The 72,089-nt window shown below is 39.8% G+C and overlaps 1 protein-coding gene and 1 non-coding gene across 6 annotated transcripts; one reads left to right on the plus strand and one right to left on the minus strand.

The window, feature by feature from the left end:
- Positions 1-486: 486 nt before the first annotated feature.
- Positions 487-42,385, minus strand: Cirl (Calcium-independent receptor for alpha-latrotoxin). 5 transcript variants are annotated; one of them, XM_028307537.1, is made up of 22 exons: positions 42,199-42,385; positions 37,506-37,612; positions 36,858-37,069; positions 35,692-35,839; positions 34,637-34,762; positions 34,026-34,164; positions 33,355-33,533; positions 32,504-32,614; positions 31,461-31,591; positions 30,758-30,917; positions 25,530-25,697; positions 24,976-25,098; positions 24,152-24,321; positions 23,184-23,311; positions 22,048-22,273; positions 20,668-20,833; positions 19,446-19,660; positions 13,054-13,151; positions 12,265-12,433; positions 11,218-11,426; positions 4,509-4,797; positions 487-3,090 (listed from the first exon to the last, which is right to left on the minus strand). In XM_028307537.1, exons 1-22 carry the CDS (start codon positions 42,231-42,233, stop codon positions 2,257-2,259), a joined length of 4,143 nt encoding a protein of 1,380 aa, XP_028163338.1. In that variant the 5' UTR covers positions 42,234-42,385; the 3' UTR covers positions 487-2,256. The 5 variants fall into 5 exon arrangements, with proteins under 5 accessions (XP_028163338.1, XP_028163336.1, XP_028163334.1 ...); XM_028307533.1 differs by lacking the exons at positions 487-3,090; positions 11,218-11,426; positions 12,265-12,433; positions 13,054-13,151 and adding exons at positions 6,911-7,114; positions 9,366-9,534; positions 10,323-10,420; positions 18,714-18,759 and having other exon boundaries at positions 4,660-4,803; positions 19,492-19,660; positions 42,199-42,330; XM_028307535.1 differs by lacking the exons at positions 4,509-4,797; positions 11,218-11,426; positions 12,265-12,433; positions 13,054-13,151 and adding exons at positions 6,913-7,114; positions 9,366-9,534; positions 10,323-10,420 and having other exon boundaries at positions 2,897-3,096; positions 42,199-42,330.
- Positions 7,294-7,366, plus strand: TRNAA-GGC (transfer RNA alanine (anticodon GGC)). Its single transcript has one exon. It is a non-coding gene; the product is annotated as a tRNA-Ala (tRNA).
- Positions 42,386-72,089: the final 29,704 nt, after the last annotated feature.

Consider the following 72,089-nt stretch of genomic DNA (forward strand, 5'->3'; position numbering starts at 1 on the left):
TTAGAAAAAAATTGTCGGAAGTTAGAATTTCAAAAATTAGATCTCATTCTAAGGCAACAATGTTTGTGCCTTTACAAGGATCTCTCAATACTTTTGGTTATCATACAAAAATGTAAATGTTTTTATACAAACATTTCTTAGTTGTAAGTTCTATCGTCGTAACTTTATGATTTTATTATTGTCAAAAATAACTAACATAAAATATTTCGTGTTTTAGTTTTACAGAATAAATTTTCGATCAATTCATATTTTACGATTTGTATTATTTTGTGGGTGTAAAGTCTTTTATATGGAAATATATGTCTATCAAATTAATGCTTTGTTTCAATCAAATTTCCTGTAAAAATACATAAGTACATATCAAAGGGAAGTTTTAAATAAAAAAAGCTACTTAATTTGTGGTCATTCTCTCAGAATAGCCACTTTTTATTTATATAAACTTTAAATTATTTACACATTTTGTTTGTCCTACTTTACATTAATATACTTATCAACGTCGTTAAAATACAATCAAAACAAAAATATATATAACAGAAATACACAGGACACAATGTACAATTACTATATTTAGATAGTGGGAAAAATAGATGGACTAGTATACCCAATTACAAAAAATAAGATTTTCCCACATTTTTATCAGTTTTTTTCCAATTAAAAAAAGTATTTCATAAATTTCGGCTTTTCTAAAATTAATATCTTTAAAATTACCTTATTGGATTGCCGGAAATTTATTAAACACTTCAGTCTAATATATTGCTTAGTCGATCCAAAATATACACGAAAAAAAGTTTTTTTTTTACATTGTATTGTACTCGCTTCAATTCTCAAACAATTCCTTAATATACGGCAAAACAACAGTTCTCATGGCATTGACGAAATCAACCCTACTACACCGTGGAAATAATATATTTTTTGTTATTTTTAAGTAAGTTTTTTTAACACTAAGTTCTATTAATATACAGGAAGTGCACAACATCAAGTAGTGTCAGTCTATAATAGGTTGGATGGATTTTTTCCGAATTCTTTAAATAAAAGTCTATGATATAAAAAGCTGCATAAAAAACTTAAATTAGCTGCAATTGTTGCCATAGTTAAAAACGTATAAAAGTCAGTACATAGTTGTGGGTTAAACAAGGCAACACTGAAAAGCGATACTTGTTTAAAACTGTAGGAAATCGGTAAAAATCTTTTTTTTAAACGTTTAAGACTACTTGAAGCAATATTTTTTTATAAAAAACTTGAGATTTAAAATTTTATTAATTACATTTATTTCAAATTGTTTATGTATTTTCAAAAACGCTACATTATAGCATTATTTTCAGCAAATTCCTAGTATTTACTGCCTAGAACTACTCATAAGATTCGAACATGAAATACACATTAGTTTCTGTTCATAAAGTGTTTAGTTGAGTTTATTTAGTTTTAGTTTAAGGGCAGTTTTAGGTCAGTAAATAGTTTTAGGCACCTGGATAATATGCACTTACGTCATTTATGTTGGTTTGTTTAAACCACAACTTGAGGCGGTTATGGCAGTGTACTCATTTAAAAAAATCTAAGCAAACTTAAACTATAGCATAAAATGAAACATCACAGTTCTTTATATCTACAACAAGAAATGCAAGTAACGAGGAAATGCCATGATTTTCAAAGGATAGGTCGATAGAGTAGTAAGGTCACATTGGAAGTACTAAAAATCTAGTACTAAACGCTATTTATATACAAAATTGCTGTTGATGTCCGTCCAAAAATCGATGGGACGCATTTAAAAGTTATTAATGATTTTACGATAACATATCTTTATTATATTAATAATAATATAGCAAGTTTTAACAGACAGTTTGAAAATATACATCTTTTATATTTCCGATAATTTTTGGACACACAAAAGGATATTACATACGTGGAGTTACGTCGTTTTGCCACACGACCACCACGGCTGTAAGGGCCTACAACACAAAAAGAAAGTGGTCGCAACACGGAAACTTGAGCGTTTATATAAGGTAGGATCACAGTGGAAAAGTGATGTAGAATACGTTACTATGCTATAAATATAATATGTTATTTAAAGTCCATATTATGGCAAGTTTCTACAATAACGCTATCACTTATCGTTTCTATGACATCTATGACTACGCCCATAGAAAAATTCATTCGCTATACTGTACACTGTTCCTTTACAAGTCACTAACACTGACATTAATACAAAACGAGCACGCGGCTCTAAATCACATTCTTCAATTCACTCCGATCACTGGATTAAAAACTGGGCTGTGAAACAGTTCGGGGGTTGCCACTCTGCGGTTGGTACACGTCGTACGAGTTGTGTGGCTCCAAATGACATACTACGTTGTTTTCTCCATTGAGAACGGCTGCTAGAGCCCTCATGTTGTTTTCTTGAGGCTGGTGGTAAGGGTGCATCAGCCTGCCACTCTCGTAGTGCCTCGGATCATAGCGCTCGAGCGTATCCCATTTCCCGTACTTCCCATAATGCTCCTCATGGTGATGCCTCTCCCCTGGACTGTACGAGATCAAGGGGCGATGGTCCCCAAAGAACTTGGAGCCTGATGACCCGTGGTGCTGGGTCTGTCTGCAATTGTCTGGCCCGGAGTTGTCGTCTGACATATCAGACATCAGCGTCTCGTTCCTTTCGATTTCTTCGTACACCGGATCGTCTTGTATCACTCGGAACTCCTGCTCTGATCCACGTCGGTACATGCGACCTGGTTGGGACCCTATTTCCGAGTAAGTGTGGTTGACGTTCTGGCTGCCGTGGTGGTGCTGATGCTTGCGCCTGCCGTCTTCTTTGTAGTGCTTGCGAAATATCATCTCTTGGCTGCCGGGGGAGTGTTGGGACATGTAGACGTGTGGGTTACGGAAGTCGTGGTTGTAGCTGCGTGTGGTGTGGTACCCTTGTTGATGGAGGGGGCTTTCCTCGTCCTTCATGGCGTGGCGAGGGGAGCCAGGGGCGAGAGGGAGGTCGCACTCGTTGTACGGACTGTGGATGTGGTTCTGCTGCGCCATCTGGCGAGATAGTGTGTCGTGGTGGGGCAAAGTCGCGGTGTTGCCCGGGTGGTGTTTAGAAGAAGTGTTCTGTGAAAAAAATCACTAGTTAATATAACTGTACTAAGAGCTTTCATGTCACATAAAAGACAGCTCAAATATTGGCAATAGTCGTCGGCGTAAAAATGCTGCAAAATAACTAATAACTATTCAAATACATATTTTTATCATATTAGTTGATAAATGATATACTTTCAAAAATATAACATCCAACATTAATGCTTCTACTCGTACTCGTGTAATATCTATCATAATTAGAAGCTCCAGTTTCCTACTTTTTTTAGGATAACCTTAAATTTTAAGGTATAAATAAAATTATTAAGGCTTAAAGAATTTTCTTTATAAATAATTTTGAAGATTATTAGTCGATTATTGGATGAATAATTATATTATAATATATTAATGTATAATTAATAATTATATTAGATCTACAACAGTGTAAACTCGGGTGCTAGTTAAAGCTAAACTAGTGCCTATGGAGTGTTATGAAGGAGATGGGCGGGGCTAAGTTTGTATGTACATGTATGAATTTGGATGAGGTCATGCAAATGTTATCTAATGGTTAGGTTTCATGCGATTTGTGAGCTAATGCGGTTTGGTAAGATCTCTTGATGAAAAACAAAATGGTTGAATAAACTATATTTTATATAAATACATAGTAGCAGTAATTAATTCTTCTGAAAATAAATTCTGTTCTCTTGATATCATTGAGAAATAGAGAAGTGTGTAAGTAGCTTACGTTATATTTCTTTATCTTTAGGTGACTGACGCCGAATGACTTACTTTTTAAGTTGGGCTATTATGCTATTTGTGTCACCGTTTTAATAATACGGTTCTATTAACTAAAATCCAAAATATACATGCTGCTAATTTTAGTTATCATAAATACTTCATACTTAAACTAGTTTACATACTAAGTAGGTAGTAAGTAGGTACTTACTTAAATTATTTTAATAAAGAAAGCAGATTTCATACAATAAATAAAAATAACAGTATAAAAAATTTACCGTTCCTATAACAACAAATAAATTTCCCTTTTTGTGGTAAATTAAAATAAATACCCTTCGGGTGCGGAACCCTAAAAAAACCTAAATTTTAGTAGGCATAGGTCGTACCAATTTATTTTCAGGGAAAACTAGTAGGTAAGCACAGAATAAAAAAACAACTCGTAGCTATTTCAATTAAATTTTTTGGCTCCAGTTTTCCAATTCAAGATCATAATTTATTATCATTGAGCCCGTTGATTTGAATCCTTGAAAATTTTGAAACATGGCAACTAATATTCTAATGAAGATGTCTCAACACATAAATCTATTATAAGGGTTCCTTGTAAGGACTACGGAACCCTAAAAAACACGACAATTTCATAGCCAAGCAGACATAGACACGGAGATCTTACCAAAGCGCAAACAAAAACGTGAACTAGCAAGCTATACCCCTCCCCTCACCTTCCAAATCCCGCCACCGTTCGCCACTAGCGTCCAGTCGTTCGCGCCAATCGACGCCGCCATCTTGTTGGAGAAACAAGATGGCGACCGCGAGCGGAGGTTCTGATAATCGTTGGGCACTTCGATATTATTTCTGTAGCTATGCATCGAAGCGATGCTTTGCGTGTGAGACGAGCTATGCGGTATGTTCTGTGGCGTAGGCACGCGATTCGATCGCTCTTCGTTCGGTACGTATATAGGCGCGGTCGGGCGAACATTCCACCTCGCTGCCTCCGGGTGAATGTTGTAGCTCTGTTGTTAATATAAAATAGTTACATATACATACTTATACTTAGATATACATCATAAAATATAAGGCTTCACCCGATTGAATTCGGATTTATAAACGTATAATTTCATGCATGTCTATTATACTTTATAAATAACCCAGATTACCCTGTTTTATGCTACGTTATAATAATGACGTATGCAAATAAGTACTAAACATCTGTAAAGAAATCAACAACCTGAAAATTGGGAGATATTTCAGAATATTTTCTACACAAAATTTTCTTGAAAGATACTATGAAGAAGGTGAAAAGCTTAGTGAATGCACGCATTACTAGAGATAGGTTTTATACTTTAAACTGGAATTTAGAATTTATACTTATACTAGAAGCATCGTTAGAAGTATTTTATACTTGGATGCTCTAGAACCACCACACCACTAGAAGTTTTGTTAGTAAGGAAAAGTTGTAGGAATATTAGTTACTTAGAAGCGTTAGGTTTAGTAAAACAATACAAAAAGAACAAAAAAAAACAGTGACTTACTTACCGGCAACAAGGCGTATTTATATAGGCATTCCGTACGTCTTTAAGACGTATCAAGTACGTTTCAAAGACGTACCATACGTCTTAATGACGTACGCTTACAGAATGCCAAAAAAACCTTAGTAAAAACAAAAATTGATGCGTTTCAACGCAGTGCTTTTGAACAAAATACAATGTTAGTCACACAGTACAACACAAAATGTTAAACACAAAAAATTGAGCTGTCTTTTAGTAACATTGAAAGCCGCAGTGGTGTCTTGGTGGTTTTGAAATATTTTGTTAAACTTGAATTTAATTTTCCTATCTCAGTAATGCGTACGCACCTTGCTGAACATTTTGCCTGTACCCTTGGGGGTACCGGCCGCTGCCTGGGTTAATAGGGTTCCGTAGGTGGGACATTGGGGCGGCTTCTCTCTCCGGTATGTTGTGTGGGAAACCAGCCGCTGTGGCGTTGAGTGTGGGCCCAAAATTGCTTGGGGGGCCGAAACTTTGGTTTTCTTGGGAATTTCTACGGTTTCTATGGGAATGATAGCTATGGGCTGCAGCGGCGGCAGCTAAGGAAGCCACAGCAGCGTTATTGATGACATTGTTGTTGTTATGGTTGTTGTTGTTGACAACAACGTTTAGATTGTTGATCACGAGGTTGTTGGTCGTCGACGCCGATACTGAAGTGCTCGCGGTGCTCTGTTAATGAATACTTATTTACATATTTCATTTTATTTGTAGGCCACCACCAAATGATGTTAATACCCATAATTTTATGTTTGGATTGTGAATTATGTTGTATGAAAATTAAGTACCTAAAACCATTCCAGATGCAATTTTCATTATATTGCAATTTTTTTAAAATTGTAAAGTATAGATTCTTCAAAAGTTAAAGTCTAATTTATAGATAGTTTTTCATAGATCTTGTATCACAGAAAAGAACTTGCATTAATAGACAGTACCTACATAAAATGAATATCAAATACCAAATAGAATAATTTCACCAAATCAGAGTTTAGTGCGTATAATCTGAAAGGGAATCGAACCCATAACTTCTGGATTATGACTAAGAAATAATCTCTTAAATTGGCGATTATTATTAAATATGTATTTCTAATATTAATACCTAATCGATATTTGATTTATTTGAACCATAGTTCAAACACTTTGCAGACTAGTCCTTAGAATTGTGTTTTTAAACAATTTATTGATAAAGGCACATCAACTTTGTAAGTAGAAAAATGTGATTTAAGGTCACAGCAGACTTATCAACTCGGAAAGGGATCAAACACCATAATTATCGCCATTCGCGAGCTGTCATTGCCTTTTATACGCTGTCAACCGCGAAGTGAGGTCTTTACGCGATGTGCTATGGATTTTCATACAAATAAACTGTGGGCTGAGAGTGAGCATGAAAATTTTAGTTTTTTGAACGTTTCCCGCTAGTGTCGCTGTACAATCCGTCACACATTTAATGTCACTTTTTGACGCGCTCACTAAACTCACACTAGGCCCTCTGACCGACTCGAGTTGATACGGTTACGATCCCTTTCCGGGTTGATAAGTGTGCTACGTCCTTTATGCTAACCAGTACTAGCTACCAGTCNGACATCTCTGGGGTCGACCACGTCCTCAGCCTCAGCCGACGCGTTCTGGTGGTACCGCCTGCTCTTCACGGATCCCTGCCGTGTGTCTACATGGTTGGAGGCCGAGGCCGTGGCCGCGTGGGGCGTTGGCGGAGGCGCCGTGAAGTAAAGACAGCAAGAAAGCCAGCGGTGGCGGTGGCCGAGACGCGCGCACTCTTTTTGGAACTGAAAAGGAATTATTTAATAGCGTTAAGAGTCGCATCTCAAACTAATTTGAAAATTATAAATAACTTGAAAAAGTTTAGTTTTATTTCAAATCTTGCTGTGTACTTGCATCGAATAAATACTTTTCTTTCTTTCTTTAAATCGAACTGCCTAAGGCGGGAATTGAACCCACATCCAGTGTCTAAGTAGCTCAGTTGGAAGAGCAGTCGCCCGGCAAGCGAAAGGTCGTGGGTTCAATTCCCGCCTTAGGCAGTTCGATTTTTTCAAACTGGAATTTATTTATAACTAGCTTTCCGCCCGCGGCTTCGCCCGCGTGGAATTTTGTCTGTCACAGAAAAACTTTATCGCGCGCGTCCCTGTTTCAAAAACCGGGATAAAAACTATCCTATGTTCTTTCCCGGGACTCAAACTATCTCTATGCCAAATTTCATCAAAATCGGTTGCGAGGTTTAAGCGGGAAAGCGTAACAGACAGACAGACAGACAGACAGACAGACAGACAGACAGAGTTACTTTCGCATTTATAATATTAGTTAGGATTTTCTAACTGGAAAGGTATGTAAACCAGGTCATTGTCATCGTCAGATCATGTAGGTTTCACTGCAGGAGCACGATCCTAGAGGCAGGTCATCATCCTCATATAAAAGCGAAAGGTCACTGACTGACTCACTCATCACAAAATCTCAGAAACTACAAGTGCTAGGAGTCTCAAATTTTGCATGGCGGTTTCTTTCGGAACGTAGCACACAGGTGAAATTTCCTCAAAAGTTGGCCAAAATTACGTTAAGTGTGTTTATGCCTATATATTGCTATAGTCTGTCTAAAATAATAGTTTAAAGGTGATTTAAAAAGAAAAACTAACAAATGTTTTCATTGATGTATTTAGTCTTACTAATAATTTGTTAAAAATTTGATAAATTTTAAAAAATACAATTACGATGCAGAAGTTATTTTTGGTTCTTTTAAAAGTTTTATTACATCTTAAGGATAGGGAATACTAATGGAATGCTATTCTGGGAACTGCCTGAAAACATATTATGAGTATTTTTAAAATTCATAAAAATTTACAGTTTTGCAATATTTTGTTTAGGTGACGCAGTTTGACGCAGCTAATTTTGGTGTCATATGAAAGCCATAGATATGTTCTTTCGAAATATGTAAAAGAAACGGGTTGATCGCGCTTGATCATGAACTTTTTCACCGTTTCAAAAAAATAAACTGTTAAAATATAGACTTCTATTCAAACCTATATATCTATAACATAGTAAGTAATGTAGACTGTTTAGTAATACAGAAATAATAAACTAACCTGGAAGTATAGAATCCATATGTTTTTTACCAAATATTAACTAAATAAAAGTTAAACGTTGTTGTTAAACAAGAGCTAAAATTATAATAAATTACTCAACAAGAAAAACTGTTTAAATCAAATGTTGTGGGTATCTGGATAAAAAGTGTTAAACTTTTTAAATATCATTTATAGATGGCTCCATATGTCTTGTTCCTATATTAGGTTACTAATTTAGAATCGGAGTAACTTTGCTTTTTTTAATTTTGGCCACAAATAACGTACATTTCACCTGTGTGTGNACTTTTTAAATATCATTTATAGATGGCTCCATATGTCTTGTTCCTATATTAGGTTACTAATTTAGAATCGGAGTAACTTTGCTTTTTTAATTTTGGCCACAAATAACGTAAATTTCACCTGTGTGCGTAGGTAGGTGCTCACTAAGACTGGGTTTTGCAAAATTCAACCCCTGGGGATAAACGGGGTTCACTCGTACAAAGTCGCGGGAGGCCGCTAGTAAAACATAAATTCAAATTCTTTATTATACTCGACGCAAAGACTCATGGTAGACAGGACCATGAATTACTTTTCAAACAAAGATGCGCACGCGCAAATATTTTATTGCTTATTACGCATATAAAGAATGCTGAAGCTCATCCCTATCTCTGTCAAAATGAAACCTCTGTGTGACGTCACATAACTTATAACCAGTATAAATGCAATATAAATGCAAGGGAAACCGTGATATACGCTGTCTTATTATTGCACCGTCTGCCACGAGTCCATGCGCCGAGTATAGTCCATAGGCTCTTTTCAGATTTTCACGTCCCAAATATAGCTTGCTCCACTAATTTGGGACAACTCGGCTGGTGGTGAGGTCTAATCGAGTGAGATCACTTATCGTTTCCACCACATTCACACGATCACAAAAACACCCTGCCCATAAAGCCACAATACTCACAATCTCATTCTGCAGACAGTGGAAGATGAAGATGAAGAGTCCCTGCAGCGAGTTCAGGATGGTGAAGGCGTAGGCCACGCCCACCGTCTGCTCGTTGAGGTACAGCAGCCCGAAGGTCCACGTCAGGCCCAGCAGGAAGGCCAGGACTAGCGAACTGTTCAGCCACACCCTGGGGACAGGTCAAAATTACGATCAGTATACAATAATCACCACATTAAGGAAGCACCAAGGAACTGTTCACCAACACTCTGGGAAGAACATCAGGTTTATATGTCGCACCTACGGTGCAATAACGTCACTTATGCAATTTTTTCAGAACTTAACTGAATCAAAGTAAACCAAGTAAAGAGGTAGATTGGAGTATTTTCTCATAATCAGTTAAGTTTTGAAAAAAAAAAAGTGCATAAGTGACGTTATTGCACCGTAGGTGCGATGTATTTAGGGGTAAGTTTACAAAAAATAACTACAATAACGCCCGTATTCACAAACGATGCTTGCTTAAGTGAAACAGCAAATCGAACGCACAGCGTTGCAATCTTCCACTCGCACTGTGAGACCTCCTAGAAATGTTTGTTCACCAAAGCGGAGGGATGCATAGTCGAAAGAAGATGTGTTTTCCGAGGTGATCGGGACAATTCCCACCCATTCCCACCGCTGCATCTCCTGTGTAACCAGGATCTACAGCTTAACCGAGGCGATGTGGAAATAACGAAATCCGATTGGTAATTCAACAAAACACATTTCTTGTCTCCTCTCTACTTTGGTGGAAACTGCGCCTTCTCTCTCTCTCTCTCTCGAAAGTCTTTTCACATACTTCTACGAGTATGAACATTTTGAACGAAAAAGACAATAACATCATTGATTTGCTGTCTCAGTAGAAACATTACACAAATCTCTGCGTAGATGGCGTCTCTAACACAATCAATCATTATGTAGGTATGCCAAACTAATTATTACCTTATTTTATAAAGCTTGGAGTTCTCTTTAGCCTTGATAGAGACAGTCGAGTGATGGCACATCATGTAGATCACCATGCTGAGGCAGATCCAGTTGGCCTGAAACAAACAATAAACAGTTTATAAAGGGCCAAGTAGTTACAAAGTGTACGGATTATTTATTAACGGAAACTTTATCATGATAACAATATTCAGTTCTGTTGTGGTATTATGTCCCTTCAATTTTGTAAAATAAGGTGAAAACAGCTAAATTCACCCAGTTCTTGGAAAACCAGCAACTGCTGCCAAGATATTATCACCTTTCCCACCACATCCTTAAGGTAAAAAATAGTTACCACGTCGCTGGACTGGTCTTAGGAAGCCAGCAGCTAGTCCTAGCACCATCATCAAACTTGTCCAGACATAATCACCCTTCCTCTCACGTCTTTAAAGAACAAATCTCTTATCAAAGCCACTGGTACATCGGGTCAGTGGACATCTAGCAGTTCTTGAAAGGCGGCAACTGCTGCCAAGGCATTATCACTTTTCCTAAAAAGCATTTAGGGTACAAATCACTTACCACTAGCACCAAAGCCACTGGTCCCACGAAGCTCATCACAAACATCCTGTCCGTGGACAGCCAGCAGTGCCTGGCGGTGCCGTAGCCTCCGGGGAAGGCGGCTGCCGACGCTAGCACCACCAGCGCCGGCGCCAAGTATGCGCACGCGCAGTACCAGCGCTTGTCAAGGAATAATCACCCTTCCTGTCACGTTTTTAAGATTCAAACTACTTACCTCCAGCCAGGCGCTTGTCAAGGCGTAATCACACTTCTGACCAAGTCTTTAAAGGTCAATTCCACTTACCAAAGCTAGGAGCAGATTCTTGCACAACCATCACGCTTGTCAAAGCATTATCACCCATNCACATCTCTGGGGTCCACCACGTCCTCAGCCTCAGCCGACGCGTTCTGGTGGTACCGTCTGCTCTTCACGGAGCCCTGCCTCGTGTCTACGTGGTTGGAGGCCGAGGCCGTGGCCGCGTGGGGCGTTGGCGGAGGCGCCGTGAAGTAAAGACAGCAAGACAGCCAGCGGTGGCGGTGGCCGAGACGCGCGCACTCTTTTTGGAACTGGAAAGGAGTGTAAACCAGGTCATTGTCTATCGTCAGATCATTTCGTCTCCTGCACAATCCTATCTATACTAAAGTTCTAGTGCTTAACTGAGTCAGTGCCTGAGATGGGAGCGGCACGAGAGTGTATGTCAGCGAGGCTTTATATTTGTACTAGCTTTCCGCCCGCGGCTTCGCCCGCGTGGAATTTTGTCTGTCACAGAAAAACTTTATCGCGCGCGTCCCTGTTTCAAAAACCGGGATAAAAACTATCCTATGTTCTTTCCCGGGACTCAAACTATCTCTATGCCAAATTTCATCAAAATCGGTTGCGAGGTTTAAGCGTGAAAGCGTAACAGACAGACAGACAGACAGACAGAGTTACTTTCGCATTTATAATATTAGTTGGGATCTGTCATGACATAAAATATGTCATAATCACCCGTGCTGCTTCTATACCTTAGGCACTGAGTCAGTTCAGCGCTAGATCTATAATTTACCAGAGGCAGGTCAGCATCATCATCAAACTAAGTTCGAATTGTTTATTAGTCTGTAAGCTCTTTTCTTATGGCTTCACGTCCCAAGTTTAGCTTGCAATACCACTAAATATGTGCCTGTATAGTATGATGCTCACAAAAACACTCCAAATAAAGACACAATACGGGACCACCTCTCGTTCCCACAGCTGCAACTCTTTTGTAGCTTAGATCTACAGCTTGACCGCCAATAAAAACCCAACCAGTGAAGGTCAAGTTTGTCCGGGGGAAAGTTAGACTGTCATTGGACCGCAACAAGATTAATCAGAAGAACATAGGAGGAGTTCGAAGTTCATTAATCAGAAGAAAAAGACTATACTCACAATCTCATTCTGCAGACAGTGGAAGATGAAGATGAAGAGTCCCTGCAGCGAGTTCAGGATGGTGAAGGCGTAGGCCACGCCCACCGTCTGCTCGTTGAGGTACAGCAGCCCGAAGGTCCACGTCAGGCCCAGCAGGAAGGCCAGGACCAGGGAACTGTTCAGCCACACCCTGGAGACAGGTCTTCAGGTTAATACTTGTTGGGGGACAGGTCTTCAGGTCAACACTTGTTCCCCCTTATTTATAAAAAGTTACAGCTAGGATGAACTATGAATTAAAATGACATTTTCATTTCCATACTAAATGACAATTTAAGCTAAAATTCAACTAGGGTGTAAACTTTTATTAATTAGGGGGTTAGGGCGTAGTTAGGGGGTAAGGTTATGGCTAGTAAAGGATTTGCCACTGTGAAATGCTCACACATTTGCAATGAAGTCAATAAATAAATCCAAGTTAAAAATGTAGGAAAAAGTGATTTATTTGTGACCCTGGAATCCTTGGAATTGGGTCTCAATAAACTTCAAATTAAGATGATCAGCTCTTTTTTTATTGTAATTTCATCCGGATCTTTTGAGCATAATGTTTTGAATGATGTGGACTATTTTTATTAACTGTCTGGTTTAGGGTAAATTACTTTGAAGTAAATAAATAATGAATTAAATATGGCAACATTTTTTATGAACCTTATTCTTAGACCACTTCATAATATAATCTTTGAAACCGAAGCTGATTTAAAAGACAACATAACAAAAAAGTGTTTTACTAGTATAAATGATAAAAATATTACTTACCTTATTTTGTAAAGCTTGGAGTTCTCTTTAGCCTTGATAGAGACAGTAGAGTGATGGCACATCATGTAGATCACCATACTGAGGCAAATCCAGTTGGCCTGAAACAAAAAATAAACACTTAAAAAGGGCCTTCTACAAAATGTCCAGTACAAAGTTATAGAAACAGCGTTTTCGTTTTAGCCAAATGACGGTTCTTGAATGACCACTTTTCTGCTCCAGCGGTCATCAGCTCTATGAGCTATGTGCCCCGCCCACTGCCACTTAAGTGTAGCGATACGACGCATCACGCCTCTTAAGGCGTAATTACACGTTATACCACGTTCTGAAGGTACAACCCACTCACCACTAAAGCTACCCTTAGGCTGCTTCGGCTTGAACACCCCTAATAACTGATCTTGAAGAGGTCAAGAGATATCATCCTTCCTATACATCCATACGGTATAAACTACTTACCACTAGCACCAAAGCCATCGAGATATAGGGTGAGTGGACATCTAGCAGTTCTTAAAAGGCTGCAACTGCTGCTAAGACATTATCACCCTTCCTTAATGATTGAATGATTATGATGCTTGTCAAGGCGTAATCAGTCTTCGTGCCGCGTCTTTAAGTTACAAAACGCGTACCAAGGTGCTGGAAAGGTCTTAGGAAGCCAGCAGCAGAACCTAGCACTACCATCACGCTTGTCAAGGCGCAATCACCCTAATTACTACGTTCTTAAGTTTCATCCGACTTACCACTAGCACCAAAGCCATCGAGACACAGTGTGAGTGGACATCTAGCAGTTCCTGAAAGGCTGCAACTGCTGCCAAGACATTATCACCCTTCCCACCACGATCTTAAGGTTCATCCCACTTACTACTAGCACCAAAGCCAGCGGCCCCACGAAGCTCATCACAAACATCCTGTCGGTGGACAGCCATCAGTGCCTGGCGGTGCCGTAGCCTCCGGGGAACGCGGCTGCCGACGCTAGCACCACCAGCGCTGGCGCCAGGTATGCGCACGCGCAGTACCAGCGCTTGTCAAGGAATAATCACCCTTTCTGCCACGTTTTTAAGATTCAAACTACTTACCTCCAGCCAGGCGCTTGTCAAGGCGTAATCACCCTTCTTACCACGTCTTTAAAGGTCAATTCCACTTAACAAAGCTAGGAGCAGATTCTTGCACAACCATCACGCGTGTCAAAATATTATCACCCATCCTACTACGTCCAAAGTACTTACCACTGTGGGTGGACAGCCAGCCGCGGATCCAAGTATAACTATGATGCTTGTCAAGGCGTTATCATCCTTTTTTCCACATCTTCAAGGTACAAAACACTTACTAGCTTGCTGGAAGGATCTTAGCAAGCCAGCAGCAGATCCTAGCACTACCATCACGCTTGTCAAGGCGCAATCACCCTAATTACTACGTTCTTAAGGTTCATCCGACTTACCACTAGCACCAAAGCCATCGAGACACAGGGTGAGAGGACATCTAGCAGTTCTTGAAAGGATGCAACAGCTGCCAAGACATTATCACCCTTCCTTAAATGCCTTTAGGGTATAAATCACTTACCACTAGCACCAAAGCCACCGGCCCCACGAAGCTCATCACAAACACCCTGTCGGTGGACAGCCAGCAGTGCCTGGCGGTGCCGTAGCCTCCGGGGAAGGCGGCTGCCGACGCTAGCACCACCAGCGCCGGCGCCAGGTATGCGCACGCGCAGTACCAGCGCTTGTCAAGGAATAATCACCCTTCCTGTCACGTTTTTAAGGTTCAAACTACTTACCTACAGCCAGGCGCTTGTCAAGGCGTAATCACACTTCTGACCAAGTCTTTAAGGGTCAATTCCACTTACCAAAGCTAGGAACAGATCCTAGCACAACCATCACGCTTGTCAGAGCATAATCACCCATCCTACTACGTACTTAAGGTGCAAAGTATTTACCACCGTGGGTGGACAGCCAGCAGCGGATCCAAGTATTAGCATGATGCTTATCAAGGAGTTATCAACCTTCGTGCTCTAGCCTTAAAGTACAAAACACTTACCAGGTCGCTGGAAAGGTCTTAGCAAGCCAGCAGCATCACGCTTGTCAAGGCGCAATCACTCTAATTACTACATTCTTAAGGTTCATCCGACTTACCACTAGCACCAAAGCCATCGAGACAGGGTTAGTGGACATCTAGCAGTTCTTGAATGGCTGCCACTGCTGCCAAGAAATTATCACCCTTCCTAAAAAGAATTCAAGGTTCATCCGACTTACCACTAGCACCAAAGCCACCGGCCCCACGAAGCTCATCACAAACATCCTGTCGGTGGACAGCCAGCAGTGCCTGGCGGTGCCGTAGCCTCCGGGGAAGGCGGCTGCCGACGCTAGCACCACCAGCGCCGGCGCCAGGAATGCGCACGCGCAGTACCATCGCTTGTCAAGGAATAATCACACTTCTGACCAAGTCTTTAAAGATCAATTCCACTTAACAAAGCTAGGAGCAGACCCTAGCACAACCATCACGCTTGTCAGAGCATAATCACCCATCCTACTACGTCCTTAAGGTGCAAAGTACTTTCCACCATGGGTGGAGCCAGCAGTGGATCCAAGTACAACTATGATGCTTGTCAAGGCGTTATCATCCTTTTTTCTACATCTTTAAGGTACAAAATAGTTACCACGTCGCTGGACAGGTCTTCCAGCTGGCAGCAGATCCTAGTACGACCATCAGGCTTGTCAAGGCGTAACCAACCTTCCTACCAAGTCTTTAAAGTAAAAATCTCTTACCAAGGCCCTTGGCACATCGGGCGAGTGGACATCTAGCAGTTTTTGTAACGCTGCAACTTTTGCTAAGACATTATCACCCTTCCAAAAGAGCATTTAGGGTACAATTCACTTACCACTAGCACCAAAGCCACCGGCCCCACGAAGCTCATCACAAACATCCTGTCGGTGGACAGCCAGCAGTGCCTGGCGGTGCCGTAGCCTCCGGGGAAGGCGGCTGCCGACGCTAGCACCACCAGCGCCGGCGCCAGGTATGCGCACGCGCAGTACCAGCGCTTGTCAAGGAATAATCACCCTTCCTGTCACGTTTTTAAGATTCAAACTACTTACCTCCAGCCAGGCGCTTGTCAAGACGTAATCACACTTCTGACCAAGTCTTTAAAGATCAATTCCACTTAACAAAGCTAGGAGCAGACCCTAGCACAACCATCACGCTTGTCAGAGCATAATCACCCATCCTTCTACGTCCTTATAGTGCAAAGTACATACTTACCACCGTGGGTGGAAAGCCAGCAGCGGATCCAAGTACAACTATGAAGCTTGTCAAGGTGTAATCAACCTTCCTGCTCTGTCTTTAAAGTACAAAACACTTACCAAGTTGCTGGAAGGATCTTAGCAAGCCAGCAGCAGATCCTAGCACCATCATCACGCTTGTCAAGGTTATTCATTCTTTCTATCACGTCTTTAAAGAACAAATCTCTTACCAAGGCCACTGGTACATCAGGTGAGTGTACATCTAGCAGTTATTGAAGGGCTGCCACTTCTGCCAAGACACTATCACCCTTCCTATAACGATCTTAAGGTTCATCCCACTTACTACTAGCACCAAAGCCACCGGCCCCACGAAGCTCATCACAAACATCCTGTCGGTGGACAGCCAGCAGTGCCTGGCGGTGCCGTAGCCTCCGGGGAAGGCGGCTGCCGACGCTAGCACCACCAGCGCCGGCGCCAGGTATGCGCACGCGCAGTACCAGCGCTTGTCAAGGAATAATCACCCTTCCTGTCACGTTTTTAAGATTCAAACTACTTACCTTCAGCCAGGCGCTTGTCAAGGCGTAATCACACTTCTGACCAAGTCTTTAAGGGTCAATTCCACTTACCAAAGCTAGGAGCAGATTCTTGCACAACCATCACGCGTGTCAAAGCATTATCACCCATCCTTCTACGTCCTTATAGTGCAAAATACATACTTACCATCGTGGGTGGACAGCCAGCAGTGGATCCAAGTACAACTATGAAGCTTGTCAAGGTGTAATCAACCTTCGTGCTGTGTCTTTAAAGTACAAAACACTTACCAAGTTGCTGGAAGGATCTTAGCAAGCCAGCAGCAGAACCTAGCACCATAATCACGCTTTGTCAAGGCGTAATCACCCTAATTACTATGTACTTAAGGGTTATCACACTTACCACTAGCACCAAGGCCATCGAGACACGGTGAGTGGACATCTAGCAGTTCTTGAAAGGCTGCAACTGCTACTAAGACATTATCCCTTCTTACCACATCTTTAAGGTACAATCAACTTACCACTAGCACCAAAGCCACCGGTCCCACGAAGCTCATCACAAACATCCTGTCGGTGGACAGCCAGCAGTGCCTGGCGGTGCCGTAGCCTCCGGGGAAGGCGGCTGCCGACGCTAGCACCACCAGCGCCGGCGCCAGGTATGCGCACGCGCAGTACCAGCGCTTGTCAAGGAATAATCACCCTTCCTGTCACGTTTTTAAGATTCAAACTACTTACCTCCAGTCAGGCGCTTGTCAAGGCGTAATCACACTTCTGACCAAGTCTTTAAGGGTCAATTCTACTTACCAAAGCTAGGAGCAGATTCTTGCACAACCATCACGCTTGTCAGAGCATAATCACCCATCCTACCACGTCTATAAGGTGCAAAGTACTCACCACCGTGGGTGGACAGCCAGCAGCGGATCCAAGTTCAACTATGATGCTTGTCAAGGCGTTATCACCCTTCGTGCCACGTTCTTAAAGTACAAAACACTTACCAGGTCGCTGGAAGGATCTTAGCAAGTCAGCACCATCATCAGGCTTTGTCAAGGCGTAATCACCCTAATTACTACGTCCTTAAGGATTGTCACACTTACCACAAGCACCAAAGCCATCGAGACACGGTGAGTGGACATCTAGCAGTTCTTGAAAGGCTGCAACTTCTGCTAAGACATTATCACCCTTCCTTAAAAGCCTTTAGGGTATAAATCACTTACCACTAGCACCAAAGCCACCGGTCCCACGAAGCTCATCACAAACATCCTGTCGGTGGACAGCCAGCAGTGCCTGGCGGTGCCGTAGCCTCCGGGGAAGGCGGCTGCCGACGCTAGCACCACCAGCGCCGGCGCCAGGTATGCGCACGCGCAGTACCAGCGCTTGTCAAGGAATAATCACCCTTCCTGTCACGTTTTTAAGGTTCAAACTACTTACCTACAGCCAGACGCTTGTCATGGCGTAATCACACTTCTGACCAAGTCTTTAAGGGTCAATTCCACTTACCAAAGCTAGGAGCAGATCCTAGCACTACCATCACGCTTGTCAGAGCATAATCACCCATCGTACTACGTACTTAAGGTGCAAAGTACTTACCACTGTGGGTGGACAGCAGCGGATCCAAGTATAACTATGATGCTTGTCAAGGTGTAATCAACCTTCGTGCCCTCTCTTTAAAGTACAAAACACTTACCAAGTCGCTGGAAGGATCTTAGCAAGCCAGGTCCTAGCTCACGCTTGTCAAGGCGCAATCACCCTAATTACTACGTTCTTAAGGTTCATCCGACTTACCACAAGCACCAAAGCCATCGAGACACAGGGTTAGTCGACATCTATCAGTTCTTTAAAGGCTGCAACTTCTACAAGACATTATCACCCTTCCCACCACGTTCTTAAGGTTCATCCAACTCACCACTAGCACCAAAGCCACCGGTCCCACGAAGCTCATCACAAACATCCTGTCCGTGGACAGCCAGTTAGATTCAAAGTACTTACCTCCAGCCAGACGCTTGTCAAGGCGTAATCACACTTCTGACCAAGTCTTTAAGGGTCAATTCCACTTACCAAAGCTAGGAGCAGATCCTAGGCCCCACGAAGCTCTTGTCAAGGAATAATCACCCTTCCTGTCACGTTTTTAAGATTCAAACTACTTACTTCCAGCCAGGCGCTTGTCAAGGCGTAATCACACTTCTGACCAAGTTTTTAAGAGTCAATTCCACTTACCAAAGCTAGGAGTAGATTCAAGCACAACCATCACGCTTGTCAGAGCATAATCACCCATCGCACTACGTACTTATGGTGCAAAGTACTTACGACCGTGCGTGGACAGCCAGCAGCGGATCCAAGTACAACTATGAAGCTTGTCAAGGTGTAATCAACCTTCGTGCTCTGTCTTTAAAGTACAAAACACTTACCAAGTTGCTGGAAGGATCTTAGCAAGCCAGCAGCAGATCCTAGCACCATCATCACGCTTGTCAAGGTTATTCATTCTTTCTATCACGTCTTTAAAGAACAAATCTCTTACCAAGGCCACTGGTACATCGGGTGAGTGGACAATGGACATCTAGCAGTTTTTGTAAGGCTGCAACTTCTGCCAAGGCATTATCACCCTTCCTAAAAAGCATTTAGGGTACAAATCACTTACCACTAGCACCAAAGCCACCGGCCCCACGAAGCTCATCACAAACATCCTGTCCGTGGACAGCCAGCAGTGCCTGGCGGTGCCGTAGCCTCCGGGGAAGGCGGCTGCCGACGCTAGCACCACCAGCGCCGGCGCCAGGTATGCGCACGCACAGTACCAGCGGGCGCGAGGCCGCTCCGGCTCGAATACTTCCACTAGCATCGCGTAGAGGTGGAAACCTGGGGAAAGATGATAATTAATCGTAATTTTTGTTTAATGTATCCTATATTTAAGCAATGATTTGTAATCTTGAATGTATTAAGATTCTTTAATAAATTACCACAAACAACAACAACAACAACAGTAGAACTACCCATTCATAAATTCAAAGCACATATTAAAAGTACCTTAATGAAAAAGGGCTACTATAAAGTCGATGATTATTTAAAAGCTAAAAATTTTTGGGATGCGTTACTGCCTAGCTCGCATAAATATTTATAACTTTGTACATTTTAAAGCATGTAAACCTTTGAAAAAGAGGCTGACAATAGTGACTGAGTTTCTTGCGCTGCTTCTTCTCAGCACTGGCCCATTTATTGTCCTGAAGCAGTGGTAGGGTTAATACTGGGACGTGTAAAAGTGCTTTTTTTAAGCCTATTTACAGAAATAAATGAGTTTGAGTTTGAGTTTGAATCTGTTGCTGTGCCTTAATAAAAAATATTTAAAAAAATAGGAATGAATTCTTTAAAAATGTCATTTATTCTTGCAATTGATCACTTCGATAGCTACCAATCGGGCAATAATGGAAATCATTGGGGGAGGCCTATGTTCAGCAGTGGACGTCGATGATGAAGCTTCAATAAAATATTTGCATGCTTTTGGATCCTTTTTAATAAAATAAAAAATAAACATTCTACTGCTGAACATAGACCTCCTCAAACCATTTTCTCGATGACCCGTTATAGTATTTCTGTTGGATGTTTAAAAGTAGTATCCAGTATTAATAAGACAACACTGACACAAAAACTCGAAGAATTTGACGGGTTCATCCACTGTTCCCTTAGCTCACAGCAGTCGCCCGGCAAGCGAAAGTCCTGTCTCGAGTAAGGCAATCGACTTCTTTATGTTTCATTTTGACGTGATTATTATGAAATTCAACTACAATTTAAGTGTACAACGAGAGCGCAGACTACAATTTTTACTATAAAACTATTATAACTCCAGAAGATGCAACAATGTTTCTTACCTTCTAGAAACATCCAAGCAAACGCTGCCAAGAAGAAGTAGTGCAGAGTCCCCGCGATGACCCCGCAAAGGACCCGGCTCTCAGTCTGGTCTATGCCCCACATGAATACCACTTCAGCTATGAGAAGGCAGGCGCAGAGGTTCTTGTGGATGAGGACTCGGTCGGACTGGAATAGAATGAAATTATGATTATTAATTATCATCACCATCTTCATGTATTCTCCAGTGCAGGAGAACTACACTCGACAGCAAATAAATCGCACCACCCGCGACGCGAACTTTAAAGATTTTCTTTTGACACAATAATGGTGCCCCAACAATATTGGTGTTATTTGAAAGCCCAATAAATATCCTTAAAGAAAAACACATTTAATTTCTTAATAAATGATAAACATATACCATAAATGTGACTTGAAAAAAGACCTCACTTTGGGCTCACCTCTGGGATTAATTAGACCAAATTTTATGGTTATAAAACCAAATAATGATCACACGTGTCCTCTTTAACAGATGGATAGCGATTAATCCCAACTTAACAGTTTTATAGTCATAAAAAATGGCTATAGCGTAACTACCTATTTTTTGAAGAAGTGACTCTGGATCCTTGTAAAGACACATATTTGGGGTAAAAACCTTTCCTTTAATAAAATGAAGTTTAGAACTAGGCTTTTAAATGGTGCCAATATTGGTGGGAAGTAGGGATGCATACGTTTGAAAATGCTTGTCGCGGGTGGTGCGATTTATTTGCTGTCGAGTGTATTTCTAAATTAGGCACATAGAAGATAAAGAACAGAAATACTTTTCATGGAGATCGAACCCACGCCGACTGGTGTAGCTGTCTAGTTCTCGACCATTTTGCCTTTTTTTTCTATTCATGTATAGGTCAACAGCACCATTAGAATACAATTTTGTTGCAAAATCTTTTCTCTCTCTATCTTTCTCTATTACTGCTAATACTTAGGATATAAGAGTCCACCGTGTATAGCTTGATGAGCCGTCTTCTGTACCTTCCATTATTAGACAGCATACCTAATTTGGAAGCTTTGCTAAGTTTGAGCAAGGTAATCAGTGTACAGTCGGAATAAAATCGATGACGATTAACTCAAGTTACATCTCTAAGGCTGAGTTGCACCACCTAACTTTGACCGTAACTATGACGATAACCGGCGGTTTTTGTATGGAGTTTGACAGATTTTTGACGTTTGTCAAAGTTAAAGTAAGATGGTGCAACCCAGCCTAATAGAAGGACAATAATGTAAACTTGTTACTTTGTTGCCATTCTAAAATATGTCTTATCCTTATGTAGTTTTAACTGATTTCACATAACGGAAATATCATTCCATTTTTCGTTCTTATTTCAAAACAAAAACTCTCCACCTACCTTCATATTCCTGAAGCAATGGAACACAATAATGGCCGCGCACAGCGCCACAGCGGATATAGCGCAGCCAATAAACGTCAGCAACCGTAGCGCCATCTCGTGCTTGTCGCTCAAACTGACTCCGTGCACGTCCATCAAGATGGCGAAGTTGGTCAGGTGGGAGCAGGCGCAGCCGGTGTGGGTCGAGTTGGACCATTCTACGGAGCAGCCTTCGGAAGACCAGCCACTGTGGAGGAAAGAATATTATTGTAATTAGGTTTAGGGGATACGGGGTTGTCGCCAAGTCCAGACATAGCGTCGGGGATAGTGCAAATCCGCCTAATTAGCATTGGACTTACTGTGTTATAAAATGTTTAATGCCAATCAGAATCTGCGTGCATTGTCCGCTAAATCTTGTACTGTCAGCACGGATTTGCATTATATCTAAGGCAAGGGTTCCCAAACTTATTTGAGACGCGCCCCTTTAAACCATCAAAAAATCTGCGGCCTCCATCCTCCAGTTCAAATTATTTATTGGTCGTATAGAGCAGTCTGGAATGTATCCTCTCAGGGGTCGCAGGTTTTTTAATACTTAACTACACAGATAGCCCGCGCACCCTTTAAAGGTCCTAGCGCCTGCCCTGGGGGGCTCACCCCCCACTTTGGGAACCCCTGATCTAAGGGTTCTTTCAAATTAGACGTTTTGAGCCGGACATTAAAATTTGTTGTCCGTTTACAGGACCGCACATGGAAAACTATATGACATTCCGCGTTTTAATAAAATTGGAAATTACCAACCATTAGTGTGCGGTCTCTTGCTAACGCACGACTGTCGTCCTGCTCAAACATAAATTGAAAGTGCGCTAATGATAGACGATGACGTTAAAAAAAGATACGATCAGATTTTTGTTTTGCACTTGTGACTGAGGGGCAAAAGTGTTATCGTCGGCCTAATGGCCCTGATAATTATACCAAAATTGGTAACTGAAAATATCGATAATTACACTTTCAACGGTGTGGTATTTCGTATCCTTTTCACATTACGAGTAGATTAAAAAAGGATTTACGCATTTTGATAATTAGACCGATGGTATTATGTGATTATCTATTGTCTCATCATCATTTGTTAAAGATCTATAGATAGCACAAAAACTTACTGCAAGGTGTAATCCCAGAAGACGCAGGCTGGATTGGAGACGTTCTCGGTCTTGAGATGCTTCATCGTGAGGTGTACCATTTGAGAGAGCTGGATGTGCCGCCCGTTGCCCAGGCTGGCCGATATCACCTGTGAGAATACAAAAATACATGTTTTTAGATACCAGACGGATTAGCAAGTTGAAGTGGCAATGGGCAGGGCACATGGTACGCAGAACTGACGGCCAAAGTTCTGGAGTGGAGGCCACGTAATGGAAAACGCAGCGTGGGACGTCTACCCACAAGGTGGACCGACGAAATCATAAAGGTAGCGGGAAGGCGCTGGACGCAGGCCGCTACCAACCGGGCAACAGAGAAAGCATTGGGGGAGGCCATGTTCAGCAGTGGACGTCCTATGGCTGAAATGATGATGATGAGATACCAGAAGTACTACAGTTTACATCACTGGCAAGTGTCAGACCTTACTCTACAGTGGCGTCAACTTGTGAGTGCTAAAAATATAGCTCTAATTAACGTAAGGGATAAGTCACATTATGGGGAGAGATAAAATACTTTATTTTTTAAAATTTTCAAGTATTTTTAAGGTCAGTTTTGGTCTTTGGTTTTTCTGTTGTAAATGTAAGAAAACTTTATGGTTTTAAAGATAGCATTGTCCTTTACGTTAAAAAGTATGGGTTAGTTGGTTCACTACTAGTCAAACTTCTATAGCGCTATTTTAATTAGATCGAAATATGACGTGTCTATTCATATTTGAACAGTAATTTCGAACTTTATCGCTATGGTGTTAAAGTCGTTTTCTTAATTGACGTTTGTAAAATCAATCTAAATAAATGCTAATATTTTTCCTTACCTTATTTTTCGCAGACCGCTGCCAATCGATCAACATGGAAAGCATTGGGGGAGGCCTATGTTCAGCAGTGGACGTCCTATGGCTGAAATGATGATGATGATGATGATGATTTTTCCTTACCTTAGAATTCAAGAGCCTTGTAACGTTCTTCTTCTCAGAGTTGATGCTGGTGGAAGACTCCGACATGAAGGCAGCATACTGCGGGTTCTTGATGAAGGTCGGCGGCAGGATCTGTTCTAGGCGGTCGAACGCGAAGAACACAATGCGGACTAGGTCGTTTTGGCGGTTGTCTGGAAGACATATTAGTTAGTAGCTAAGCATTTTTCATAAATTAATATGGTTCTTCTGATTAATTTGTTGCGGGTCCAATGACAGTTTGACTTTCCCCCGGGACAAACTTGACCTTCACTGGTTGGTTTTTATTGACGGTCAAGCTGTAGATCCTGGCTACACAGGAGTTGCAGCGGTGGGAACGAGAGGTGGGAATAGTCCCGTTAAGTTAATCTGGTATTGGTTATTGGAGACTTTTTGCTTAGTAGTTGAGGAGTCAGATTACGCGAGATGCTGAGTTTCTCTATGATCTGTCATAAGTAGATACAAATAAACTATGCCTCTTTAAAATATTAGTGTAGATTTTCAGTTTAACACTTTCCGCGACAGTGAGATGCTATAGAAGTCAACAATAAATTAAACTTATATTGTGTCTGGGTTACTGTCGCGGAAAGTGTTAACATATTTTATTCAGCAACACAACATCAAGAAAATAATGTGATCGTGATAATTACTATCGTTATTCTAATAATAAGAGTCAACACTTTTTTATCGTTATTTCATTTGTACAGCATTTATAGGTACAAAATAGGTAGGTATATTGAAACTTATCGTTGATTTTACACCAACGGGCATTATATTCTCATCAAATCGATATAACTTTATTTACTAACCAAGTAAAGCAGCTTTGGGTATGGTGATGGTGTCTTCCGAAGCTTTCCACTGGTCCTGCGTGATAAGAGATGGAAAGGTCTCGTCCTCAACATTCTTTACTTCCAACACCCTGACTGACAGACCTTCAAAGAAAAAACATTATTAAGAATAGAGTTTTAAGTAATCCTAAACAATATAACAACAAAAGCGATTAATGAAACTCCGTGCCAATATTGTTCAGTACCTAATATTATGTTTGGCAATATAGTGTCAATATAGCGTCACTCGGATTCGAAACCATTTAGTGGCCGATATTTCTCTAACAACGTTGACCATTATTATTAATATGGCAACATTGTCGACGTTGCTTACAGTCAATAACCTAATTTAAAATGGTTGGTCGACTACAAAAAATATGGAAAAGAACATGTGCAAACCATACGAAACTATAAAAATATTTTAATAAGTGCCTCTAACGTAAAATTGTTGTTTCAACGATGTAGTAACTTCCATTTACTACCACAGTCTTAAATATCCCTCAATTTTGAATTCAATAACACCAAACTATACTCACAGATATTCTTCACGACTTGCAAGATGGTTTTCTCTTTGGTCACTGCGTCTGCCAACAAAAAGGCGTTTTCTTCAAGTTGAGTGAGGAGTGCGCTGGCTGCTCGGTTCTGAGCATCCGCACTGAGGTCTGCCCAGGAGGCGCGCTGGCTTTCTTCTAGAAGATTCGATCCTGGAAGAAGAAGGGAAGGTAATTTAAGATAAGGCAAGCAGTATGGAGATCAATTATCCTTAGCTTTTAACTGAAGAATAAGTTTGGCACATTGACAGTCAAATATGTCAAAATGACAATTTTATTCTTCAGTTAAGAGTTATCCGACAATGGTAAAATCAGCCCTAAGTGGGTAAGTAATATATCCCACTGAAAGGCACGGGACAGTGGTTCAGGCAGGATATTCTACAGTCCACTAATGCGGATTGGTAGTGATCCTAATCATAAAAGAGAGGTATAGCCTGACCAGGAACATAAAAACCCTGGCATAGAGGCGTGTCAATTGCATTTGATAGTGCAACACTGGGTACAGTCGTACCTGTATTAAATTAATAGAATAGCTTTATGTATCAGGATTCAGGATTATGGGCTAATTTAATATATAGACTAATAAATATTATATTATAGGTAAACTGGTTTAAGTAAATTAAATAAAACCATCAATCGAGCAAGTAGGATTTTATTATTATTCATCAATAATCAAATTCTGAACTTGAATATTCAACTACAATGTCTGCTCATAAACGCTTCAAACTCGGTACTTCTTTCCCAATTCCATAAAATTCAACACTTACAAAGTGACAAAAAACTTTAAAATAGGTAGTTGAAACAAACCACAGCTAATTTTCATAGTGGACTGTACTATACGATAAACATGTCAGTCAATTTGACAACCTTTGNCGTTATAGTATTTCTGTTGGATGTTTAAAAGTAGTATCCAGTATTAATAAGACAACACTGACACAAAAACTCGAAGAATTTGACGGGTTCATCCACTGTTCCCTTAGCTCACAGCAGTCGCCCGGCAAGCGAAAGTCCTGTCTCGAATTCTCGAGTAAGGCAATCGACTTCTTTAAGTTTCATTTTGACGTGATTATTTTGAAATTAAACTACAATTTAATGAGGGCTATCGTTTTTATACTTAACAGTTGGCACCCCTGGCGATTGACAGGACCTTACTCTACAGTGGCGCCATCTTGATGAGTGCAAATACGATAGTCCTCCTACCACTTTAGCGCTCACAAGTTGGCGCCACTGTCTTCGTTACTAGCAAGTGACAGGACCTTACTCTACAGTGGCGCTAACTGGTGAGCGCTAAAACGATAGCCCTCATTGTACAACGAGAGCGTAGATTACAATTTTTACAGTAAAATAGCTGTTACAACTCCAGAAGATGCAACAATGTTTCTTACCTTCTAGAAACATCCAAGCAAACGCTGCCAAGAAGAAGTAGTGCAGAGTCCCCGCGATGACCCCGCAAAGGACCCGGCTCTCAGTCTGGTCGATGCCCCACATGAATACCACTTCAGCTATGAGAAGGCAGGCACAGAGGTTCTTGTGGATGAGGACTCGGTCGGACTGGAATAGAATGGGGTTAGTTTTATTATCATCATCATCAACCAGAACAACAATGTTAAGGCAGTTAGAGGTAAGATAGCCAGTTCCTCTGTGGTTGAGGATTCCGAATAAAGCTTGCTTCCACCTTAGGCCTGATCATCGCTTTCCATCATGAGATGCAGGCCAAAAGCTTCCTTGTAGTGGATAAAAAAAATCATCAGGTCATTTAGTCTCCACTGCAGGAAGATCTTCTCTAATTTACCAGAGGCAAATAGAAGATAAAAAGAAAAACACTTTTATGGGGATCAAACCTGCGCCCACTGGTGTAGTTATAGTTTTCGACCACTTTGGACTTTTCTTCTTCGATTTTAAAGAGTGTATTGTAATATTAGAGTATTCTTCCATTTCTACATGGACAGACTGATAATACAAGTACCTACTTGTAGGTACTTGTATTATCAGTAGGTATCGGTAGGTAGGTAGGTAGTATTTATCTAAATAGGTATCATTTCTACGTAAGTTTTACTTAATATGTCTTACGAAGAATTTATGGACTTTTTTCTATTTGATTTTATTCTAAAACGGATATAATCCTGATGTAGTTTAAACTGACTTTACATTAACCTTTAAACAGCCATAGCCAATTCAATTTTCCATTGTGTTTGGACAAGGATGTACGGTTGAATTCAAAGTGGAAACTAAAAAAAATACTAATTGCCTTATTAAGGGTTAACAGAGTTTTCTCTTCTGAAACGTTCCCTTTCTAAAACTATAATTCTCCACCTACCTTCATATTCCTGAAGCAATGGAACACAATAATGGCCGCGCACAGCGCCACAGCGGATATCGCGCAGCCAATAAACGTCAGCAAACGTAGCGCCATCTCGTGCTTGTCGCTCAAACTGACTCCGTGCACGTCCATCAAGATGGCGAAGTTGGTCAGGTGGGAGCAGGCGCAGCCGGTGTGGGTCGAGTTGGACCATTCTACGGAGCAACCTTCGGAAGACCAGCCACTGTAAAGGAATAAATTTATTAAGTAAGGCTATTTCGTATAAATTTTTGGAAAACACCTCACCATTTAAAATTAAATAAGATTATTAAAAACTTATTTCTGATTCAATAGGTAATGATATTCTCGCTACCCTCTTACGAAGTCCGCTTGAGGCCTTTAGCTGGTTTTAGTGTCACGCGAACCGTCCAGTGCGGATCCGCTTCACACAGCCGATCTGTATAAACTTCTAGGGAGCGTTTTAGAGTAATCGCTCACTGACGGTCCGCGTGAAACTAAAATCAGCCTTAGTAAAACGCCACGTCTTCATTAAAAGTTGATGCTTACAGAAATCATTATACTCATTATAATTTATTTACGAGGCATTAATACTTACAAAAATAGAAATTTTGTTACTAGTCTTTTGTTAGTTAAAGTGATTGAATGAGATATTTATAAAACATGATTTTTCCGCGCCGAAATGTAAATGACCTGCAACGCCATCCATTGTCATCCGTAGGAACAAACTAGTCTAGTGGTCCACCTCACGTGATGAAAGCGAGTGAGTAAAGAAGCTAGGTTTTTATAATTACACTCACGGAAGTATTTAATTTTCCATTGATTGATACGTGCGCAAATACCTACAATGTTGATTGAAATCAATACTCAACAGAGTAACAACATTTAACAAGAACTTACTGCAAAGTGTAATCCCAGAAGACACACGCCGGATTGGAGACGTTCTCGGTCTTAAGGTGCTTCATCGTCAGGTGTACCATCTGAGACAGCTGGATGTGGCGCCCGTTGCCAAGGCTGGCAGATATCACCTGTGAAAATACAAAAATACATGTTTTTAGATACCAGACGGATTAGCAAGCTGAAGTGGCAATGGACAGGGCACATAGCACACAGAACTGACGGCCGACGGGGCAGCAAAGTTCTGGAGTGGAGGCCGCGCACCGGAAAACGCAACCCACAAGGTGGACCGACGAAATCATAAAGGTAGCGGGATGGCGCTGGACGCAGGCCGCTACCAACCGGGCAACATAGAAAGCATTGGGGGAGGCCTATGTTCAGCAGTGGACGTCCTATGGCTGAAATGATGATGATGAGATACCAGAGAGGTGGAATTGTGTAAAGAAATCGTAATCATTTGACAGTTCATATCGTACGATAAAGTCAGTTAAACAAAGCGTTTGACGGAATAATCGTACTACAGTTTACATCACTGGCAAGTGTCAGGACCTTACTCTACAGTGGCGTCAACTTATGAGTGCTAAAAATAAGTCACATTATGAAGAGAGATAAAATACTTTATTTTTTTTTAATTTTCAAGTATTTTTAAGGTCAGTTTTGGTCTTAGATTTTTCTGTTGTAAATGTAAGAACACTATGGTTTCAAAGATAGCATTGCCCTTTACGTTAAAAAGTATGGGTTAGTTGGTTCACTCTATAGCGCTATTTTAATTAGATCGAAATATGACGTGTCTATTCATATTTGAACAGTAATTTCGAACTTTATCGCTATGGTGTTAAAGTCGTTTTCTTAATTGACGTTTGTAAAATCAATCTAAATAAATGCTAATATTTTTCCATACCTTATTTTTCGCAGACCGCTGCCAATCGATCAACATGGAAAGCATTGGGGGAGGCCTATGTTCAGCAGTGGACGTCCTATGGCTGAAATGATGATGATGATGATGATTTTTCCTTACCTTAGAGTTCAAGAGCCTCGTCACATTCTTCTTCTCAGAGTTGATGCTGGTGGAAGACTCCGACATGAAGGCAGCATACTGCGGGTTCTTGATGAAGGTCGGCGGCAGGATCTGTTCTAGGCGGTCGAACGCGAAGAACACAATGCGGACTAGGTCGTTTTGGCGGTTGTCTGGAAGACATATTAGTTAGTAAGCATTTTTCATAAATTAATATAATGGGGATGTTGCCTGGGTCAAAAAGCAAGAGTTTTAATTAGTCCGTCAGTTAACTTATCAAAAAATACTCTACACGTATTTTTCACTTTTTCAAACTAATGAAAATTTAAAGAGATAAAGCGCCCCAAAGTTCATAAGAAGAGGCCCGTGACGTCAACGCTTGATTAAAAATGCCGCACGTTGTGACGTCGTGCGCAACTTCAACGCACCATAACTATGTAATTATTTGTTAGATTGACAAATAAAAATATATGTNCAATTGCGCACATTTAAAATAAAGTTTGTTTACACTTTGACAACAATAGACTGACATGCAAGGTGACATGTCAATGAAGTTTTCAGTTACTGTTGCCATTAAAAGAAATTAGTACCATTAATTTTCCGCAACATGGCGAGGGTTTTTATGTTCCTGGTCAGGCTATAGAAGAATTGTCTATCAATGAACTCAGTAGAAATGGGAGTCCAATTTTACCTCCTAAAATTAACCAGTTAGGTATTTGGTCTGCTGCATTAGGAAGGGTTACCTGTATTATTAAATTAAAACCCGAGAACGTTCCAATTCACGAGATTATTTAATAAAACATTCGTTGAAGTCCGCGAAATGTTTAAAAAAAATCCCGGGAATATAATGGGCAATATCGCGGACAATATGGTGAGCAATATTGCGGACAATATAGCGGGCAATTTCGCGGACAATATAGTAAGCAATATTGCGGACAATATTGCAAGCAATATTGTGGGCAATATAGTGCAACGTTAACTCACCAGTCTTAATAACCCCAAGCAGCATATCCGTGACGATGGCTTCCCTCTGCCGAGGGTCAGGGAAGGTCTGGACGTTATGGGACATGCGCTGGGCCAGCTTCTTCATTATGGTGGTGGTGGTCATCATGTCGCCGCCGTATAGGGTCTTCGAGGAGGTCACCTGGGAATTGAGGGTATTAATAGTTAGAGGCCATATTTGGAGTTTATTATAACAAAATATAGATGACTAACTTAGTAACTTACGCCCGTATTCACAAACGATGCTTGCTTAAGTGAAGCAGCAAATCGAACGCACAGCGTTGAATAGAGCTTTGTGGTTGGTGAGTGTGTTACCCTGTGCGTTCACGCGCACTGTGAGACCTCATAGTAATGTTTGTGAATACGGGCGTTGAAAAGGTATTGAAAGGTACACATTTCCAAACGAAAGTATCATTGCGCGTACTCTTTCATATACCAAGGTTCACAAAACTGTCTTACGCCCGTATTCACAAAGGATGCTTGCTTAAGTGAATCAGAAAATCGAACGCACAGCGTTGATGAGAGCTCTGTGATTGTTTCGTGTGTCACCCTGTGCGTCCACACGCACTGTGAGACCTCATAGTAATAAGTGAATACGGGCGATAGTTCACCAAAAAACAGTCAAAAGTTTTACCAAGGTTGACAGAAGTGTCAATTCATGAAAAGCAGTCAATATACCACGTACCTGAGCCAAATCATTGCTGATGCTGAGCAGTGACTCTCCCTCCCTGACCCTCGCCTCCAAACTGTTGAGCCAGACTGAGCGACACTCGCTGAGGTCTGGAGTTGATCCAAACCACTCTGGTATGGCGTCGGCTGTAAGAGAAAACAAGTATTATAGAGCATACTAAGAAAGGGGTTTTTCTATAAATAGTCGTCATCATTATTTCTCAAAGAAACTCAACAGACTGCAGACTTTTGGTCATCCGATAGTTTGGTAGGGATGTTAATCAGTAAATGTATGGTATCACACTCGGCCGAATCCTCATAATTGGAAGCCGACCACTGAATAAAAATCTGGAGTATGCAACGAGTCTCATAGGCCGTCCTCTGATGATTGGCATCCAGTGTCATCCCGCAACGACTACATGACGTCTTGTAAGTCGTCCTACGTTGCACTTGCCGGTACGTGGCCTCTATTCCAAAACCTTGCTGCACTATCCGCCTAGATAGAACTGACTATCTAGGTCGGTTGCTCTTACAAATTAGTAGCAGTGTGCTTACCATGAGTTTACGTTAGGTGTGCTCGCTAGCGACTGCGTAAAAAAATGACATTAAATGTATGACATATTGTGCAGCGCCCCTAGCGGCTACTTTCAAGAAACAAAATCTTGATAGATTTTTTTGACGTACTCGCTAGCGAGCACACCTAACGTAAACTCATGGTAAGCACACTGATCCAACTATGGCCGATAAAAAGTCTATTAATGTGCGGACTCTTAGACTGTCAGCGCAACATATTATTTTTGTTCTTATACATTTATAACTAAAGCCTGGTCCGTGAGCACGTAGAATCCCGTCCAATGCCCCGAAGCTACCCATCCTTATCGCTCGCGCGTAATTATATTGCTGTCGCGACTGTGCGACGCGCGCCCGCAGTGAGTGTGCGAGCGCGACAGCAACATAATTACGTGCGAGCGACAAGGATGGGCAGCTTGGGGTCATTGGACGGGATTCTACGTGCTCACGGACCAGGCTTTACACATCTATTTGCTGTTTGACACTCACGATAAGCGAAGTCGGACACAGTGGAAGGGTGCTGGCTGGAGGCCTGGGCGTCGGGCAGGCTGGCGCCCCCTCGGTAGTCTATGAGGTGCTCAGGAATATCGCCATCGCGGCCTGGAATCAGACACCAGTGTTTGACAACGCCAATTCGATTCGAAAAGTTCGCTTCGATCTTAACGCTAAGATAACTTTTTTACGTTCGTTTCCAAAGCCCATCCACTGCCGGATAAAGGCTACCCCAAAGATTTCCACAACGAACGGTCTTGCCCCTTAGGTACTTCCTGCGACCTTTACTAAATCACCGATTTCTCGACTGACATATTATGTCTTCCAGTTCATGGTCGCCTTTTCTGCCCCAATGGCTACTGCCTCATAAGTTTGGCAATAATAATTCTGTGGACTATGTCTATTACTTTTATTCACCTACCGAGCCTCAATTCTGATTAAATTACGTAGGCAAACTCTGAGCATAGCACGCTTCTCTTTTGAGTTCGTTCGTTTCAGCCAAATGACGCTCACTGCAGGACAAGACCCCCAAGGCTTTCCATAACGACCGGACTTGCGCTGCCCGCATCCAGATTCTTCCCATGACCATCACCAGATCATCGGTCTACCTAGTAGGAGGCCTGCCCACGCTCCTCTTTTGGATTAGTGATAATTATAATGGTTTAGGCAGAGTAAATACAAATGAGTAGGTCATCTTCATAGAAACGCACCGAGCGCGTTTTGAACCTGGAAGGAAGAAGGCCTGGAATATGACCTACTCATTTGTATTTACTCTGGTTTAGGTTAAATGTTACTACTAATTCTCGGGTACAAATACAGTTTTGCCGTCTATTCTGTTCTCCACCTACCTTTTAACAAAGCTTCCGACCCCAGTCTCCTGATCAGCTGGAGCTGCCTATCCAAGGCCTGGCCCATCGGCTGGTCTAGTCCCAGGTCGTGGTAGTTCTCCCCAGACTGCAGACCTGGACCTCGTCTCCTGGGCGTCCGCTTGTCTTCCTCCGTGAAGTGGTGGGGAGTTAGGGTGCACCTGGAATTTAATTGTGGAATTTAGTTTATTTTTGTGCATCATCATCATCATTTCAGTTACAGGACGTCCATTGCTGAATATAGTATAGTTTCTGTTCATGTGTGTCAATATTACTAGGTACTATCGGCAACAGTGTTAACTAGTAACTACCCATTGCCGGTCATGTCGTCTCGTTCTGTCGCAAAGAATCCCCATTTGATGAGAGCGAGAGCAAAAACGAAATGGATAGTTAACAGTGTGGCCGATAGTACATAGAGTGTATGATTGATTTTTGACATAATTGTTCTACTAGTGAGAAAGCTTTTACATTTTACTTTATCATACATATTCAAATAAACGATTCTACGAGTACAAAAGAAGTATAGTTTAATTTGATCGAATTCATCCATAACATTCTAATTTAAAAGTTTAAAAGGTAGTTATGATCTAACGGTTAAAGTCATTAGCTTAGTAAGCTGAAGGAGAAAAGGACAATACTGTGGCAATACTCACTTCCACCGGGCAAGGCCCGTAGCGCCGCCGGGGCAGGGCTGGAGCGCGTATGAACCAGCCAGGGTCCAGTTCCATTCCAGACCCCTGGCTGTGACTTGGGGACAATACGCCCGCCTCCCTAAAGGTGTTGGGTTGGTGGCTGAAAGAAAAATATTGAAGGATTAGCAAAAAGAGATTTGGGAGTCCTAATAACTTGAAGAAAGCCAATTGCCTAAGGTGGGAATCGAACCCACGATCCTTCAATTGCCGGGCAATTGCTCTGACAATCTGAGCTACTTTTACATTAGGAGTATGTTCGTTCATCACTACATTACAGTACTTGTACTAGGTACCATAAGAAACAGAATTTCATGACAATTCTTAATTCTTAATCTTTACTTTGTATTTCTACTATTTATTAAAGTGATAATTCTGCGATTTATTTCTTGTGCGAGAAAGAAAATCTTCTGTAGTTTTAAGAAATTATGCGAAAAATTTAAGGTAAAAGTTCTCCTTGAATCTAGGTTCTACTTATGCTTGTGTTGATATTATGTTGTGATTGTTACATTTTTTTTATCAGCCTCTTTTTCAAGGATTTTCAAAGTCTCTTTAAATAAAGTAGGTTCACTTACAGAAAGCCTTGTCAAAGTCATCATCAGTGTCTTCAGGTCTGCTTTCCTTCGGCGGTTCTTGTACTGGTGGTGAAGAGTCGGAGTCTTCGTCTTTGACTGGCCACTGCATTGTCTCTTCTGTCACTACTGTGAGACAAACAATGTGATTAGTAAACACGTACTATGAAACTTCTGGTACACACCAGAATTGGAAAATTTTCACAGTGCTGTGGATTCTGTACTGTTAGGTCAACAGTTTGAATTTTCAAATATTTGTGATCTATCTAATGGGTTGCTGTCAGGGTCAGTAGTCATTGGTCAAGCTTAGTGAGGTTTCATAAGCTGATTTACTAGGTCAAAAATCTGCTAAGTTGACCGGACTGCCTAATTCATAAAGATTTTGACAATTAAAATACTATTGGATGTTATAATGTGCTCCAAGTCATTTCCAGCACAGTTTCAAGCCCTTGATTCTTTGATTTCCAGTATCCAGATTAGATGAATTGTAGGACGTTGGAGTGGAGTTCATATTTTAATAAACGAGATAGCTTTTACTGGACTTTTCCCACCTCTCGTTCCCACCACTGCAACTCCTGTGTAGCCAGGATTTACAGCTTGACCGCCATAAAAACCCAACCAATGAAGGTCAAATTTGTCCCGGAGGAAAGTTAAACTGTCATTGGACCCGCAACGAAATTAATCAGAAGAAAATAGGAGGAGTTCGAATTTAAGGTTCGACTTCCTGTTTATTATAAAAGTTATAAGTAGGTACACTTATAAGATTTATAAATTTAATTATTGTTAATAATATTTAATAACTGTTATTTTCTATTGCTGTGCCCAACCGGGTGTGCATTTGTATGTTAGTACCTAGTATCTAGCAATATACAGTGTATTCATTATGTGCAATAAATAAATAAACAAATAAAATAAATAAATTGCGAAGCAGATGGCAGGTGACAAACAAAGGTTTAAAACCTACCGAAAAGATTATGTACCACGGACCACGGACAACAAATATCAATTAAGGGGGCCTATCCTTGCCAATAATACCTATACGAGATAGCTTGACTTACCATTCTCATCTTCTTTGTTGGGCTTGTCGTTTCTGGGGTTGTCAGTCTCCGCTGCCTTTGGTTCCTCCTTCACGTCCGGCACCGTCTCCCGAGGGGCTTGGGGTGGATCCCTTTCTGATGAGGAGTCCGGTTGACGGGTAGTCGTCTTCTGGAAGCAGGGACGTTGTTACTCTTATGTTTGGGGCTTGGGAAAACATCAAACGTATTCGATATCGAGCGCGTAAAAAAATGACGGATTTTACAGCGTCCCTAGGGGATACTTTCAAGAACTAAAATCTTCATAAATTTTTTGACGCACTCGATATCAAATACGTTTGATTTGATGTAAACTCACACTAAGCCCCCTGAAGACCGGTAAAAAGGTTTTAGTTGAAGACACCTTCAAATTCATTATCATCGTATTTTCAGAATGTGACAGTTTTGTTCACTACTGGATGTAAGATGTCTCAATGCATGGTTTCCTGTTTTATTTGAGCCAGATATTCCTGATCTTCTTGGTTCTCACAGTCAGCGTCAAATAGTTCGTGACACCAAATTGGAATAAGGTCAACTTTTTGGTCATTTTGGATGTCACAAACTATTTGACGCTGACTGTACAAGTAAAAGATATGGGAATAAAAAGACCCACTAGTTCTACTCACTAAATAACATCGTAGCGCTAAGAAAAAAAGTTTCACTATTTCTGCAGTAGCACAGCATGTTAGTATAACAATTGGGAACGGTCTTTGATATCAAAGAAACATAGTAGAGGAAAATATCTGCTAGAAGCTCCTTCCTTAGGCCGGGTTCCCACTATGCCGGACCGGCAGATCTCCCGGTCCGGTAAAATCGCCGGAAGGCCTAGCGGCGGTACAAATTGTATGAAGCTGTTCACATTATCCCGGATCCGGCTTTTTCGCCGAGCCCGGCATTTTTACCGAGCGTTTTGTCGCTACAAAATGCCGGCAAAATCACCGGACCGGAGTAATGTGAACGAGTTGCGGCCCACCCCGCCGCGCCCGTGCTTCCCGCCCCGCCCCGCCTGTGCTCCCCGCACTTCATTCGGCTCGGATTTCGGATCCGGTGATCCGGTGTAATGTGAACACCCTTGTCCGGTGTCCGGTTTCCGGCTGAAATGCCGGTCCGGCATAGTGGGAACCCGGCCTTACGCTATCCCTTAAACCTACCTTAGTCCCAAGATCTCCCAGCTTCACCTCTGGTGGCAGAGTGATATGCGGCCTAAAAGTCGGTGGTGTGATGACAGTGGGCTTCTTCCTTTCCCCCTGCTGGACCTGAACCGGGTTCTTCGGCACTGGAGCAGCGGTAGACCGCCAGACTGTTGGCTGGGAGGTGATCAGCCAGGGTGGTGATGGGCGGTTGGTGGTGCTTGTTGTTGAGGCTGGAATGGTGAAGACAGCGAGTTAGTGGTGAGGATTTGTCCAATATTTGTCTAGTTGGTGATCGCTAAATTGATCAAACATCAGTCTTCTTGTTGTTGAGTCTCGATTTGTAAAGGTATAACTTCGTTAGTGCTAAATTTGTATTGTGATGAGATCAAGGTCTGAGAATTGGTTCTGCAGTGTTGGTATCTCCTTCATCTTGGAGTGAGGAAAGGAGAAAAATAGACCTGGACACATTTAATCCACTTGTTGTAAGGTCTTCGCTTGCAAGTCCTCCTCCTTGACCTCAAAAAAGTCCGAAAAACATTGCAAAGGTTCCGATGATCGTGATAAAAGTGGACAAGCCTTGTAACTGATGAGGAATTCCTCAAATATTTAATATATCTTGACTCATGGGGTTGACTTAGTTGACTAATAATTAAAATGGTGTCATACCTGGTACACATTGGTAGTGCGCTTCTAAATATTTCAACGTGTTTGGACAAGGATCCCCGAAGACGTTCGTACTGGCCAATATACTGCAGTTTTGGTGCATGCTACATCTGTGGACAAAAGAAACAAACAATTAGCAATTGAAAATTAAGTTGTTAAATTGTTATAAGCTTTGGATCAAGAAATTTTTGCACTTTCTTGGCTGGAAACCTATAACAAACAACCACGAGCGGTTTTGCACGTAGCTACAGCAAATTCGTTGTAAGGTTTACGACTCAATCCACAAATCGTCAGGTCTTCTTGTCGTGTCGACAACAAACCTACACAGCGTCAGCCCAAAACTCCGCCACAAGAGTGGCGTTGTCAGTAGCCTTCATTAAATCTTCCTGCGTGCAGTTGTTTGGGCACGCAGGGCACCACAACATGTGCTTCGTCGACTAGGGAACAAAACCACACTTGCACTCCAAGTTTGAGCCATCCAAGAATCCCCACCTGAACAGATTGTCCTTACTACGGCCGACCTGCGTCCGAAGTTTATTTAAAGATTTCCATGTAGGCTAAGGGAGCTCATGTCCAGGCGGAGGACTCTCAGACATCGTCAGGTATTGAGGATATTTATCCAATAGGAGGTTAAGAGGTACGTTAGTAGGTAGGCCTACAATAATATGTTATGTACGCCCCCCCCCCCTCCCCTCCCCTTGTGTCTAAATGAAAAACTACCACGCATCCAGTAAATTTCCATATAAACGCAGAGCTTGTGTACTCCCGTTCATCCGTCAACAGCTTCATTCCAGTGTTACGATTAAAAACGGTTAGTGATGACGTCACGCGTAATGGCTATCAATCCNTACCACGCATCCAGTAAATTTCCATATAAACGCAGAGCTTGTGTACTCCCGTTCATCCGTCAACAGCTTCATTCCAGTGTTACGATTAAAAACGGTTAGTGATGACGTCACGCGTAATGGCTATCAATCCGACGCCATTTGCATGAGTTAGCCAGTTTATTGGCAATCTCGCGGCTAGGGTTGCCAGGTGTCCGGCTAAAGTTGGATATTTTGAACGTGTCCGGCCGGCCAAATATTTTCTCGTTTGACATGTCCGTCTTTTGTTAGCCTTTTTATGTGGCTGCCGCGCTGGTCGAAAGTGGAGTGGACATGTAAAGCCATGAGCGATTTTTTTTATTAGGAAATATTTTCGGCTTTCAGAACATACTTTTAAAAAGATATCATTAGCTATTAAATAGGTATGCCTGGTTTTTAGGGTAAATTAAGCACCGAGTCCGGCTTTTGTTCATTGTTACTAACCCTTCTAGCTAACACAGTCTCTAAGATCTAATAGTTACTAACCAAACCAAACTAACCAAACTGTGGAAACTTTGCTGATTTCTGTCCTATTTTTTGTGTGATTATTTGTTTGTATATTAATATAAATAAATATGGACTGCATTGTCTAATACTAAATTATATTTATTTTATTTATTTTTGTGTTTTTGGAGGTGGCAACCCTACGGCTAACATGATAACCTTCGGTGTAGCGAATATTTAATTTTCGGCAATTTTCGACGACCGGAGTTACATTACCATGGGATTTAGGATTATTTTAGCATGAACGCGTTGATGGGGTGTGAAATGGGTGAAGGCAGTTCTGAGTATGGGATCTAAATTAACTTCTAAAAAGCTGCTGTATTACTTCAACCAGGTCACTAAAGAAAAATAAAATCGACAGGTAGACCAAGCTAAATACTAGCTAGGATCTTTTGAAGTTCTAATAGGGATGATTTTGTAACAATATTCTGATGTCACACAAGGTGGACCGACGACATCGTAAAGGTAGCAGGAAGGTGCTGGACGCAGGCCGCTACCAACCGGGCAACATGGAAAGCATTGGGGGAGGCCTATGTTCAGCAGTGGACGTCCTATGGCTGAGATGATGATGATGATGATTCTGATGTCTAATACATACACTGTATTTATCTGTAAATAACATCTGTACATAGACACGGATTCTGAATTAAATTCATGTAAGACTCAACCTGCGTTTTGAAACGAAACTCAAAAATAAATTGCAACTTAGCTTAACTACGTTTCAATCTATTCTCAAGTTAATATTCACATTGAGTATTCAATATTTATTTTATTTTATATCATTTATTAGGACAACCAACAATATTTCAATCAATCGAGTTAATTAAGATAATATCTACTGTATTTTAAACAGTGTGCGTTATTTCTTATACTGTCACTCTCTTGGGAATAGAACCCAAAACTCTCGAGCGTGAAAGTCAAGAGCATAAATAATTTTATTGTTTAAAACATCCTTGTATGTATTTATTTAATTATCTTAGACAGGACGTCAACTGCCTTATTTATTTGATAACTTCCAAAACTCATAACTATTAAAGTATTAAATATTATGATTTCCGCGACAATAATTACGACTCTCTGTTATCTTTTTCTACATATCCCTAATCTGTTTTTAAATTATACAGTAGTAGGATACCATAAAGACAAGTAATTAAATAATTAATTAACAAAACATGTTCCAGTTTCCGAAAGCGTTAAGTCCTTAACGGTTATTGTTTTAGAGTTCCGTATGTTAATAATTCTGTTGTCAAAGGACATCATCCATTTTGGTCCAAAATCAAAAGTGCCGGCCAAAAAATAAAAGTGCTGTATTCTGATAGAATACGTCCGCCTTAGCATTTATTACTATGGCACCAAAGCTGTAGCACCACTGTGCATCGTAGTATTTGAGTTCTAAAAATATATGAAACGACTGACTTTGATCTCAAATACTACGACGCACAGTTGTGCTACAGCTTTGGCGTCATAGTAACAAATGCTAAGGCTGACGTATTCTGTCAGAATACAGCACTTTTTTTTTATTGGCTGACATTTTTGATTTTGAACAAAAAATGTATGAATAGTCGATGACTTTTAGATCTCAAATACTCGACGCACAGTGGAGCTACGGCTTTGGTGCCATAGTAACAAATGCTAAGGCAGACGTATTCTGTCAGAATACAGCACTTTTTTTTGTTGGCCGGCACTTTTGATTTTGGACCAAAAATATATGAAACGTGGATGATGTCCTTTTTATGTAACTTTTTGTCTGTGCGTGATGATTTCCATTGTAATAAATGTCCAATATATTCTAATTACATTTTCCCTTTATTTTTTTTAATTTCACAAAACAGTGAACTGACAGTCAATAGAATGACTTTATCACTTTCTGTCAATTGTTTAATTCGCTCAGATAGAAAGAGACAAAACAGTTGTCATAATCACCATTAGTTTCAGCCGATGGCAGTCCATTGCTGGACGTAGGTAAGCCTTCCAAGCAACGCTACAAAGATGATCTCCCGCTTTTTCAACTACCCGCAAAATAAAGCAGTATTAGTTAAATGAGGTGATAATTATTATTATGGGACTTCTTGAGTTTTTATGAACAAATGGGTTTTTCGCTACACAATAATAGCAAATGGTTTATGCATCTGTAACGCGGATCCCTGAACTGGACTTACGTTAATCGATACCATAACATTTCTCCGATCGTTTACATTTATTTTTCCGTCTCATCATTTGTATAATAATTAATTGGCCGAGTATAATTGTGTAATATGATACTTGCCTCTAATTGGTGACACGATACTGCTTTATGTCATTAATAATAAATAATAATGTCTTATATTAAGCGCTGATTGATCTCCCGATATGGTTTAATTAGTTAAGTTATTATTTTTAAATGGTTTGCTTTATCGACAGTTAATGGGCATCGTGAAAAGGTCAGCAAAACGATAAAATTGTGTACTAAAAAGAAATATTTTTGAAGTCAAATTGGCCTGATGTAATAGTGTGTCAACTCAAAATTTTGAAGATTTAAAAAGTAGACTAAATTCGTAAAATAAATTTTAATTTAAAATGAAATCGTACTATGTAAAATTAGGTAAGTAGGTACTTAGCTATTGTGCTGAATTCGATAAATGCCGGATTATCGATAATAATATGAATTTAATAACACCAATTGATTATATAGCTCATCAGAACTAACAAAATAACGGTATTTACGCAAAATGGCATAACGCAACTAAAATTAGCAAAGCTCCCGAAATAATGGAAACCGCAAATGTGACGGTAAATGCTTTATTTGGACAATATCAATAACGGCGGATTATGTCCAGGTTGCACCGTGACCTGTTTTTGTCTAATCCGCAGTGAATTGTTTGGACTGAGCTCAGATGGCGCCACATGATTAGTATAGTGATACGTGATGAAACGCTGCATGTATTGTGTATGGAACGGTAACGTTGGGATCTATTGCTGGGTATTTGCTATTGACAGTGTTTATAGACCTTTTAGTTGTGGAACATCTTTAAAGGTTACTATAACCTTAACCGGTGTTTTTTATATCTATTTGGACAGATTTTTGAGGTTTGTTATAGTTATAGCAAGATAGTCAAAAGTGGCTCCAAATGGTTCGTGTAATATTACACAAGTAGCAGCTCGCCAGTTCTGTTACTTGAACTTGGCTTGACACGCTACCGCATGTCTAGATTTAGATACTCGTTTCTGATGATTTGGCGTTTGTTTAAAAAGGTCCTACATGAGTGAAAGAGCCCTTTGGCTCACTGTATCGAAAGTCAGTCGTATGATATTTTATGTGTGAATGTTACAAAAATAAATTGATAACTAACCTGCTATGTAAAACCCGCAAACTCCTGGTGGACATGCAGTTGACACTCCAGTCGATGTTTCCATGGTCGTTGCAGATCGTGATCGAGAACCTTCCATAGTTCGCCCTGATGAGGTGGATGACGGAACCCTCGCTGCAGCCGATCTTGAGGGTCTTCCCTTCACATGCGTACGCCGTTTCGTATCTTGGTTCTGGAATAAAAAAAAATTGTGATGAGAATTTGAGATTTTTTAGATGGGACACTATGATAGAATAGAGAATGAAAATTTAAGGATGAGAATTTGCGTTTTTTGAGTTGGGACACTGTGACGTTCTGTGGCCAGAAGAATAAATAATTTTAGAAATAATCACAATGTCATAAATGCGTTGTAAATTATTTAATCTTAAACAAAACAGAAAAATATCTCCGTTTTGTATTTGCAAATCACAAAGAGATTTTTGGATTACTTCTGGTTGAAACAACCAATTCCACTACGTTTTGTTTGACCGAAGAAATAAATAATTATTCTTAAATGCTTTAAATTAGTTTTTTATACGTAGGTATTAGATTTACACTCAAATCATTGTTTGACTCTATCAATTATTTTATTTAAACCATAGTCTGATAATTATATTCAGCCATGATATTGATCGTAGTAAGCTTCCCTTGATAATAAAACCAAGCATAACCCCTGAAATATTTTCGCCCACCGTCCATATCCTTCATTTCGTTCGCAAAATCGTTCTGAAACCTCTTGTTTTCGGATCGTTCAGAAAATGATTATGAAACGTTGAGTCGACAGTTTTTCTTTTTGTCCCGAAAGGCGCAAATGGTTCTCGGTTAGTGATGTGCAAGTGTGAGCAAGATGAGTGTCCCGGTTTCCTAGTCGTTAACTGTCCCAAGTTACTTCTCAGGCTGAAATAAGAGTGGGTAGTTTATGTAGTCACTATGTATAACATCGAGCCAAATAAGACTTTTCTTTATTTTTTGGTAGACATCTAAGAACATTTTCTGAAAAATAACGTCATAATCAATACTGTGCAAGAAACCTTTATCGGTTTGAGTTGTGTTTTCAGTTTTTACAAACATGTAGCAGAATCAGTGCTAACTTAAATAGAGTTAAAGCATCTTCAGGATTCGATCAATGAATAAGCATAGCACACACTCACATAACTGTCTACTGTCCCATTGCGCCATTCCCGATTTTTCCCATCGCGTCATCTCATACTGACATTGTCATCATCATACTTGCAGTTGCAATGCATAATATCATTCCAATCCCATGTCCCTGATATTTTGTCCCGCTCTTTTGTCCCACTTCATCGTGTTACTGGCAACACTACCCTCGTCCGTTTAATTGGGTTTATTTGCGGAGAGATGAATGTTGTTTCCTTTTTCAGCAAGGAGCGCTATTCCCGCGAGTATTCGCCCGTGTGTTTTCATCTTTGATGGGAGTTTTTGTGGGCGTAGTTCGATTTTGTTAACAACTGTCTTGCATAAACGAGTAGATATGTTTTTTACCCGACTGCGCTAGAAGGAGGGTTATGTTTTTAGAACTATTGGATTGAATTTGTGTTATTTTTATCGTCTTCTGGTGCTTGTTGGACTTCCTATTATGTATTTATTTGAAACTTAGATGTTTAAGTTTGGAGCGAACTTAATGCCATATGGCATTCTTCTCCACTTAACCTTACGGGCTAACTGACTATTAAATTGAGAGCAATGTTTTCTTATAACAGGACGAAGGCCATGGGCAGTCTCATCACATTTACTACATTTTAGTAGGAAATTATTATTCTTAAAGTCCTTAACCCTTAATAACTTTGGTCTTTTTATTTCCATGTATATTAAACCAAGTTTTGTTTGACTCATTTTGATTTACGGATTTAAGTACTTGATTTAACTGAAAAACAAATAGAATCTTGAAATTTTCCATCACCCTCCAATCTATCAACTACTTATGGAATATTTTTATCATAAATCTGCCCTGTCCATATAGGTTTACATATTCGTTTTTTCTATGTAATTACCTGATCCCCTTGTCTTGTGAATTGTTTCCCCTAAAGTGGGTACTGGACACGGATTATAAATCATTTTTATGACCCCTACCCCCTTACGCTCTAAATTAGGGGGGTGACTGGCGTTTTAACGTCAAACGTTTTCTTTATGATTTAGAATAGTTGTGGATATTCTTGGGTGATGATGGGAAGTTTTGAGATATGTGAAATTTTCAACATTTGCAACTGTCCACATTGCATGCCGTGGATGAGAGAGAAGGTTGAAGGTTTTGAAGGTTTTGAAGGTTGTATTCTGATGNTGCAACAATTTGTGCTGCTTCTGAAGGTGTAGAATCCCAGGTAAAGTGTCAAAAGAAGCGGAGATGTGTATGGATCAACGTGTGAAAGCAAAAATCTGAAAACACTTGCTTTTATGGGGAATAAATAGGCCGCAACTCGCGACGTATCAAACAGTTGATACATGTCTTTTTCCTTACTTCTTCACATCAGCCGGGATATTTTTTTAAATACTGGTGTGATTTAAATGAATTTGGTATCAATTTAAAGTTAAAAGTTTAATCTTTAAAATGGTGCTACTTTTTTTGTTACTAACAAATTGGTTAGTACACAAGATCGCGTGGAAACAACTTCATGTAAGTGATTCCATACTTTTGCTCGCAAGTGTAGTTGTGGATATTCTTGGGTGATGATGGGAAGTTTTGAGATATGTGACATTTTCAACATTTGCAACTGTCCACATTGCATGCCGTGGATGAGAGAGAAGGTTGAAGGTTTTGAAGGTTTTGAAGGTTGTATTCTGATGTCTTACTGCTATGTAAGATTGCTACAATCTTTGGATTGAAGATCGAATATGGAAATCGGGCGTTAGTAATTCGCATTTGGTAGATGAACATAGGGACATAGAGTTTCATATTTATGAACTAAAATCACACCTATTTAAGGTTCCAAACTTTTCATTCTAATCTCCTAAACCTGTAAATATTACATACAAAAAAATAATTTCTGTAAACAATACATTAATAAATTAATAAGTAGTGCGTTAGCCAATTAAATTGTGCTATAGTAATAAATTTTTCTGTCAAATCTTGATTTCGCCGATAAGAAAATTTAAAACAGTTTTATGACTCTTTTATTTTTATACTTCTAAGCTACATTATTATCGATAAGGCCACCACTAATCTTAAGATTTATCGACGTTGAAAAACCGAACCCTATTAATACACTTCCACGGTTTTGTTACACTTTTATCGATGCAAAGTGCAGGATCGCGTGAGAGTGCGAGTAAAGGCCGATTCACACATATCAGTGAAGTCACAGTTCAGGCTCAGTACCGGCACAGTGTGAAATATTCTTTCATACAGTTTCTATGAACACATCCCCACTTGTCAGTGCCAGTGACGACACAGTGCTGATCAGTGCTCTCAGTGTCAGTGCCGACACCGGCAATCACGGACGTATTCGTTGACGACGATATTTTTTGTCGGATCACGGATGCTGCCGCGGCATCAAAAACAAAATAACTTACTTCATAGTTTCTGAACAAGAATATTGAAGCGTCCAGCTACAAGGTGGACCGACGACATCGTAAAGGTAGCAGGGAAGCGCTGGACGCAGGCCGCTACCAATCGATCAACATGGAAAGCATTGGGGGAGGCCTATGTTCAGCAGTGGACGTCCTATGGGTGAAATGATGATGATGATGATGAATATTGAAACAGCTCTCTGACATTTTAAAATATTCAAAATATTTCACTGACGCAACACTGTAGCACTGATACTGAACTGAGCGGACACTGTGACGGAACTCATATGTGTGAATCGAGCTTTATGCATTATCGACATCGAGGATCGACTTGAGCGATTTTCGCAAAATCGAAATCCACCCCAGTGATTTATGTAAAGATAAAGGTTTTAAAAAATGAAGTGACGTAGAGTGTATGAAGCTTAAAATGAAAATGTTTCTTGGGTTTTTATTTTAAATTGAAGTCTTTTGTAATAATTTCAAGAGATAAGTAATTTTACATACAAACTTATGCATAATATAAGTCATATTTAATAATTAATTTGCTCTAATGATTTAAGCTTCATTCTTGAAGATTTTCAGAAAAAAAATAATAGTGGTTTAATTTGTAAGATGTTACAGTTTTTAGCTTGCTGTACATGATATTATACTGTCGAATGTAATAAGCAAAAATATTTTATAAGTTGAAATTGTTTTTGTATGCAGAACGAACGTTCACTGGCAATTTATGTGTTTGGGAATCGAACTCAGAACCAGTCTAGTCTTACCACTGGACTATCAAGGCCTTGTTATCAAACCCTAAACGATAGGGGTTAAATAATTAGGTAGCAGCTTGTGATAACTGTAATTATTTATTTTTCGCCCCTTCCGAGCATCGAACCCACGACCAAAGTGCATGGTTGTAATAAATCTGGCAAATTAATGACGTTTCTGACAGATCGGTTACAAAACTGCGAGTCATGTCTGGAAACGAGATGGAGTTGGAAAATAACGCTGGGGTATAAAAATGGACGACTGGAGTGGTGGTTGGGGTCTACAGTTGCGGGTTCAAATCTCGACGGAGGCAAAATTGGAACTGAACTGAGAACTGAACTTGTTTTCGAAATTTTAAAGTTCTTTCTCAGAAAATTACCACTAGCGATTGAGATGCGAGATTATGAATTAAATTTTCCTATTCTTCTTTTTAATTCTTTGGAACTAGTCTGTTGAATTTCATGAGAAAAACTTTATCACAGGTGGCAATTTTATAAAAATGCAAAGATCATAAGGAGGCCTTGATTTTGATTTTGCCTATCGATAGTTGCAGAGTTATCCATTGTTTATGGGACATCCGGTATAATAAAAATATGTAAGAAAAAAGATGAAACTGTTTGAAGATTGTGTTAATTGCAATCCATTCATAGAGTTTCAAGTGGTGGACCAAAACGAAATATTTAATAGCCAAAACCCACCGCCCCCATAACCCCGTACTACATTTCCCTTTTTCAAATGGCATAATTACCCACTCATCTATCCCAAAACATCTTAAACTCAAAAGTTACATCCTATTCCAACCCAATAAAGTTAAAACTCGCGTGACAGTATTAATCCAAAACACAGAAGCACAGACTACACGATACATAGCTGTCATTTGATATAGCTGCTTCATTGGAAAATAAACATTAAATCGAAGGTCATAAGGTAAGTATTACGTTGTTGCTGTTTTATAGCAGTCGCAGATGTAACAATATTGGTTTCCCGGTGAATTTAATTTTGTCTGTAGTTATCGAGCATAGCGATTAATAGCGGACTTTAGTATGGTTTTACTGCGGTTTGTATCTAAAGAATTAAGGTTATGCTACATGCGCAGAGGTCCCGGGTTCGATTCCCAGTGGGGGCAGATTTTTCTGTTCGGTTTGGTCGGTGGTAGGGCTTGTTCTAAGTCCGCCTGGCTAGCTACCACCATCTTACCTAAGTCTGTCGCCATAACAACAATGTTAACAGCATTGTTGTGTTCCGGCAGTTAGAGGTAAGTAGCCAGTTCCTCCGTGGTTGAGGATTCCGGGTGAAGCTCGATTCCACCTTCGGCCTGATCGTCACTTACCATCAGGTGAGAAACAGGCCAAGAGCTTCCTCATTGTGGATAAACAAAAAACTCAGCCAGGACAGACGATCTGGTGAAGGTCGCGGGAGGTGCCTGGATGCGAGCGGCGCAGGACAGGTCTTTGTGGAAATTCTTGGGGAGGCCTTTGTCTAGCAGTGGACGTCTTTCGGCTGAAACGAACGAACGAACGAACTCAGCCTAGCTAGAGCCACTTCTTAGCCCCAGCTGATATGTTGTCTCGAAGTAGTGGTACGGCAAGCTATAAGTATTTGGGACTTGTATAATTCCCTTGACAGCTCTTAAAAAGTATGCCAATCAATATATTGGTAGATTTGGTGGTCTCAACTAAGTACATCGCTAAAAGCTTTCAAAGCCTTTATTATTATATTCGTATAAACGTATATTTTTATTTAAAACCGCAGTAAAATTGTTTAAAATCCCTTCTACTTAAGTTAACACTAGAACAGCAAAATTATTGCAGTCGTCATTGACAATGACAGAATTTATCTTTTACGATTTTACAAACGGCTTTACTTACTTACCTACATCAAGTTTTACTGATTACTGTGATGTCATTTTGGAATTGAAAAGTTTAAAATAAAGCAATTTCAGAGAATAGAATGCATACTATTGTCTTTTTTACCGCGTAATTTGACATGCAGCTGTAAATTCGAAAATCGAATCTTTTTTTCTTTCTCTATTACAGCTTGCACATTGCACAGTAAGTACTGGCCAGTGTCATGCAATTTAATTTAGTATTCAATTTCCATAACGAGACCCGGTTCCCATCACACATGTCGTTCGTTAAACTTTACCGTTTAACGTTAAATTTATCGCGCGGACAGGCGGCTTACGTTAATCTGTGCCTACTTTAAATATTCCCAAACTTTTTGATTAATAGGTGCCCACCATACGATCATTGCGGTGGAATGCCAGTGCACAGTTTTGCAGTAATTTTCAGGTGATTATAAGAATGTTATGTGTAAGGTTTTTATTATTTTATTCAAAGATTTAATTTAAAATATTACTTTTCTTTACGTATTGCATTATATTATCAGTTAAAATTATTTAAATCAATTATTTCAATGAATTAATAGCACTCAATTGATTTACCGAGTAATTCAATTGACTGTTGAAACTTCCTGTACCGGTTTACTTAAGGCGAAACGACTCGACAGGTTGGTCATTCTGTGCGAGAGAGCGGCAGTGAACAGTCGTGTCTTCAAGCCTTGTACTTGGTAATAAAAGTGAAATAAAGTGTTGAAGTGCTATTCTGAAGACTTTTATTGGTGAAACTCTTACAAGTCAGAAGTGGGATAACCAACGTAAGTAATAGTGTTATTTTTTTTTTGTTTTATAAAATATTGTTTATTATAAAAAAAAAAAAGATTAGGGCCCAGTTCGAATCTGGCTAGTAAAATACTTTGATTTCTGTGTTTAATTTATAACAAAATTATAATATTTTTTTGGGCTACACATTGACATTTTACTTTTAATTATTTTACTGCTATACTAACTTTAAACCTCTTACTGGTGATTTCTCCGTTGTATTAAATTAATTTGAGCACTTTGATTTATAGGTATTTTAATATTATCTAAAGTTTTGTGTTTCAAGAATTATTGATTAAATAGAATATAGAATTAAATTGAATATATAACGACATGCCTTTTATCTTTCCGAGGTTCAATGGAACGAACAAGTTATGATCAAAACCGCTACTCCCATCGACTGGAGACTCCGCCGCGAAGTCAGAGCCCTGTACTTCAAGTGCCGATGATCGAACGAGGTCAGAAGCGAAAATTGTCTCCTCGGTGCGAGCCTTCGAAGAGAAGCCGGCCTCGCAGCCGGACACGCAGCCGGCCTCGCAGCCGGACACGCAGCCGGCCTCGCAGCCGGACACGCAGTCGGCCTCGCAGCCGGATACGCAGCCGGCCTCGCAGCCGGCCTCGCAGCCGGATACGCAGCCGGCCTCGCAGCCGGCCTCGCAGCCGGCCTCGCAGCCGGCCTCACAGCCGGATACGCAGCCAGCCTCACAACCGGTCTCGCAGCCGGCCTCGCAGCCGGCCTCACAGCCGGACCCGCAGCCGGCACTGCAGCAGCGGTCACCGCCGCAGCAGAAGCCTTCGCCAGAGGGAAAAGGAGTTGGAGCAAGAGCGACGTCATGCAGGCAGCGAGCGAAGCGGGCGTCCCGCGGGCAGCGAGCGACGTGAGCGTCACAGGGACAGCGAGCAACGTCGGGGACGCATCGACGGCGAGAGGCGCTACGAGTCTCGGCAACATCAGCAGCACGAACGATCAAGGTCATGTAGCCCTTTATTTTCCTCTAAAGATGTTATTAAGATTATTCAATCGTTTAAAGATAGTTCTGCGTCGCAACCTACCGAACATGGTGCACATTCTTATAGCAAACTTGATCATAAAAATATCTTACCAGAATTTGACCCATCTGTTAAAAGTCAACGCATGGACGTATGGCTCAGAAAGGTGAACGAATGTGCATCTGTCTACGGTTGGGACGAGAGAACTACTATACACTTCTCAATGCAAAAACTGCAAGGACTGGCCAAAACTTGGTACCAGAGTTTGAACACTATTCTTTTTACGTGGCCTGAATGGCAAGAAAAACTGATTAAGGCATTCCCTAGCGAACAAAATTATGGCCAGTCCTTGGAGGATATGCTAAAACGTAGGAGTAGATTTAATGAGCCAATAGAAAATTATTTTTATGAAAAGCTCGCATTAATTAATCAATGTGACATCACGGGGAAACGTGCTGTCGACTGTATCATTCATGGGCTCAGCGACAAAACTACCAAATCGAGTGCGATTGCCTTAAGATGTTCAGAACCTGATCAGCTTTTACAATTTTTACTGAGTAATAACGAGCACAGTCATCAAACATCTTTCAAAAATAAACATTTTAATGAGTCGATAAATTCTAATGATAATAGTCAACAAATTCGATCAAACGCACGACAAAACCTACATAGCACGGCTTTGTTTTGCTATAATTGTAAGGAAAGGGGACACCCCTATATAAAATGTACTAAACCCTTGATCAAATGCGAATTTTGCAACAAAGTAGGACACAAAACTGAGAATTGCCGATCAAAACAGGACGGGCAGACTACGAAGGCTACCACTGTACAAAAAACAATGAGAATTTCTAATTCAAATTTAAATGACAAATTCATTAAGAAAGTTTTAATTAATGAAGTACCATTGGAAGCCTTCGTAGACTTTGGGAGTGAAGTCACATTGATTAGAAAGTCTAGTGCTATCGAATTAGGAATTTCACATGACGGGGTGCCTACGATAATGAAAGGTTTTGGTAATGGACTCGTGCAGTCCTTAGGCTCAGCTTTGTTAAACTTAAACGTTGATGGAGTTGCCGCGACGGTTACATGCAAGGTGGTTGACGATCATTTGCTTGATAAGCCCATGCTAATAGGTCAAACTTACTCCGAACAACCCCACATTATAGTTTACAAAGATTCCACTACTTTGAAATTTTTTGACGTTGGTGCGGAAATAGCTTCTAATAGTTACGAAGATGAGGAACGGCAATCAATAAGGATCAGAATGATAGCAAATTGTAAATTATATGGTACAGCTAGTGTTAAAGCAGCTACAGAATATGTTTATACCGGTAACATTTTAGTAGAAACAAAAATCGTAGGAAAGCCGAATGAACAATACATTGTGTTTGGTGGCATTTACAAAGTACAGAATGGTTTATTGAACGTGACGGTAGCACCGTGTACAATTCCATGTTTGGTCCAGGAGAATTTTGTTTTCTCTCGCGCAGAGAAAGTAGAAGTAGTTAAAAGATTGGTTGTAACGACTTCACCAGGACTGAGCAATCCTGAAGAGTCCGATTTTAGTAAGATTGACGAGCACCAAATAAAATTGGGACCGTCAATATCTGAAACAGACAAGTCTCGACTATTAGAAATTTTACGGCGCTATGAGCGCTGCTTTGCTTTCAATCTAAATGAATTAGGTTGTACTGATGCTACTCAGATGAAAATAGAATTAAATAGCGATCGACCGGTAGTTTACAGGCCGTACAGACTTTCTCATCATGAACGGGAAAAAGTACGTACCATGGTGAGCGATATGTTAGGAGCAGGTGTCATTAGGGAATCCGTTTCAAATTATGCCAGTCCAATAATCCTGATTCGAAAAAAGGACGGGATGCTGCGTATGTGCATAGATTATCGGATGCTAAATTCCATAACGGTGAAGGAAAGGTATCCGATGCCAATAATTGAGGATGAGGTGTGTCGGCTAGCTGGGCAGGAATGGTTCATCACCCTGGATCTGATGTCAGGCTACTACCAGGTGCCAATAGCTGAGGAGTGTAAATATTTGACGGCGTTTGTTACTCCGGACGGCCAATACGAGTTTAATCGCATGCCGTTCGGATTAGCAAACGCACCGGCGGTATTTCAGAGGATGATGAACCATGTCCTAGGGGCGGCGCGTTTTGATAAAGCTACCGTGTATATTGATGACGTATTAGTATACGGTAAAGATCCAAATGAAGCCCTTTCAAAGCTTGAGGAGATATTACAGCTTTTGGATGATGCAAATCTAAAACTGAATTTGGCAAAGTGTAGCTTTCTGCAAAATAAAATAGAGTACTTAGGATATGAAATAAGTTCTGCTGGAATGAGGCCTGGTGAAGCGAAAATCCGGTGTGTATCGGATTTTCCACCACCTGACAACGTTCATAAAGTACGTCAATTTCTAGGGCTTGTTAGTTATTTCCGAAAATTTATTAGAGGATTTGCTGAACTAGCTGCTCCACTCACCAAACTACTAAAAAAGGACACAAAATGGGAGTGGACAGAGTCTCAAGAACGAGCATTTTCCGACCTAAAATCGAGACTAGTGACTAGACCAGTTCTTGCGATTTATGATCATTCAGCAATTACAGAGCTCCACACCGACGCTAGCCGACTAGGAATCGGGGGAATTCTCCTTCAGCGTGCACCCGATAGTGATGAGCCCCTAAAACCTGTTGCGTACTATAGTAGGCAAACTACCCCAGAGGAGAAAAATTTTCACTCGTACGAGCTTGAAACTTTGGCCGTGGTGTGTGCTTTAAAGAAATTTAGAGTATATCTTCTCGGGAAAGAATTTAAGATCGTCACGGACTGTAGTGCCCTGCGCTCAACGTTCTTGAAACGCGACCTCATACCTCGCGTAGCACGGTGGTGGCTTGCGCTACAAGAATTTAACTGCACCGTAGAATATAGAGTAGGCGCGAAAATGGCTCACGCGGACGCACTCTCTAGAAACCCGGTTGTAGACTCTGAGATTAATGACACGGAACAGTTACCTACTATTTTGGCTATTAGCGATGAAGACTGGCTTCTCACTTTACAATTAGGTGACACAGAACTTTTAAGAATTCGGAACATTTTAAATAATGATTTGGATACGAAGGGGCTTGAATATATTAAAGAAAATTATCTGATCAAGGATAATAAACTGTTTAGGTACTTTGATGGGGAAATAAAAATAATATAAGATGGGTGGTTCCTAAAGGTGCTAGGTGGCAGGTATGTCGAATGAACCACGACAATATAGGACATGTAGGTACAGAAAAGACATTAGACCGGATTAAGAAGTATTACTGGTTCCCAAAAATGTCACGGTTCATAAAAAAGTACGTGACTGCCTGTGTTGATTGTACTTATGCAAAAAAAACTAGTAACAAGCATGAAGGGTTGCTTCATCCTATTGCCAAGGTTGAAGTGCCCTTTCATACTCTGCATACAGACCATTTGGGCCCGTTTGTGAGATCTAAAAAGGGAAATACCCACATACTCGTGACAGTAGACTCCTTTACCAAATTTGTCTTTATTAAACCGGTGAAAAATACTAATACACAGAATGTAATTAAAGTGTTAGGAGACATATTCGATACTTTTAGGAACCCTGACCGTCTGGTTAGTGATCGAGGAAGTTGTTTTACTTCGCACGCTTTCAAAAGGTTTTGTTCAGATAGAGGCCTTAGGCACGTACTAAACTCAGTGGCGAGTCCAAGATCCAATGGACAAGTAGAACGATATAATCGTACTATCTTGGACTCGTTAACTGCACAAAATCTCAGAGATGACGAGAGGAATTGGGATTGTAAGATAGGAAGGATACAGTGGGGTCTCAATAATACCTTACAGAAGACGATAGGCAGGACCCCCGCTGAAGTAATGTTTGGAACTTTGATGAACAGTGAAAGTAATCCAGCATTCAATGAAATAGCAGACCTGACCCGTCAGTCGTGCGATTTATCAGCGATTCGTGAGGAAGTAAAGAGTAGGATTGATCTCGAACAAAATAAACAAAAGCAGGCTTATGATAAGGGACGAAAACCGGCTAGAGTTTATACAAACGGTGAGTTAGTTAAAATAGCGAAATCAGCATTTCAAAATGACGGCAAGAGCACCAAACTTTTGCCTTGTTACGAAGGGCCGTTTAAAGTAGTGAAAATATTGGGAAATGATCGTTATAAAGTGGCACCCATACCTGGTTTCGAAGGCATGAAAAATAAGCGTAGTACTACCGTGGCCGCAGATCGTATGCGACCATGGATACATATAGCCTCACTGGAGTTGGATAATGATAGCGATGAGACCCTAAAGGGTAATGGCAACTAGGATAAAATGATGTTGGATGAGCACTAGAGATGATACATTAGATTTACATAGTTGAATAAAGTAATAATTGTAAAAAGCTGATTAGATGGATAAATAAATAAATTGATAGATGTTTATTATGATTTTGCTGCAAAGATGGTTGTTACATTGTTTCAGGTCAGTCACGAGACCACGTGAGCGAGCGGGTTCGTGGCTCGACCTTGTCAAGTATGGTTTTTAAAGAGTGAGATGGACAGTGAGTGATTTACTCTGGATTGATGAGAGCCAAGCGCGAGACACGTGAGCGAGCGGGTTCGTGGCTTGGCCTGGTTTAATCTTGTGAAATGAGGGTTTTCAATGATTATCTGATAGTTAAGTTATATCGAGGTAAATAGACTACTACTAAAAACTTTTGTTGTATTATATTCATAAATTATGTACTTATTTACTTGATTAACGCTATGATTATTGAGATTTGAGATTTTTGAGATATGAGATGTCAAAAATAAATGAATAGTTAAATTTAAAATATGTGATGTTAATTTGCATGCATTTAGTGTAACTGAAATAATTGTATAAAGGATTAATCAAGATCACTAGGTAGGCTTTCGCGAAAAGAATTTAACCCGCCGAGATGTTTCTTGCTTGTTCTTTTACTCGAGACGGGCCGGTTATGGTTGGAACAAGCATAAACTTAAGTTAAGTCAGAAGATAGATAAATGTGATCTATTATTTGTATGCACTAATGACACAACCTGCCGAGTGTAAGGTTTCCAACAGAGGCGTGTATGGGGACATACACGTTGTCAGGACGGTCGAGTGTAAGGTTTTTATTATTTTATTCAAAGATTTAATTTAAAATATTACTTTTCTTTACGTATTGCATTATATTATCAGTTAAAATTATTTAAATCAATTATTTCAATGAATTAATAGCACTCAATTGATTTACCGAGTAATTCAATTGACTGTTGAAACTTCCTGTACCGGTTTACTTAAGGCGAAACGACTCGACAGGTTGGTCATTCTGTGCGAGAGAGCGGCAGTGAACAGTCGTGTCTTCAAGCCTTGTACTTGGTAATAAAAGTGAAATAAAGTGTTGAAGTGCTATTCTGAAGACTTTTATTGGTGAAACTCTTACATAATCGAGACGATTGTCAGGGGTAAAATCGATTCTTATAATCGGCAACGAAAACGGCGTAAGAAGAAGAGACAATTCCACCGTCGTAATTCTTAATAATATGCATTCGACAAGTGGTTTTATCCAATGCCATTAGCCATAAAGCATTTTTGGTCCGCGGCTCGCAGTTAGTCACGTTAAATGGCGCGCCGCGGCGATACCCGCAAGTTATGACCCAGTGTGCTTATCGGCCGATTTATTTTACTTGTTTTGGGGTTCTTTGGGGGTGAGGAAGAGCCTTAATGAGACGTCTTGGAGCTAGATGTAGAGATTTTTAAAATATTCTTATAATTATCATGAGATAGATACCAGGATGCGGGAAGCATAGGACCGGTCGTTATGGAAATCCTTAAAGGAGGTATTTGTCCAGCAGTTGATGTCATTTGGCTGCAACGAACGACCGAATGAACGATTTTTCATGAGAGATTTCAATTGTTTACTACATAAGTATAGCTTCTCTCGTAAGAGTTCTGAAGCTTCAACCAAACCAACGCGTGCAGATCGCCATCGCCGGCGCGATCTTAGGCCAATGACAGGACGCACGACCACTGACAGTTCTGACGGTCTGAAGATCTGACGTTGTTTGATCGAATCTTGCAATTTGACAAGGCTTTTACGACAAATAATGAGGTGGATTCAACCCTTAATATTTATAAAAACCATAGTTTTAAAAGTAAAAAGTCTCACTCAAACATTTTCCTTTGAAGTTCAAGTCAAGACTAACAAAGACTCCGTCCTGTTGTATGTTACAGCAGAAAGACCCTTTGACCCTTTACTTTGTACCATTGATTTGAAATTCTAGCAGGCCCAACACAGAAGTACGTAATTGCAGGAGTAAAAACGAGGATGAGAATCGAGAGTCGTATTCCCGCAAACCGCGACCGCATGCAATTTTGGCCGTGTCGGTTTCTGCCTCATTAATTTGTATGCACCTAATGAGTAGTTGAAGCGCAAATTAACTGATTTTAGAGGAATTAGAGGATGTTGTTGTGGTCTGAGGTCGCCTGCCAACCAACCCGTCCTTTTATGGTCTTGTCGATTCAAATGCTTTACATACTCGCGTGAAATTCATTTTTTTATCAACAACGGGGAAGCGCATCTCAGATCTAAAGTGATGATCAGGTCAATGGTGGAAGTGAGCTTCAACCGGAACCCTCAACTAAAGAGGAACTGGCTATCTCACCTCCACCTGCCGAAACACAACAATGATTTTTACATTGTTGCTATCGCGACAGGTGAGATGGTGGTAACTAAGCAGGTAGACTTAGAACAAGCCGAGCAGAAAACGTTGCCTCCGCCGGGAATCAAACTCAGGACCTTCCGGTCTGAGTCAGGTGATCTTACCACTAGACCCCAGAGGCGGTCAAAAATTCAACAAGTCGAGCAGAGAGTGTTTCCTCCACTTGGAATCGAACCCAGGACCTCCCGGTCTGAGCATGTGGTCTTACCACTAAACCCTAGAGATGGTCAAAAATTCGCTAAGTAACAAATAAAACAAAAATAAAATTCGCGTCTCTCCACACCGCTTAAAACATACACAAGCCCCGGAATAAGCCGCCATGTTTCACTCGGGCCTTAACTTTTGTGAAAGCTGTCTCCTAGAACAGTATTTCATGTTAAATGGCCTAGCTTTTTGTCGTTTTTGTAACTTATTGCTGGTGGTTAGGGCTGGCGACGATGGGAAATAAATAACTTTTAAAAGTATTGTATAACCCTCTTGTCTCCTACTTTATCATACTAAGGCTGGGTTAAACCATCTTACTTTAACTTTAAACACGTCAAAATTCTGACAAACTTCATACAAATAACTACATACAAGTAAAAGCTAATCCAAACTTTAAAAACAAGTGCGAGTCGGGCTCGCGCACAAAGGGTTCCGTAGCAGCAACAGTTAAATCAACCTATCTCAAAAACTATAAGAGATACTTTGATCAAACCAAAAATCGTTGAAAGAGTTAATTAGCATGCATCACCTCTATTTTTTTTAGAATTTTATACCCCGTAGTTATAAAAATAGAGGGGGGGGGACATACTTTTTACGACTTTGAGAGCTGATATCTCAAAAACCGTTCACTTTAAGAAAAATGTTTTTTAGAAAACTTTATATCATTTTAAAAGACCTTTCCATTGATACCCCACACGGGTATGTACATCGAAAAAAAATTTTCATCCCTCAGTTACATGTATGGGGGGCCCCACCCCCAATTCTTTTTTTTACTATTTAGTGTCATAATTTTGTAGCGGTTCATACAACACATATTCCCATCAAATTTCATCACTGTAGTACTTATAGTTTCCGAGTAAATCGGCTGTGACAGACGGACAGACGGACAGACGGACAGACGGACAGACGGACAGACGGACAGACGGACAGACGGACATGACGAAACTATAAGGGTTCCGTTTTTGCCATTTTGGCTACGGAACCCTAAAAATGCCAAAATGGGCATACTAATGTAATTTTCTGTTTCATTGATAACTCATGTTATTTCTGTAATTTAACGGTACAAAAAGTAATAACTTACACTTCTCATAACACCCTTTACATACACATACATACCCTATTATCATGGTCATGTATTTTTCTCAAGACTTAAAAGTCAATTATTACGATACACTTTTAATACAATTCACCATGCTAATAAGTCATTGGATCGCCCAAATAATCCTGACTGCATTAGTAACTAAAGCCTTGTCCGTGGGCACGTAGAATCCCGTCCAATGACCCCAAGCTACCCATCCTTATCGCTCGCGCGTAATTATATTGCTGTCGCGACTGTGCGACGCGCGCCCGCAGTAAGTGTGCGAGCGCGACAGCAACATAATTACGTGCGAACGACAAGGCTGGGCAGCTTGGGGTCATTGGACGGGATTCTACGTGCTCACGGACCAGGCTTTAATAGCAGTAAATAATCCTGTTTTGGTCACTAATGCAGTAGTAACTGAGCGTGTGGCAGCCCTGCGGGTGTGATGTCACCATGAATCTACGCGGACGCGGAAGTGTGTAGCGATTTGTTTTCGCTTTCGTTATTTAATGGCTATTCGTTACGGTTTTGGCGACAACAGGTTTATATCACACATAACCGACCAGAAAATGTGTCTATACCAAAACAAACGAGCATTCAAATCATTGTTATAAATATCTAACAATATTAGCTAGTGATGGGCCGACTATGGTCTTTGCCGACTAGCCGACTAATCGGTTTTCAAATTGCCGATTAGTCGGCCGACTAATCGGCAATGCCGATCATTCTAATACCTACTAGTCCGAAGAATAATATCTAGATTTCTCAAAGAAATAAGAATAATCTAGATTTCTTAAGAGATAATTTATTATAACTTCTTGAGAAATAAGATTTATTTAATATGAGAAAAAATAAAAAGCAACATTACCATCTCCTAACCGTACCTAAGGTAGATGTCATAATTTTCGATGGCGGAGGGATCAGGGGAGGTGACAATATGATCGCCTCCTGCTGGGCTAGAATGCGCGCCGTGATATTCTTATCAACGTCAAAATGTACCTATGGGAAAAATTAATAAAATGGCGTGATAACCGCTTATCGCCGCGCGCATCCTAGGCCCACTGATTCCTCTCTACCCTCCACGATGATGGTCAGCGAGCTGAGGTCGTGGGGGTCGGTACCCCCGCCTGCATAGCACGGACTACCACCACCGTCGGATAGGCAGGGCCCGCCATACAGGTGGGCAATTGCCGGGACGGACTGTGATAGTTGATGGCTTTGTCCGGATTCCCATAGTTGTTCACACTAAGGCGATTGAAGGATCTCAGGGGTTATTTATGGGGGTATTCCTAATACTTCCGATGAGAAGAGCCCCACATAATCTACCACTTCCCCGCAGGGTAGGTATGCAATTCCATGCATTTTTTCCCCGAAAAAAGTGTCATAATTTTCATATGGACAAATTGCATAAACTTTACACGTTGTGATGATTTCCTGGTATTTTTAACTAATCTTAACTTTGTTTGAATTTAGACTGATTGCCAAAATTTTAAATCAGGTGAAACCACTTTTGACTGATTTTTGCAGTCAAAAGTGGTTTAGATAAACGCCCTTGGTCTACCTCATAATCATCTTGGTGATTATGAGTTTTATTTCATTCACTTATTTAATTTTGTAATGCGCCGATTATAATCGGCATATCTTGCCGAATAGTCGGACATCTTGTCACTAGTCGGCCGACTACAAATGATGCCGAATAGTCGGCTTTCCCGACTAGTCGGCGACTAGTCGGCCCATCTCTAATATTAGCCTATCCTTCTTCCTTTCTCCATTTAATAGCTTGGACAGAGTCTCCATTCTTTCGGATTAGATACCCCACTGATACAAATGTAGAGAATCTTCTTTATGTTCATCATGAGGGAAAAAAAGAGAGTGGAAATCTCTCCCAAAATATTTTCCTATACTCTTATAACTTGAGTAAGTAAGTGTGCTCTATCATACGCCTACAATCAGATGAAGTAGATCATTGAGTGTTTCATAACTTGACGACTTATTAGCAGTGTGATAAAGTAACGACACTTATTAAGGAAAAGGGTACCTTCAGTAGTTCGTAGCTATTTTGGGAATTGTCCTACTGATATTTTATAGCGTGGTGCTCCTATAGCAAATGGGTTGGTTTCACCGTCCGACCTTTGCTTTGAGCCAGGCCAAGGACGTTTTACTCATACAACTTAATTTTAAATAATTAGAAAAGATAAGTACATCGTTGCGTTATTTTTAAATAATGAAAGTACGAGTAGGTATGCCGATGCCGTTTTAATTCTGTCATTTAGCATTTAATTTAAATTAAAAAGCGAGCGCTACATCGTCCGTTTTTACGGCTCTCCTTAGTCGTCGGTCCAATTAACAAACGCGTTCTAATTAAATAATTATAAAAATTTAACGTTTATTATCTTATACGTAGAGACGAAGAATTAAAAGTCCCCTCTTTCGAACAGAAATCTTGGTGAACTAATTTAAATTCTAATGAACTTGTTCAGATGTAATAATTTTTTAAAATAAGTTACTTTTGCATATGCTCCAAACAATGTTTTTTACAACACACGCTTTTTTTAATTTTTTTAAAATCGCTTTTAAAAGCCTACTTGCAAAAATAAATCATTTTTATGAGACTTTTATTTACACTAAACACAAAATCTAGATCAAAATCAGCTTATGTTTAGATACTATGATTCACAGACACACAAGTGAAATAAAAAATGTACTTACTTAACACCTTTGCTGCGGCAGTAACTTTCTAATACTTTCCATTCCTTCGGTACAAGGTCGGTAAACCTGGTATTAAAACTTACATTGTGGCGGCACAAGGCGTAAAGACCTTGTAATATTTAAGATATATTAATTTTATTTTTGGCTTCATGTTAATAGATATTGTGTTTTTTTTCTTTGAATATTAATAATAATGCATTTATTGACATACACCTGAAGGCGTTCGTGAATAACTTGTTTAGTATAAAAATTATAGCTGTATTCAAAATACAAGGCTTATGCACCCTGTGCCGCACTGAAGTAGGGAAGTCTGGTGGGTATTCTAGGGATGTGAAATACAAATATCGATAGTTTAAATTAAGTTTTAATAAAAATTTAAAAAAGTAACAAACAAAGATGTTTTAATAATTTAGTCTAAATATTTTACAAATAAGACATACGTGCATAAATACTTAAATAAGCTATATTTAAAGAAAACATATTATTTAATAACATTTAATTTAGTTAAAACTTCAAATGTTTGTCACGAAAAACATTACTTAAATTAGCAATAAATCGTGTAGCAAATTAAATTTTAATCAATATTTAGTTTTGATTTTGTTTATTTCTCTTGACGCCATGTCGACATGTGCGTTTCTTACGAATGCGAGGCAACACTGGCTGCACGAAGCTAGAGTGGGGTGCGGTACCAGGTGCGCAGGGTACAAGGTGCTTCGACCTGGTTTCGCATTGTGAAGACATTTTATTACTTCCGTGCGGTACCAGGTCTAAAAACCTGGTATTAAGGTAGGTACATCATTGGATTCTATTTTAAGAATACATCATAGATATATATTCATCACTTTCCTACACTGGACCTAATTGAAGTTATGCCTTTCGCACGACAAGGAAGACTATAATTTTCTTAGCCGCACGGTAAGCGAGACGTACACAAGGTCTATAGACCTGGTTTCGCACTCAACGTGTTAAGTATCAATGTATCACATCTCACAAATGCACCACCATCTGTAATGTTGCTCGCAGTAACTTTGGTCACACTGAAGAAACTATTGCTGAACCAATTGTTTACACAGACGTCAGAAATAGGTACACAGGCTTTGTTGTGTTAATACCCAAAAGACAAACGGGAATTAGTTTGAATGTCAAATAAAATATACAATAGTCGACCGTGAATTTTTTGACAAGAGCATAAATACTTCTATATTTTGACAAATTCTTTCAGTAATTCTGTAATAGGTAGTTGACACGTCCCAAATAATTCCAAGATAATATAATTTCTCTACAGAAACACAAAATTTTAGCCCTGAAATTCCAATTGTTTATTAATTATCTTAAAGTAAGATTTTTCGTAGTTTTACATCAATGTTCATTAGGGTTAATAAATAATAAATAAATAACGTCATTTATTTATAAATTGTTTGTCTAATCAATTGGTAATCTCTGCTCTTTAGTCTGAGGAAACAGGTAATGTACCTACTCATAATTTAAACGAAATCGTCTTCGCAATTTTCTTTACACGCAACGTATTTTCTTCGTACCTAAGTGTTTCACTTGAGAATCAAACCCTGAACCTTTATTTAAAAGAACATGTAAAGCCTGGTCCGTTAGCACGTAGAATTTTGTCCAATGACCCCAAGCTACCCATCCTTATCGCTCGCGCGTAATTATGTTGCTTGACCAGGCTTTAGACAAATAACAAAATTTTTGACAGCACTTTAATTAAATCACGTATTTTTGAAAGCAAACCACTGGGACGGTTGACAAGCCAAATCGCTGAGTCGACAGAGAGAACAATTTCGACAAAAACAAACCTGTTATGCGAACACTTAATTAAAACGCAAATTTGATACCCTGCCCTTTGTAGCTAGGGACGGCCCGTGAATTATCGATATTATCCGCCATTGTAGCAATTTGCTCTTAATTAGCGAATAATTAACGAGGCGGACTATTGAAATGGACATGTAATATTAATTTGGACGGACGGTTGATTGATTCTGTATAATTGTTTGCTTGGAATATTGACGAGGCTCCGTCAGGGGCTAATTTATTGATTGAAATAAAAAAGAGAACTCTTCAAATATAACTTTGTTAGGTACCTAACGTGACTTTTTAGTTACTTTGATTTATTTAGAGACTGAATAACACCATTGGACATCAGTTCCCCTGTAAATTAGGTGATGATAAATGAAAAAAAATCTCCACTCCTTTAATAGAATCATTTCGTATTTCCAGAATAATGAAACCAATCCCGTAACTTAAATTTCCAGCATCATAATCTTAAATCACCATAATACGATCACTTCCATAAAACCTAAAAAATATCGTCGTTCCCAATCCTCTCTAAAAGCTTTTACTATGCAAACTGGATAATCGAGACTCATATCGATAACTCCGGCGCTCGACATCGTAACAGCACTATCGGCTCTCGGTTTTGCATAATCAACGTGGGATTTAGCATAAAATCACTTCAGACTGCTAACAGCTAACCTATTTGACTTGCAAAAAATAGCCGTCGGCTCGCTACGCGATCTCTCATTCGGATTCACTTTGAAACGATTCTTATTAGCGATTTTGATGCAATCGATTCCGGATGACTGAGGAGTTGGGTACGATTTTAGTATAGAGTTGCTAGTTGTCCGAGAATGAGGGTTTTCGCGAATTAAAAATCCGCCAGATGGCAATACGTAGACGCGAGGTCCAAATGCTGCATGATTGATTATTTTTGACATGACATTGACAGATATGTCAAAATCCACCAATCACGCAACAGTCAGACCCCACATCCACGTCCCGCCATCTAGCGGATCTTTCATTCGCGAAAACCCTCATTGTGACAATTTTCCACATTGTTCATTGCTCACCTCAGTCAGAGGTATTAGCATCCAGCAGGAATGATCTAATCAGACAAAGTTATAAAATCATTTTGGATTTTGACCACATAAAGTTTTCACCAACTTACAGAGACTTCATCTTCTAGTTTTCAAATGCTCCTATATTTTCATTGGCTGAAACCAACTTTCTCATTAGCTGCTGAATATAGACCTCCTCTAACGATTTCCTGATTGGCCTGTTGGCCCGTCTTTCAGCAATGGTCGTCTGTCCACCTTGTACCCATATCCTTGGACACACCACGCTGCGCCTCTGTTTCAGAACCTTGCTGACCATCGGCTGTCCGTGATGGACTGGACCCTGGACAAAATAATACATATTATAATTATTTCTAGAAGTATAAAAATGAAACATTAGGCAACTAATATTGCTGTAAATACTAACCCACAGAAACATTGCAAATATGGCCCTCAGTGCCCTAAGAGGGACGTTACATAAGCCGTTTCTTTATTGATAAAACATTGACAGGCCTCATAACTAGCCTCGTGCCCTGTTATTTGGTATTTTTTCACATCGCCCTCCACTGCTATTATTTGTAAACGGCGTACATTAAAAGCAATTAAATGGGGCCTAAATTACACCCTGCGAGACTGTAATGGGTGGTTGCCTCCTAATTTGTTAGTAGAAATCGGTCGCCATAAGGAGGCTTGTTAGACGTGAATTTGATGTCGTTTTGGGTACGGTGGGAATGGGCTAAGACCAGTTTTCTTAGTAATTTCTAAGAAATCTAGTCAAACAGGTTTAGGATTATGTTTTTTATTTCTTTCCCTAGTGAAGTATCTTCAACATTATTTGCAATTACATTCTGGTTGGTCTGAGATTTATTTTTTAGTATGTTTTAAAGAGCTGGGTTTCAGTTTATAGTCTTTATAGCATAGAGGTTAAAATAACACGAAACTTTTAAAACCGTTAAGCCATTGATCTCATTAGATCTCATTGCATGCATAACAGGGTTGTGACGTGACGTGTGGTATGCAAAATTCAAAATTCCCAAAATATTTTTACCTATTTCAGCACCGTTTCACGCTTGACCAATATTTTAAGTGCGGTTGAATGATGGGGGCCGACCAAACCAATGTTGCACTCTGTTATTTCGGTTATCGATTGGCCTAATGTGTGTGTTAGAAATAATTGCAAAGGGTTTGGATAATTGACAGCTAATTTGATGATTCGACAGACGGTTAACTACTCGTTATTACGGTTCAAACGTTAGGTAATTATATGCTAATATAATTGTAGACTATGTAGAATGCCTAATATCTACTTAAATGTCTGAGGGAAGCTTTTTGGAATTTTTCTAGGAATTTCACATGTGTAAAAACTATTTCGGATACAGTTTTCAAAGCGTCTCTAGTTAATAGAATCATGACAAAACTATAAATAGACTAGCTACAAAACGGATTCCAGTTTTTAGTCTGTATGAGAGGTCCAGGGACTAATTCACTGATTTTCTATAGTGTGTACCAACTCTACATCCAGATTTATAAATTACCCAATTTGCAACTACCTACATTTTTATATCTGCATCTGCTATGTGTTTTAATTTCCAGCGTATTTATCCCAAATGAGGTGGAGTTGTGTAAAGCAATCGTAATTATTTGACAGTTCATAACGTACGATAAAGTCAGTTAAACAAAGCGTTTAACAGAATAATCGTACGTTATGAACTGTCAAATGATAACGATTGCTTTACACAATTCCACCTCTGGTCTGCAAGTGTCAAATTGTACACTGTGTGTTGAGTGTATGACACGTTTTTATAAACCCGAATAACCATCGACTCTATGGACGGACGGCCCAAACTTCGCTCTCGTGTTACAGCGGGCTACGGATTAAGTCCAGAATTGACACCAACAAAGGGACTGCACAATAGGGCAACGTAGTTAGCAGGATTATGGGCTTGACGTGTGGATCAGTTGACATTTTTGAGTTGAAATGTATTTAGTTGCACAATTATATCCAGATCCTCCTCTTTTGAAGTCGGTTAAAAATGTACAGTCAGCACATCACACGTACTGTGGCTTTTTATTTAGTCATAATAGATATGATTTTGCATCAAAAGTATGCTGTTGACTGTACTTGAATACTACCAGAGCGTTTTGAATAAAACTAAAAATGATTGTCCCATTTATTTGCTCTAAAATTTAGCCTCTGGAGGGAGTCTTTTAAATAATAAATTAAGAAATGTACCTAGGTAGGTAAGTAGGTACCTACTTACAGTCAAAGAAAAGCGCCCGAAATGCCATCGTAACATTTCTGCTGTAAACTAGACAAATACCCATGATTTTCACTAAACTAAGGTTTCAACTATCTATTCACACATTACGCAATACAAAAACTATTATAATTCAAGGATAATCCATCAAACTTAAAGTCGAACATCATCCATTCAAAACCCGTCAAAAGATGATTCAAGTAGGGTGACAACACCCCATCTGTCCGGTACTTAACCGCATTTCAGACACCCGATACTAGTTATTATTTGCTGTCTCTATTATCCATCTAACAATGCTACTTGTTTTTATTATAGCTAGGCAATTATGAACTCTACTAGCTTAATTGTCAGGGTCCTAGCGAAAAAATAAAGCATTGTTGTACCGAATTTGGAACGGACATTTTGCCATTCGACGCAGACGATTCGGGTTTCGTGTTTACAAATCGGATTTTAGTTGGTAAATCTGTCCAATAACGTTACATGCTTGAACAATGAATGCAATCACATGTTTTTGGGTTTATCTGTTCCCGAAAAAGATAACTTATATTACACATAACTAGCGGCCGCCCGTAACTTCGTACGCGTGAACCCCGTTTTAACCCCTTCCTTCGTTTCAGCCGAAAGACGTCCACTGCTGGACAAAGGCCTCCCCCAAGGACTTCCACAAAGACCGGTCCTGCGCCGCTTGCATCCAGGTACCTCCCGCGACCTTCACCAGATCGTCGGTCCACCTAGTGGGAGGCCTGCCCACGCTACGTCTTCCAGCTCGTGGTCGCCACTCAAGACCCCCTTTACCCCCTTAGACGTTGAATTTTGCAAAATCCCGTCTTAGTGAGCAAAATTTGAGAATCATAGCACTTGTGATTTCTGAGATTTCGTGATGAGTGAGTGAGTCAGTCAGTGGCCTTTCGCTTTTATAGATATACTTAAAGATATACTTTGTTAGTAGGAAAGTATATTGTGCACTACTCTATATCTGGCTTAGTCATGTGGGAACTGGGAATTCAAAACGATTCTGTAAAAACTTACCTAGTATGCAATACGAGTAAATGGTTGTGTTTTGTTTAATGAAGAAAAAATTACAGGAATTAAAATTATGACAGCTGGCAACACTGAAGTAAAACTTGATGGAAAAACCTCGGTCGTGTCAACTGTCATGGCGCACTCACGCGTCTAATTACCCCACAACAATGTAGCCCACAATGCCGAGGGTAGAGCCAATTAATAAAGTGTATTATTTTCCACGCCACGATCCTTCTTCGAAATTATACGATTTATGTTCGAGCAACTGGGGTTCTGAGTCTGATAACGTCATTAAGGCTTTAATGCTTTCAATTAGGCGCTGAATGTGGGTAGTATAATGTTTTTTGTTAATCAACTTACTAAGAAACAATACTCAGTATTTTCTCCAGTTTTAACCCTGAAAGCCTTTAGAGGAATCGTCTTTTGATATCTTTCTCTATCTCTTTATAATATGACTGATAGATACTAGTATCTGTATTAGTAAGTAAATAGGCACATGTCTCAAGCATACTCTAACTTTTTGTAAATTCAGTCTGGTAATTGACGGATTCGTGTGTAGGGAGGCTTATAATGTTAGGCTGCGTATACAATAGGATTTGAAAGGCGTGCACATTCCTCAAACGCGTAACAGACGCAAACCGAAATATAATAGCTAAATATAAAACCGTTTTCATTCAACCGCATAAAATGTAATTCGTAACTTATTATTACCGCCAACAAAGGTGACGTGTGATGTTGCGATAACAAACACGCGTTTCCACGGGCCCACGTCCCCGTCATAATTCCAATCGACATTTTACGTTTCCTGCCCATTCATCGCGGCCTATTCAGCTTGAGTAGCGGTCTCATCGCGCTGTCAAACCGACAATGGGATCACAAGGTTTCGGCTTACACAAACAACATACAATAGCGGATTAGGCAGAATTACCGCGCTCCAATCCGGGAGTTTAAAAAAAACAATTTGGCGGGAACTTTGACAGCTGTCAAGCTCCTGTTACACGCGCGGGCGAAACGTGTCGATTTTGGTCAGAGATTTGGAGGCGTGTGTGTCGCTTTTTATTTGGGGGATTACGCTGGAATATTTTATTTGTACATTGAGCCAGGCCTCCGTCACTCGCCTATACCGGCCGAGATAATTACCTACAGCGCGCGACAACTCCAAGTTGCAAATCAGTCAGGGCCGCCACGCGCCTGTGTAGGTACACATGCGTACCTATACACGCTCGCGCTCGGTTGATCATCGTCGCAATCAAGGTTTATTGTTCCAACAGCACTTTAATTCGTCTTTATGATGGAAAATCGTAATATTTACAAATAATAATTAACTGTAATTTAAAAATAGTAATTCAAATAATGAAAAATAACTGCAATTTGAAATATTTAAGACAAAAAGCTGTAGCAAAAATATTATTTTAGCTAATAAAACATTAACTTTACTTCACTGTGTCTATTTTCCGACACTACACCTTTTAAAACTGATTGTCCAATTTCGAATAATCGCAACACTCAAGTTTATTAATAGGTACTTTGGAGATGGTACGAAATACAAACACCACTAGATTAACGTTTATCAATAGTAAAAACAATAAATTATCCTGCTTTCGCCTCCGAGATTTATTTTACCATGTAGTACCCATGTACGACAACACAATCCGCACACAANCCGTGATACTTGTTATTGTTATGAATAAGTGATGCAATACGATTATAATACAAAAATATTGCTTTATTATGTATTTAGTACATTGACATTTACTCTCTTAACCATTTAACATGGACATTGATCCATGCTCTAAACATCTACATGGTAAAATAAATCTCGGAGGCGAAAGCAGGATAATTGAATGATCAAACGAACTTGCCAAGTGAAGTTCGATCTGAATTGTCCTGTTTTCGCCGAAGAGATTTAAGGTCCCTCCCAACCCGAAGATTTCTATATCTTCTTCCCTGGAGGTAAACGTCAATGTCATCTCTTCTCTAAATATAATGAGACCGCTCGGACACCGAGCCCACAGCGTGGTAGGGGTGGGGTTGCCCGCTCTTTTGTTTTTTAATACTACTACGCTGAATATTGTGTGCGGATTGGGTTGTCGTACAGGGGTACTACATGGTAAAATAAATCTCTTCGGCGAAAACAGGACAATTCAGATCGAACTTCACTTGGCAAGTTCGTTTGATCATTCAATCCTTCTTAAAATTAAGTTTTTATTTATTTTACTTTGTTTAAACAACCCTGACGCTTGAGCTGTGACGTAGATCAATTCTGATCACAAAAAAATTGCGCTCTTGTGAGCGTAGTAGTAGGGTGCGATTTCGAATGCACTAGGTTCGTTGGAAATTTTGCATTATTATTATTACCGTTAAAATGTCGGCATCTGATCCTACACAAAGGAGTGCAATTTCTGTTGCTACTATTATGTATTCTGTGATTGAGCATAAAAAGAAACAATTGAGTAGAGCCCACTTCATTTAAACCCCAGCTTGGCCTATTTATTGAATTGCGCCATTGTATGCCTACGTGTGAATATCTACGTCCATTACATTTGACGTGTTTCTACTATGGAATATGACATGAATATCTTATTACTTACTCGTACCTGCTACTACTATGAGAATATGCTAGTAGTAAACAGCTAGGGATTGACAACCTTTTGTATACTCTAGGCACTAGATTAATAGAAATACATATTTTGCTGAAAACATTTTTAATATTCTTAAAATTAGAAATTTCTATGCATCTGAAAACAGTTTAAATCTTACCGCGAATTCATTTGTAGGTATTACGAATGAAAATTAAACCTCTTAGTTTAGTATTGTACCTACCTATTCAATATACCTATTTGGAAACGCAAGACTGTAGTAATGCAAATTGCAGTGGCTGATTAAATGGGTATGCACTTTTTACAAATACATACTACGAGTTTAAGCACTACTTTACACAAGTTATCCAGTTTAACAGCACCAAAAACTGTTTACAATTCCTGTCCAAAGGGACTTCAGCTATCCACACGGTCAAATACCAACCCGTCCTCCATACAAATGGTTAACAAACGCAACTGCTTAGTTAATCAGCGTCTTCTTTACATTGTAACTGTCTCGATGCCAATTACCGTCGTCTCTTTGCATCGAAACAACCTACTAACGATATGGTAAACCACACTATACAGAGCATAAATCGTGTACGAACAGACAAACGGCAAAACAAGCGTATTGACGGTATATATTATCGATAAATCTAATTTATTAGACGTGCAGGATGGAGGAGATTGTCCGTAGTGCATAACTAAACAGATGGGTCGTCATCGAGTAGGCATGCTGGGGCTATGACCATTCTAGCTATCTATCAGATAAATTGACCTAACTGGCTCATGTGCGGCATAAATTGACTGACAGTTTATTCCAGGTATTAGTATTTATTTGCCTACGCAATGCTATTTGTTTTTTGTTTTTATTTTATCGGAAGTTTACTTGGGGTCTTATTAGAAAAAAGTTTAACACAAGTAGAACTTTGGTTAAGCTGTCATTTCCATAGTAAGTGACAACTTTAACAATAGTGATCAACGGGTGTTGTACTTTTTGTAATAAGACCCAGTTTAATGTTCATAGTAGGTAACTTAAATATTGATATCTATTGAGATTTCCTTTTGTCTATTCAAAACTCGAATGAATGAATCATTGGTCAATTTTAGCGTTTGGACAAATCGATTAACTTAGGATGTAAGTTTATTAGTAAATCAAGTGATAGAAAATGAAGAATAATACAAATAATTAACCTACATAGACTAAATATTTACAAATAAAAAATATGTCCCAAGTCGCTGTCCAAACAACGCGACATGGTGCCCAAATGACAAATTGATCTATTCTTCGATGTTGTTTCGTACTTGAGTAACGTTTCATTTTAACTATGGGCCTGGTGGTATGGAATAGTTAGAATAATTTATCAGTTTTACCCAGATCATGGACATGGGTATCCACTGAAGTATATTCAAGAGTTAACTAGGGTCATATCATTAACAAGCACTTGCATTGAAAATACTTGATTTAAAACACGACTACTATGTACTCAAAGCCCGTGTGCAATAACTACGTAATAACTATTAATTTTTCCTTACTTTTTAAAGTCGACAGGATAATAACTACATACGTTAACGAAGACGGTCTAATAAGTTCAAATTAATGTTAACCTAAGGCATAAATGCCAGTCTTGTGTCGTTCACTCTGCTATTATAAATCAATTAGTCCAAGACATTCTTATAATTATTGTGAAGCACCACGTGTCCTTTCCGAGCCCTATTATAGTGTGTTGCGGGGTTGCTGCGAAACTGGTGGTTTGGAAAATGTCTGTTATAACTATAATAGTTAATTGAATTACCAGAACAACTGTGAATAATAGAGACAGAAAATTTTGTAAGTAATAATGAAACATAAAATGCTGCTGATAAGTGATAACACATTAAACATTTCATAATCTTGACCATAACCAAACAGGAAAAGGAATCAGAATTTCAAGGCTAAAAATATAAAACATAAACTCAAACCTTAAGCAATAAAAAGAAAAAAACTGAAAAGGTTCATCAACAACAAATTATGTATGTTAGTTAGAAGAATAATAAACTGTTTTCTTCACACTCTTTGATTACTCAATTTACTAAAACAATCATTCTGAAACTTTTTTTTTACTAAGAAAGAATTTTCATAGAACTTACTACTCTACAATTGACCTGCAGCATATAACTTAATCATCGCTTCAAACAAGTATTGATCCGACGTTGGTCATAATAAAAGGAAATGGATTACTAATGTTTGGCCAAAAAACGTTTCCCAAATTATCACATGGCAAACAACGTTTCGCAAATTTTCATTTGGCAAATTCTCATTTGGTAAAACAACTTATTGCAAACTTTTAATTCGCAAATGTCTTTTTTGGCATATTATTGTTTAGCAAATTATTGTTTGGCAAAGTATGATTTGCCAAATGTTTCATTTGGCAAAAATATTTCACGATAAACTATTAACAAAATAATTTCATTGGTGCATAGAATGGAATACAAATTAGCTTGTGGTTATTATTTTGTTTAGTGGGTAGTTAATATAAAA

The sequence above is a fragment of the Ostrinia furnacalis genome, unplaced genomic scaffold (genome assembly GCF_004193835.3).
Source record: "Ostrinia furnacalis isolate ACB-3 unplaced genomic scaffold, ASM419383v2 OfSCF2279, whole genome shotgun sequence".
In the NCBI taxonomy this organism is placed as follows: domain Eukaryota; kingdom Metazoa; phylum Arthropoda; class Insecta; order Lepidoptera; family Crambidae; genus Ostrinia; species Ostrinia furnacalis.